Source organism: Mya arenaria, chromosome 2, assembly GCF_026914265.1.
Source record: "Mya arenaria isolate MELC-2E11 chromosome 2, ASM2691426v1".
Classification (NCBI taxonomy): Eukaryota; Metazoa; Mollusca; class Bivalvia; order Myida; family Myidae; genus Mya; species Mya arenaria.
In genome coordinates, this window is record NC_069123.1 from 10721871 (window position 1) to 10793959 (window position 72089).

Here is a 72089-nt window from a genome sequence, read left to right on the forward strand (position 1 = left end):
TAATTCACAATCCCTTTCCCGTTTTAACCGGTGAATGTTAAATGCAAATCATGATCTTAAAATAAAACAAGAGGTAACCGATCTAGCAGACTGAGCTTTTGTAAAAATTTATATATGTTACATCAATGTACGTGTGTCCCCTTCTATTTCATATCGAGAAGACAGGCTGATTCGTATACGCACTCATATTTTAAAACATATGTTACAACAATATGTATGTGTTCATCGCCATTGCTGACAAAAAGGTCAACTAAGTTTAACGTCAAAGTGTTATTCTATTTTGTCTATACACGTTTCAACATATACAGAAAACATTTAACATTTTATCCATTTTACCGTTTCTTACATCTGTTTCAACATTTCTTTGTTCAAACAAAGGTCAAGATATTTTAGCAAACAAAGTAAAAGTTGTTTAACTGTATACAATACCATTGATCTTTTGCATTTTGTTTTTTAATTTTATCGCATAATTACAAGAATTTGTATATGCGACATCACTTTAAATAAAATGCTTTCCGGTTTTTTTTCCAATAGCTAGACTATTTACATGTCCATGTTTGGCATACGGTTAACTAGTATTGTTTGTTAAGGTGTTACTTTGAATTTACCAAATATCTAACGTAATTGTGTACATAGATGAAGAAATATCAAATTGTTAGTTGACTGACCATTCCTCTTGGCTTGCTTAAGTGAAATAATTATAATGTAACCTTGTAGTTGTAGACTGAAGGTACCATATTAAAGTGATCCATCACTGTCCATTTCAGAGCTATGTCGCCGCTAGCGGGGTTGTATTCTATCTCGACTATCAAACACGGAGATTCGAGTCATAAATTAGTATCTTCACAACATACTTCAATACCAATTGTTTGGAGTACTGTTGGTTTATGTAAATGCTTTATGCACAGACACATCTTTCGAAATGTGTCCGAATTGTGCCCTTGTACAAACTTTCTATTTATTGACCGACTGACATGACTTTACTCTTTTCAATTATTGTATCGCTAATTACTTTTCGAACTGCAAAACGCCAGTCTTCAATTGCCTTGGACTTTTGCAAAAGTTTATTTTGTTCATCTTCGCCATTTGGATTCCTCTTAGACACGAAACAATGTCTGAAAAAACATTTCAACGCTCTTGCTTAAGTGCATAATCTGTCATGTACTTCCAAATACCCGTTTTTAGATATTTTTAAGCCATTGAGAGTAGATTCCAAATGCAATATCACTTTTTAACTTTTAACGTTGGTTACACCTACTTCCTGAAAACGTATATTACATTTGTATATATAAATGTCTGGAAAGACAATAAGAGATAATTGGATAGATGTACTTTTAATCATAATCTACGATAAGACCTCGTCTGGAAATAGCAGTTGAATTGCAAATAGTAGAAGAGATCAAGTTTAGTAGACAAATGTATTATATCGCGCTGCCTTAAGGTATTCATTTACTTAGGGTTGCTGATTAGATTTAAAACCTATCCTTTGAACAAGGCGAATTTGAAGAGACGAAACTGAAGATAAATCAGATTGAAAGTAAGATTAGATGTGCCTTTTACACACACATATATATATATTGTAATGCGGAGAAACTTTCCTTTTATTTGTATTTTATTGATTAGATCAAACATTTGTGATATCATCAAGCTATGATTTTTGTGAAAATATAGATATGACACACATATGGCTCAGCGAGACAAATATAAAGATTTGTTAATATCACACCTTAAAGCTGCACTCTCACAAATTTACCGTTTTTACAAGTTTTATTTTTATTTTTTGTTCTTGATAAAACAATTTGCAAAGTGAAGTTAAAGATTAGAATGTTCGTGTTCTTGGTCACAATCAGAACTAAGTGCATTTGAAAGCATTTCCCACATTGTTCATTAGTGTAATAACTAAATAGGGTTAGACAACGGAATGCTACCTTGCCGACAATTTAATAGTGTAGATGGAAACGTTAGTAGACCATATTCCGCCTTGTTTACTCCAGTAATGTGTTTCTAAGTGAGTGACTTTAGCAGAAATATAACTTTAAAAACTAGGTATACCAGTGTACGGAAATACTTTAGCTTTATAAAACAATACCTTAGATTTCCATCATTGATTGTCATAAAACAGCTTTTATTGTTTAAAACAAATTGTTTAGCTATCTGGTAATTCAAGTTTGTACGAGATTGAATATGATCGTTGTTTTCATACCAAAACATACAATAAAATCTGTACTAGCTTCCAATATCAATCAAAGTAATACATACAATATTGCATTGGGTTATATGCAATATTACGAACATGATATTTTAAGGACGACCGAGCTACATACCAGACAATTATCAAATATACTTCTTATAGAACAATTTGTATATTATCATGGCATTGTTTAGGCGAAAGAATGGTGAGAAAACGTTAAGATGTTATTCCCTCGGTCATAATGATACTGAGCGAACTACGCCAGAGGCAATTACAACACACAAACCCGAGGGTCGCCCTTTTTCATAAGAAAACAATCGGTTCTTAAATCCTAGTTATACACATTTTATGACAAGAAATATGCCCGGGGTTTCGTTGACGCACAGTCATATTGAATATTAGCATACTTAAAAATGCCGACTCTAGCCTAGGAGTAAGGTACAAATATAAACGGACCTTGTAAAAAATAAAAAAATAAATATTGACCTAACATAGTGTCTACGGGCTGCAAGTAATTACACCCTTACTGTGTCGACTATTATAACGTTAAATATTCCGATTGACGTACCAGAAGACCAATGCTATCAAGGTTTAACTTTACAATAACTTATTACGCAATGAAATAACAGTTTTCTACACTATTAAAAATGAAAATCTCGGGTTTTAGGAAAATAAATGGAACGAAAAGTCTGTTAGGCAAAGATAAAGGCAATTTTGCTGAAAAGTGTAAAAAAAGAAATATAGATGAAGAAATGTCCAGTTTATCAATATTCATCTATATTCCATAAAAGCACATGAGGAATGCCTTCGATTGTCTTAAAATATGGCCAACAAATTGATTAAGCATACCAATTCCCCGTCTGGGAAAACAGTTTGGAAAGAAAACAAATACAAACGTGTCCGTGTAAAGTGCGGAAGAAAAACAATATTTAATTTATACAGCAAACTCAAGCAATTTGTCAGAGAAGTGTGGCAAATGTTCCAGAATCATGAATTATTCATTTAATGAAAGATATTCGATCTCGCCCAATACAAATGATTGGCATTAATATATGCACGTCATCTTTAAAACACGTTAATTCGTTTTTTGTTAATAAAATCTCACCGTCTTAAATATGGACAATGCTTAAGAAGCTACCAAAAGATTATTTGTTTTGATAACGCATTCCTTGTGTATCACATCCATTCCATGGCATAATTCGGAAAACAAACATTGCCGTGAAAATAATTATGATTACTTGCTTAGTTGTTATCCATGTAAATGTGAACGTTTGTGTCTAAAACAGAGTATTTAATAAAGTAAGAATATTCTGATCTTAGGGAAACGACCAAAAAAATAAATTGAGGAGCGCAATAGTTTGCCATTTTGCTTCCATGAAACACCTGTATGCAGGCAGGATTGCTGACAAATTATTCCGTTTTTGTGATGTTTTACTTAGTCAATTACGTAGTCGTTTAAACCTCCTTCACCCTAATGGCTATGCCGTCGTTGAAGACATAATGAGAATAGCGGTATCATTCAGTGTTAGACGCCTAAGATCGGTTTCACGTTTTTTCATACATATTCAAATATAAACTTTACATGTTTGTAAATGTTAACTCTGACTGAATATTTATTGAAAACTCTGCGCAGTTATAATAAGTATCTGAAATATACACGTTTCTAAGTCACTAAAATGCTGTGGTATTGCGTTCATAAAAACAAGTGGCTTCCTACAAGACGTCACTGTATTAAATGCTAGAGTTTAATGCTGTAGTTAACATATAAGTAAGTGTACGTTTTCATCAGAAAGCATTCTTTTACAAAATCGTTGATGTTTATGGTGAACCTTGTTTCCGTTAAATTCCATGTCACAAATTGAAATGGCAAAATGAGTCAATGGAATGTTTTTCTTTTGCCTTTGTTTCTTTGATAAAAGTTGCAAGCGCGGCAAAGTTTAGAAGCAATAATATGCTGTTTAGAGGAACAATTGTCGCCTAAATCTTGACTCACATGACTCAAATGAAAAATATTCCAAACGCATTCCAAATGCTAAATGTAAGAAAGATTTTTTCCTGACTAGATAATTCAGTAAAAGCCATATTTCTTGTTACCCCTGTTGAAACTTAGCACGATCTCAGAAGCATCATTATTGAGGAATGATAGCAAAATAAACCACAATCATAATATTATAGAAGTAAAACATAGCTTGTTCGCATTCATCCTTCTACATATTCTTTAAACAAACACTTCAATATTGTAAACGCCGAATGTAATTTACATGATCCAGTATAGAAACAGTGATTCGAAGAAAATTAATCAGATTGCAGCGTTATTCAGAATTCTGCAGAGACCAGCGCAAGTACGTCAGAGTCTGATATTCAGTTGCCTCTCATTACACAAAACAGGCCCTTGATAATGTCAATTTAATTTGAGTAAATGTCTATAACGGTTCCCTGCTTGTCAATGTGAACAATGCTGATGTGTTCAACCAAGTTTCGCTGAGAACTTAAGAATCAAGTAATTCTTTATAACGTTCCTTCATAATTAAGTGTGTATATTCGAATATTGACTTACTGTAATTTATTTTCATCAATAAAGTTAAATTTGTCATTATTTAACATATTTCGGTGCATCTAGAATTCACGAGCTGGCAATTCTTTCAACTTAATCATTAATTTGTTCATTCAACGCATACATTTCCGGGTTTGAATTTTGCAGTGACTTAAAACAAAACTGTTATATTGAATCGTAAAAGAAAAAATAACCTTGGCTTTTGGAATTGCATATTTGTATTATAAGATAGATTACGGCTGAAGCCGGTTATAAAGAGCATTGTCATTTCAATAAGAGCAATGGCACTAGCAATAAGTGAATAAGCACTGTCAATTATTGCCGATGGAAATCTTAATCTGCTTTCTATAGACAGTGACGAAATATGATGGCGTTAAATGTGCTTTTCTTCTTATTAAAATGAATGTTATAAAGGTCAACAAACCTAGAAAAACTTAAAGACCAACCGATGGTTTACATCATTGAAATAAGCAACAAAAAACTGTGTACTTTGTCAACCAACGTATTTCTTTTTCATTAAAATTGCTTTTATAATTATTTTGTCCTAACATAGTAGAAGAAACTATATGACTAGTTCGTTTGAACCCTTTTTATACAAGTTTTGGTTTTATTTATTTAATAATAAGTATTAAGAGATTGAAATTTATAGAAACGGAAGAAAAAACTGACGTTCAAGATACACTGCATCTTTTCATGGTAATGTCAATGACTGTGTCGGAAAAATAAGTTACCTTTGTGAATAACATTATTTATGTACATGAGATATTTAAGGGGATACATGAAGGTAATGTCGTTAAAAAATATAAAAAATAAGATTTAAATTACAGCTAAAACTTAGCAATTGCAAGAATCGGAATCATCTTTATCACAAATCATCCACTATGAAACAGAAAAATAAAGGGGCTGGAAACCAGATTGTACAAAATCGGCAAATACAGTATTTCCTCAAAACAATCCTAGATTTTTCAATGCGAGCTAGTAGGAGGACGATTATTAGTTAAAATGGTTAAAATATAAAACGCATATCCGTTTAAAATAGAGCATAATGGTTTCCCAGTTTAGATCATATCTGTTTATTAGTACAGATAAGTTGACAAAAATGGCATTAGCTGCGAAATTTGCATGTGTCGTAAGCGTTGTTTTAATCCAGTTAGTAGGATGCAGTGAGTAATAGTTATGGGAATTTAATGATATTGTTTTGCTAGAAAAATACAGATGCGTTTCAGAGTGTACACACCGTAAGAGAAGAAAAATATCGGACCGATCGTGAATCTAATTGCAAAATGTATATCTCATTTGCCAGTCAGTGCAAACTATTTGATTGAAAATATCTGCAAAAATGTTTTATCAAATGCGAGCACATGCGACGTTCCTTACCCAGGATAACTGCGTTAAAAATACCAACAACGTTGTTTTCGTATAAAGCCTTGAATGTAAACAGAAATACAGTTAATATTTATCTTCAACTCAAATTAATCAAATTTCCATGGAAACTATTTTCATGTTCGTTTATTGTGTGATACAAAATCGAAAATAAGCTAAAAATGTCGTCCATGCATCTGAATTTAGTCAATTAATTGCAGACGTGAGTACGTGGGTTATGAAATATTCATTTGCTATATACGTTAATGCCTCTTTATATCTGAGTATCTGAATGGCACTAAGGGGTATACTGCTGTCGTCTCGTGTCTTAATAAATCCTTCCATAAAAGCACTGGAGGCGTTGAAGATATTTTAAAGAATACATATAATGGTAAGATTTTCAGGTTATATAAGTCATTGAGATTTCATCTGAAGTTTCACCCGTTATTTTCCTCAAAGCAGTATGACAATATTTTTATTCATGTTGTACGAGAACACATGACGATTAGTACTATATATATATATATATATATATATATATATATATATATATATATATATATATATATATATATATATATATATATATATATATATATATATATTCTAGTCCGATACTGTAGTTCTACTAAGAATCCGTAATTCATGTAAAACTGTTTTGATTTCACAGTTTCATTCTTGTGTAATTCAATTAACGATAAGAGAGCGTTATGCACAACATGTACTAAAGCTTTAGAAACTTTATACTGGTGAATTTGGAAACGATTCATACTGTTTGTTGTATGTTAAACGATTAGTTATACGTATTCTGTATATCAAAATACGAAATATATACAGTCAGAATAGTATCAAAGGAGACGACAGTACATTTAAAGTCTTTCGGTGTTGTCTTAGCTTACAAAAGAAAAAAATGTAAATAAACTTGTCCTTAAACAAATAACAAGAAAACAATCAAATCAATCTTTTATAATAAGTAACAAGCCTAATTGACGTGACGTCAAGACGTTTCCTTGATATTCGATATCTGACTTGGGAATTGGTAGTAAAATATAAAATTGATAAGCCGTGAGTTTAGGAAAAATAACAACACTATCTGATACTCTGTTTTCAAAATTGATATTGCCATATCTCAAGGATCTTATCTTGGAATTGTTCTAATGTACATAATTAAAATACTTTGAAAGTTTTAGCCGTTGCTATGTTCATATACAATTCATGTATTAATTGTTCTTTTTGTTGTTTTTTGGCCATTGGTCTATGCGTTATTAACTTGGAAAACGTAATTTTGCCGATATCCCATTTGAATAAGATTATTTTTCAGCAAAAGCATTACACATTCTTTTTCTACCAAGAAAATGAGTCGCCAAGGGCTCTTTAATTTTTCAGTCAAGGTCTTTCTGCAATGATGCCGAGTCCTAAACCGACTTGTGCACTCTTTTGTAGAACTGATTCTATGAAAGGTAATGTCTTATTTTCCCTCATTTCTGATAGCCCGTTTTCGAATTATCTACCGAACATTGGACAATCTATATCTTGATTTAGCTTCATTCGTTCTAATCGTGAAATGAAGGTCCAGATTTAACGAGGAAAGTAATGAGAAGAGTTGTTTCCTAAGAAACAAAAGCAAATTAAAAGCGATTGGTTGGTGTGCCTTGGGAATTTCCTATCATAGGAACGAATTATGCAACAAAGAGATGATTCAATTATAAATCATTTCTAACGATTTACATATATTATGTAAGCACTATGATCGTCAGTTCAAAAAGCAATGTCTGTTGTAAACTTTAACGGTGTGAATGGGCATATCTTGGAAATTCTCAGAAGACGTTCGTGTATGACGCATTTAAATCGTCTTGGGAGGTAATATGATTTTCTCAGAAGACGCAACGGTTGTCAATGACACATATTTAACTTTCTGAAAAAAATAAATGTAGTATTATTTTACATTATGTATATCATCCTTGTACTTCTCAAAGTCACGCCGTTTTGCTTGATTTTCGGCACGTTAAACACAAGTTTTTGGTTGATGACTTAATATTAAAACCACGCATCAAGAAAAGCATACTGGCAGCTCACCAACTCGAACAAGTCAATTGTTATTCACTCTAGTCTTTAGACGTAGAATATGGAGGTTAATCATGGTAAATGTGTCACAGGCTGAGACAAAAAGAGAGCCAGTCCGGGGATTGAACCTGGGCTTTAAGCAGGTCAGGCGCTCTACCAACTGAGCTAATCGGCACAGATAATTCACTGTTTGCCAGAAACGTGACATATGTACACCTTTTTCATTACAAAAAAGGCGAAATGTCGATAAACGTAGTATGCTGTTTAATATGTATGTTGTAACATATGTTTCCAAGACTTAATAAAATATTATAACGAGATGTTTGATCTTTTTAATCGTTATCATCAAACTCTTATTATAGCGATTGTAACATTAACTCTGGACAATGTCTTAAACAATTCAAACATTTAAACCTTTATTGTATGAAGGTCTGCGATTCATAAACTTATATGCATACAAACATATAAAACAATGTTTGCAGGTTAAACTGTGAAATCTTATGTCAAAATACATCATCCTTCTCTCCATTCCTAAGTGAACTATCAAATTAACACAATACTCCTTTATCGTTCTAAATTTTTATTTTCTTTGTTGAGGTCAATATACAATTGAATTTTCTCGACGGAGATTACTTTAATGCAAATCAGCAGTCGATAAAATAATGCACCTCAGCAGTATATGATGTTTACTTTTACAAGAATTATATGGTGGTATCATTCTCGCTTCACGCCGTTCTATCAATCAATCCGATCATTAGAGCTGTTTCCCTTACAATAATCTGATGCTCCACCTTAATCACGTCTGGCAAATACCTGGCGGCGGTTTCATAGTGACTATCCATTAAAGATCGATACAATCCACTGTGCATTATTGATGGGTTTCCTTGTTGGTGTGAATACGGGTGCAGACACTTTCGTCTGCTTTTAATTTATCGTAAGATATCTGTTGGTTTCCAGACAAAACTTTGAACACTTGTTGGTAGGTTAGTATCCAGTCTTTTTGTGATTTGCTTATCAAATATGTGCTTGTGGTAAACCTCGACTTCTCGAACGGCTTTCAGTGACTTAGGCTGAATGCCTCGGTTAAATGTGTCCGATACATCTGCCTGCAAGCATAAGGTAGATAAAAGATATTTCTTGCAAACTGTGATTGTCAATCCTATCTGCTCTTCGATTGTGTTCGAGTCCATGTTGTGATTCAAGTACTTAAGCACAAATCAAAAACACACATTGTCTTTATAGTTTATATGTTCAACCGAGCAGTCATGATTGTTGAATTAAAAGTCATATAGCCAATAATGTCTTTCAGAATCCGATAAAATTACTCATTGGTTAGAGAATTTCGAATGAATTGTCCATGAAACTATCATGTGTGAATCTAATCAAATTGGACTTTTACCATTTTGATGAAGAACACACTGTCATTTTCTCAATACTCATTTACTTACATTATTAAACTTGACCACTGATAAGCATTCAATTGTAATTCATGCATCCAGTAAACATTCAAGAGCTAAAAACCTTTTTTGTTTGGCTAATTATCTTGTTTTATAAGCAATTTTCAAACAGAGTTCTGTTATGATTTGCTAGATTTTTAAACATCTAGATCAAAAACGTGAACTGTTTTATTGATATCAATTAAAGATACAAGTCAACTTAACTGTTGCTGCAGTTATTCCGTCAATAAATCTTACTTTTAATAGTTTTTGCAGCCGAAAGTCTTTAGAGAGCTGTATTTGAGGAACGCGACTAGTCGCCTGACAGTGCACATTTAACATGAATATATTAATACACACCACCTGTGAAGCAACAGAATTACTTACGTGAATATGAGGGGTCTTACTTGCTTCTGCGTATTTAACGCGTTATTGCACTTTTTCATGACAAAATATTGCGTGTTATTTAAAGTACAGTTGTACATGCAATTTGAGTTTAATTGAAATAAATAATTTATTTATCGAATTTACATACGATGACATTTTACTCTTCAACCAATAGTTAGCTACGCCATACGTTTGCAACCCGTGTGAGGTCACACATATCCCTGGATTCAAGACTGACCATGTAAAGAAAATATTTTATGAATGAAAGTTATTCACAAATAATTCATACAAGGTTTATAAATAGTCCATGACATGTAATTTTTGTTTACATTGAAACTTATTCAGAAGCAATCAAAGCAATTTCAAGCTATCATTTATTAGCGATGTAGCAATTAGTATGTAAAAACTGGAAGTTTTTGTTGGAGATAATTATTCGGAATAAAACAATCACAGCGTTTCAATGTGGTGACCCAGATATTGTCATTCTGTACTATAGGGTGTAGTTTTTAGAATCATACTGTAATGGCTGCGTCCATTGATTATGAGGAAATGGAATTAATCTTTACTTCAAACACCATCGTCTACAAAGTATCCAGTCCATATGTAGTGTAATTGCTTCATCATCAGTCGAAGAAGCAAACATAGCATCAATGTGTGCATCGCAAGATGATATTTTTTATGAAGACAATCTCGAAATGAGCTGCCAGGAAGTGAACGATTTCGGACACGAAGGTTTAAATAACTACTTCATCTACAGGTTACTTCTTCTAAGTCACAGTTGATTACTATGCGATGCAATAAACGTTTTTAAATTGCCGTTAATCATTTATGTTTCAAGTGTTTCAGTTATTGTCTTAATACTGCGCAATTCAGTTGTACCCCCGCCCCCCCCCCCCCCAACACACCACCCCCCCCCCCGTCCGAGGGAATAAATGGGAGGAAATGGACCGTGAATTTGTTTTGCACCGAAAATAGCGGAGAAAGGGCCTAACCTAGGATGTCCCGGGTGTGTGAGGCTTTTACCAGCAGCTTGTTCCCGCAGGGCGTGGATTGTACATGTGTGTGTCTAGAACGAAAGTCAAAGTCCGCGCCATTCACGGGACCCGGGGGCGCCTAGGTTACAATTGACTTGTGCATAACTTCCACTATACAACTCACAAGGTGCATCGTACAAAGTTTAAATGTACAGTATTTATACCCAGTTCAGAGTTGCCAACACCCTGTTTTAGTCCGTATCGCACAGGATTCTAATTAATCACACCTTTTGAAAGATGATAGGTTACATGAGGTAATTTAATTGGCCAAGCTGGAAACTGTGTAAAAATCAGTTATGAAATCGTACATGTTGTATGGAGTGTAAGTTAATTAACATAATAAACAAAACATATTTAATAAATTTCAATTTATAATGTAATTTTATACCCTCAAAAAATGGTTGAATAGTAATATTAATTTGCCCTTTTCTGTCCGTGCATGTGTGTGTGCAGCAGTGTGTGGTTCTGTATTATTCTGTGTTGCTTAAAACTCGAAGGCAATTTAACCTAGAGTCAAGAAACCTCGGTAGAATGTAATATAGGTGATAAAGGTTTGCAACTAAAATTTGCTTCAGCCTTATATTAGTAATACAAGAGTTATTGCGCTTGAATTTGCAATAATTTGCATTATTGGACTGTCCATCAAAACCCCAAAACTTAATTTTCTAGTGTTATGATACCTTAGGGGGATGCCAAAGGGATGATCAATTATGCACCTTTGGATTTGTTTGCCGCTGCACTTAATAAAACCAGATTGAAACCCATTAGAAAAATATGCATCACTGGACTTGTGTGGCTTGAAAATCAAAACTGTATTACCTAAATTCATGAAAAATTAGGACAATATTAATGGGGTGTTGAAATTTTGCACTTGTTTTTTGCTGCACCAAATAGAACGCGTGTTATGGCTCTTGATTTAACAAAAAATGGCATAGCTGATCCAAATTCCAAAACTACGGTATATGACAAGGAGTCATAAAAGCTTTGGGGAGTTTAAATGGGGTTATAAGTTGTGCATCTGGAGTTTTGATTGCCGCTTCAAAAAGTATAGCAAGTGAATGGCCGGCCCTTGAATGAGCAAAAAGTTGAATTTTTCGATTGTTCCACTAGAGTCACTCATAACTTCACCTTTCAGAAAGGTATTCGATGTTATTAAGTTGTGGAACTCATCATGTTGTGACAAACAAACGCGGCATATCTGTATCCAATGAACACATTTGTCGTTGAACATGTTTTTAAGTAAGTTAACCTTTTGATGATGGAGTTTTTAGAATTGATAAATGCAAGTATACGTGTTTGCCGTCCTAAAGCAACTATATACGTTATTATTGTCATAAAATATATAACGAAAAGATAATTCATTTTATGTTTATTATCGGAAACCTAAAGGATAATATCACAACTCTCAATTCAACAGTGGAATAAATTGTCTGAAGTTTTTTAATCCAAGTTTGACATGGAACAATTTTGAAATTAAATATTATCCAAGTAATTAAAATTAAGAATGCAAAAATGCCTAGAATTTAGTAGTACATTTATTTAAGCAGTCTCAAAATAAGTTATGAAATGTAGTGTTATTAACCAGACATTTTCATTTTAAATTTAGCAATGCTATCCGCAAATGAATAAAAAAGTGCAGAAGTTTGACATTGCACTTCATGCTCAGATAATAGTTTAAGTTATCAGACAAAATTAAATTTGCTGTCAGAAAATAAAATGTGTACATTTTGTTTCTTTTTATTATTTAACCTTCTTAATAAGTTGATAATATTGTATATTGCTGTAAAAGAGTGCTCAGATAACGGTTTTACATTTATTTTTGCAGTTGTAAAATAGCTGAATTGCTTAAACTTATTAGTTCTGTATAACCTTTTAACTATTCTTTGCATTACTCACACACAAAAGAAAAAACTGCAGGTTTGAAGTTAAGGACATTTGTTTTTTCTTGTTATAATGCCACAACACCATGCATATTTCACTTTTATAATAAAAGAAAGTGTAACTAGAATACAAATTGTGTAGATATGTATAATCTGTTGATAGAAGTTGTGGAAAGCTTATTCAGGCTTGAAAGAGCATCATATTAAAAGTTATATTTTCATTCTGTTCCTTAACTCTTGTGTTTTGTTTGTATTGTATTTCCATTTTATAGACATTGTCTTAAACAGACCCTAACTAAATGAAGGCATGTAATCGCTTACTGAAACTGCGACGTCAAACATTGTATAGGCTGTTGGATACATGATCTGTAGGGATGGTATATTTGTGCTTATCATAATCACATTTATCCTTTTTTATCTTCTTTAAAAAGAGGTTTAATCAAATGTATGAAATCGATTGATCACTTTTCATTTGAAAGGACTGAGCTGTAGTGTTTGCTTGCTTCAGTTTCATCCCCGACAGTGTTTCAGCGCTTTGATTATTACGAGTTGTCATTACTAGTTTTAGATTATATGCTATTTAACAAATGTCTTTGCTGGTGGCAGCGAATGCTGATAATTTACGTATTTTTTAAAGGAGTTCGTTGTAAATTCTAAGACAGTATTACAGTAGCATATTCAGTGAAATCTTAAACATTTTAACATAAATATTATAATGTTATTATTTAGGTGAGTTCATATTTTTCAGAGGTTAGCTGTATTTAATTGAGCCCGAAAGGGGGAAAATCAGTGGAGGATTTTTTTTTTAAATTTTAAGATAAAGCTAAGGAAACTATTTCATTCCAAATGCGTCTGTAATATCATCCCCGATTTTACTAATCCACCAAATTGACTTACCAATGCGTAGGTGTTTTTTTGTGTTTGATAAAATCCACAATTTGCTTAAAAATTCGGTTAAATAAATTAACCTTAACATAACTTAATGTTGGTCTTGCCATTTTGTTATACAAATATGACCCCAGAGACGGGATTAAATGACACTGAGTTAATTCGCCGGCAATCAGTTTTGACCTTTATTTGTCCCCAATTGGTCATTGTAACTACTTGAATGCTTATGAACGTCATGTTTATGACCAATTACTTTGGCATATGAATTGTGGATATGAGCTTGTAAATACTCATATTATATGTCATATCTCCTTCCAGAAGCTAACCATTAGCATTGCTCACCGAAATAAGTGAGTTCTACATTGTAAGGTAACATTAATTTCATTAAAATAATTAGATTTTATACGCTACGCGATATGTTGATTATATCCAAATGAAGGCGACTTGGTCTTAAAAATTGATTTCCTATTTCAGACTTAACGGTGTAAACATATATAAACTATGTCAGAGAGGAGCAGATAAGTAAAATGATATGTTACATAGCAAAACCAAGCGGATAATAACAAGCCAATGTTGAATTGATACCCGGCATATTATCCCTTAGGTTTTCGGTAATAAACATAAAATGAATTATCTAATCGTTATATATATATATGACAGTAATGACGTATAAATTTGCTAAACACAGCAAACAAATCTAAAATACAGTGATATCGTAACGTCGTCTTCTTAAAAGTACTTTAAATTTATTAGTATTTTTTTCATTCTTAAATTCCTCAAGTTAATACAAATAAATATCAGATAAGATTTACCATGTACTTTTTACTTTTTTCGGGATTATTGGGATAGTAGTGAGTGTGTGCATACAAACTGGATTAAGCCCCCAGTAAACTTACATTTTACTGACGTTCCAAGGCGGTACCTAACAATTCTTGATAAACATATCTAGTTTTTTTTATACGAAGTATGTATGCACTGTGCTGTTTGTGGAGTTTTGTTCAGTTTTTCCATGTTTCTTGTTTGTGATTTTTTGTTTTTGTGTTCGATGTCTTTGGCGTTTACCCAGTGCCGTTAAACCGGGTTTATGTTTAAACTTCTGGCTACTGAGCTTGTTTCTGTTTTATACACAGTATTGGAGTGTGTTTTTTAGTTTCTGGTATGTGAATGTTATTTCTCTGTTCTGCCATTGGCTTTGACTATGTGTCATTAAACTGGGCTTATGTTTAAACTGTCGACTACTGGACTTTCTTTTGTAGTTTTTATATATAAATACTAGGGTAATATATTGTAAAACCAATGTGTACTATAATTATATTTAAGTCTTTCTATTATAAAACAATGTTTAAACATTAAACAAATCATGTTACATTTCCTCGAATTCATCTACTATATAATGCTCAAGAATAAATTAAATAAATTTATGGCCACATTAGCGGTTAATGTATTTTTCATTGACGTATTTCACGACCTGGATTCAGACTGTATTGCCATGCGAGTATTTGTACAGAGGCTCAAGCATTTTCAAGAGAAGAATAAAGAACAGTTAACCGCGTTGAAAGAGAAATAAAGCAGACATTGTTTCCGTAAAGTTCCACTTATATTTCACGATAAGAACGTAATGTAGGGACGGATATTACACGCAGTGTTAAAATGGTCAATGGTCTTCAGAACGTATTCTTTGTTCCCGATAGACTATACAATTTGTACAACTTTTATAACTACTCTCATAAACGGTGAACGGTAACCTCTACAAATTATGTATTCCTCTAATCATGTCGATTAGTCCTGGATTAAAACAAGGTTTGTAGGTCTTCAAAGTTATATGTCGCCAGATGACATGGCTAAAAGTATTTGTCGACAGTATAAATCGCAAATCGTTTAAAATGTTAAGGTAACATTATTTTAAGCAGCATCTCTTGTCTACCTATGTTTTCAGACATTACGACATAATTGCCTCTCCAGAAGTATTTATCATCGTGTTTTTCGCTAGTGTCTAATACATGTGTTCTTATACTAATAGACCACATATCCGTAGTCTAATACATGTGTTCTTATACTAATAGACCACATATCCGTAGTCTAATACATGTGTTCTTATACTAATAGACCACATATCCGTAGTCTAATACATGTGTTCTTATACTAATAGACCACATATCCGTAGTCTAATACATGTGTTCTTATACTAATAGACCACATATCCGTAGTCTAATACATGTGTTCTTATACTAATAGACCACATATCCGTAGTCTAATACATGTGTTCTTATACTAATAGACCACATATCCGTAGTCTAATACATGTGTTCTTATACTAATAGACCACATATCCGTAGTTTAATACATGTGTTCTTATACTAATAGACCACATTTCTAGCACACCGGATAGGCATTTCCGGTGAATTCAGCCGTGCTGGAAAACTCCATCTGGCATTCCCCCCATGCCAGATGAGTCACGCGCTGTGACGTAATACTTTCATTTTCTTTTATTAAACACTAAATGTAACCATAGTTATGAGATTTTAATAGATAAATTCGATTAACATTAACTTTACAAAAATATTCCTTAAAAACAAAACAAAATAACCCTTAAAAGACGTGATATCGAAGGAACTTATTGACGTATGCGGTGAATACAAATAACTGCGCGTCATGACGTCAGTTAACATCATCGCACGCGCTTTTTGGCGAAATGTACAAAAACGCGCTTTCTTATTTTTTTTCTTCACAAAAAATGTAATTAAAGGTATGCTAGAAAAAATATCTATCATGTGTGTCCGTTCCGGATAGAAAAATCCGACCCTCGGGCACGCTGCGTAGCTGGTAACTCGGCAAGCCTCGTAACCTGGCAATGCAGGTGCCCTCGGGTCGGATTTTTCTATCCGGAACGGGAACACATGACAGATATTATTAATCCGTAGTTTAGTTATGCCCAAGTTTCAAAACCGATTATGTTCAACACACTGCTGTAGAACGTATGACAAATAATAGTTTCCCCTACCTTCACAATAAACAACACATTTTTAAACACGGCAGGGTTATGAATTATTTCTATTACCGTCTAGACAGCCCTAATGCATTTAGAAAATTAGGTGGAAGATATTGTGTTGTTGTCTGTTTCTAGGTGATTTGTGCTTCTTAATGTGCTAGAATTGTTTTTCATACGAATCATATTTAACAGTCTATGATCTCCAGGGTATATGACATTTTATAACATAAAAAAGCATACAAGACCTCTTGAATTTGATTTTCTGAATCATGAAAACATATGTCGTTGTTTACTCTAAAAGCATTGTCGTACGTTTGAAATATTGTATTACTTGGGCTCCTGCTTAGTTCGTTGTAAGTCTTGCAAAATTATCACAGCATGTGTTCAACAATTGCTTAGATACGCAACTTTGCCAAACGAGTTGCTTGGAAACTAAAAGCTGCCATCACTAGTGTTCCAAGACACAATTTGAACAACCCAATAAAATTATTAACATTTATCTGCATAAAGACATCCTAATTGCTAAGCTTTTTCAGATGCCTTTCAATAGTTATATATATTCACTTCAAATGTGTGTGTAATATCAGTTACAACAGGAGGTAAATATAAAAGTACTTTTGGTTGTTTGTTTGATAAATCAAAGCGCTTAAAGCATATAAATACAAACGGCCTGCTACGTTTTGTGGGTGTAGACATGAAATTGTAAATTAACATAAACATCTAAAGATAGTGTATGCAGGCTCATGACCGTCTTCACAAATACGCGCGCATTTATTAGACGAATGTTAAAATTGTTATGTCAATCTGCCGATGGTAGGTTCCGATTGACGGTGATAAAAGTCTGGAGGCCTAGCGGCCTACAACCTTATTAACAGTGATCAGTAAAGACCTCGGCTAACCTTAACCAACCAAAAAAAAAAAACAAGTTTAAAACAATAGGGAGCTGAATATTTGCTTTGAGGTTTGGTTGAAAAACTTAATCCAAAGTCCAGGATAATAAGCATCAACCTCGTTTGTACAGGAAAATTAACTTGAAATTATCGTGTGTGAAATACAATACCAGGCCTTCAATTCAGTGGCTTATTCCCTTACAAGAGAATACTGTCTTCGTTATAAAATAATGTTAATACTTCAGTTAAGGATATTTTCTATGACCACGACTGGGTTTTTTTTTGGATTTTTTTTATTTGGATTTCACGGAGCGCTACCGAAGTAAATACAACATTCCTGAAAACGCAGTACTTTTAACCATTTTATTTACACATTACTGAATAAATCACTTATAAGACACATGTTTTCATAATAAATGTCGTTGTAATGACGCACTATTTTGTTTTAGGACGTCATTTTGAAACGAGCAATGATACTTGTTATGACGTGACGTCAGCAAAGGTGAATACGGCCGTATTGCACGTGTGTTGAATACAGACAACCGTATTTTGCGACATTAATTGCGCCTGGAATTATGATGGGTAGAATGATCTTCCATTGCCACTAAACAGGGTTTATGTTTACACTTTTTGCTACTGAGCATGTTTCTGTAGCTTTTTGCATATATATTTACACAAAGATCAACAGATATCCTCTCCCTATTTATTAATTGTTACGTAAATAACTGATGCTTATGCTACACGTAATGCATTGAATATATAACTATATGTAATTGAATTTGGCTATGGAATGTCGTCAGAAAGCGAAATAGTGTATGAATGCTATGAATCTGAAAAAGGGAAAGCTTTGTGCATTATTGTTGAACCGAAAAGTTGATATCAAACAGAAATGTGTAAGTTTATAGGATTGACCTATGTTTTAAGATTGCGAAGTATTTTGAGAAAGCGAATCGAACGAAATTTTAGTCTAGTTCAAAGAGATTTGTTATGGGTTGAGTATTTGATGTTTTTATAGAAGATCATGATGCTCACACAGTCGTGGTTGCAATATAATACGTGCAAGGTCATGCTGGTGGACGAGCGTATCAAGATTGCATTTGAATGTCTTGTATTGCTTAAGTTATTATCTCTCTTTCAAGTTATGTCTTTATATATGATGAACTATTTTACATTTTTTCGTGCAACAACTGTTAAAATAAAAAAAAAATACGGTTACTCTTCCCTGTTAAGACATGATTATTTAATTGTGTAATTTTTATGTTCAGGCCATTTTTATATTTATATTTTTGCTTGAAGGAACCATTGCATGGTTGCCAAACAGTTTCAAACCAATGCCTTTAAACAAATGTAGAAAACTTGTTTCCTATAATAATTTAGGAAGAGATAAAGTGCTGTTTTTCTACGTTACCATTGTAAGAAGTACATTGTTGGCATAACTATGGGAATAAGAACAGATCGGCTGTGGTCTATTAGACATGTTTTTGCTGTAACGGGGATTTCTCTGTTAGAATATTCGGATAAGCATTATTGCATATTTATTTTAATTGTTCTTAGACAGGTGAAGGTTGTTAACGTAACTAACTTTAACAAGAGAAATTCCCTATTGATCTCGCTCAATAAAACATCCTGACATCTGCCTTGTTATCAAAGTTTCATTCAAGGAAATACATTAACCTTTCCAATTCCAACAGGATATAATACTTCTGCGAAAATGTCTTTTCCATGACATTTTGGTCAACAATTGGCTTTTGATGCTTAAACATTTTCTCGTCGGCCAGACAGTCTACAAGGAATTCTTGTTTCAGGTCGTAAACATACAGATCCTCAAAATGATAGAACATCAAATCAAATGTTGACTTATGCAATAACTTGTAGTGAAACAGCAGAACAAAAGGAGTATTGTAGACAAACCAAATATATCCGAAAAAACTTTATTACACAATAGTGTGCGTTAAGATTAGAAATCACCCGTTTACCATTCAATGTGTTTTGTTTCTTCAACGGTATGTGTTTCTATAGGGTAAATACAACTTTTTGAGGTGCGCACTCGGGCTGTTAACTATTTTGCGGGCCTTTGCAGATGGTAACGATCGAAAAAAGTGTATTATCGCTATTATTGCATACAATATACCATGAGTAACTTTTGTGCTATAAAAGTTGTTTAATGTCCCGAAAATGTCAGTTGCAGTTTTGTTTTGACGCCATTTTTTTCAGTGTACAGTCGATTGGAAAGTGTTTTTTTTAGAAATTTTCTGGATGACTTGGATTATTTACACGCGATACATAGCGGGTAATCGATTAATTACCGATATATTTCTACGTTAACATTTATATGTATTTGGCAAATATTTAAACCGGAAAAAATGTTAAAATGTTCTGTATAAAATGTACAGCACCTTCAGCATCAGAGAAAAGAAAAATGAAAACTCTTTTTTCATTGCATACGACGAAATGGAATCACATCCATATACGTCGTTTGTTCTGAATAAAATCCACAGATATAACTCAAGTTGGAAGGAGACAAACGTTTTAGACTTTATTTAGTGCTTTTAAAGCAAACAAATAATCAAAACAACTTCAGAAAGTACTTTCTAGCAAACACACGTCAGCTTTCCAGGAAAAGACAACTCAGAAGAAAATATGCAAGTTAAGTGTGGTTTATTGATTTTTTTTAGATTTTTAGCTATATACGCTAAAATATATCTGTTCTTGTGCAAAAGTTTGCATCGTTGACCCACTTTCAGTTATGCCCAGCGTCCATTCCTGTGATGCGGGCTCTGATACTTCTTATGTAAATTAAAAGGCCGGTCATTAATTGCACGTAAATTTATTGAATAGTGCACATTTTTTATCGATAACGCCCGGGTTTTACCGTTTAACACACCACGATAACGGACCGAAAACACACATTTTATACAATAAAGTAGCATTATTTTATCATATTTTGTAGCTCTTTGCAATATTTAAAAGTGAAGGTTATGACAAAACAGCATTACTTATATATATAAATATATATTTTAAATTACAGCATTGCTTACATTAGGACAGTTCAAGTTATGATAGAACAACATTGTTTACATAAGTAAAGTACTAGATATGACAAAACAACACTGCGTAAATAAGTTAAGTATTAGTTAAAATACACTACATTGCTTAAACTATTAACGAACGAGTTATTAGAGAACAGCATTGCTTGCGAAATAAATTATAAGTTATAAGAGAACAGCATTGCTTGCGAAATAAAGAATAAGTTACGAGAGAACAGCATTGCTTGCGACATAAAGTATAAGTTATCAAAGAACAACATTGCTTGCGTAAGTAAAAACGAAGTACTGTTCTATCCTAGTGTGCCATGATTAGAAAGTTTGCAATTCAGTTTGGTTCAATCATATTTTTTTGAGCATAAGAATGTCAATATAAATCCATTTACTGTTTGCAAAAAAATGTTCAATAATAATTGTAGGCAACGTACTTGTCAAATTGAGATACACCATATCGTTTTTGCTTTTACAAATCCTCAACATATCTTAAGGCCCCTTTTATTGTTACATGTTCAGTATGCATCTCATATCATCATATTAAGTTTTTTTCCCTTATCATATCTGTATGCAGTTCGTATTCCTATTTTGTTTGACATTGTAGAGCTAGAGCAATGTGACATTTCTTTTCATATCAATTCCTATTTTAAACTGTATTTTCCAATTCCGGTCAAGGACTATGCTCGATGTTCTCGAAAGACGTAGATAGATGAGATGTGTCAGCAAAGACAAGTAATACCCTTTTTACTCAGTCTGCAATAACCAATTCAAAACAAAATACCCCTCATAACATTTCATAATAGTTGCGATATTGTTGATATCCAACATAAAATCTGTATTTTCATGCACAATAACCCATTCAGATAACGATGATATCTCGCCAAGGAAACCTTTACGATTGACAAGGTCCGCAGTAAATTGGTACGCCGGGTTCTATGACGAAACAAATAATAAATAAATAAAGTAATTCCGGATGTTCTAGCACGATTATATGGATTTACGTCCAGAGATAAAAATATAATATGACATTGAGCTGTAACATAGCATGCCTTGAAATAAAAGTGTTCTCCCCAAGGACTTCAATGGCAGATAAACTTCAATAACCCATGATTAACGAGTTACACAAATGTCCTAGTGTTTCTGCTAAGTTGACAGTAAAGAATGATTCATAGGTATCGCCTGTTTATATGCACATATTAATTTTCCTTTGGAAAAGCTGTGGCGGCGAATAGACTGTAGATCCGTTGTTTCTGTCTTACTTCTAATTACAAATTAAGACGAATATGATAACGTTATGTTAACGTTACCTTTGCAATTGTTTAACAATACAGTTGAATATGTTATTTTCAAATCACACTTTTGCTATAAACATTCCATGATCAGAAATGATAAACACTTCATCATAATGCCAATTAATATTGATAGGTTGATAAGTGTTTAAAAACCATGAAATTCCCACCCATTTAGTGAGCCATTGTGCTTCTTAAACCTTCATCAAGTTCCATAAGCATCAATCTAATGTTCTAGAGCAGAATGTTTCTCATTTGTCATCATTTGTTTGCAAAACGTTTCGCTGGCATTTGCCTTTGGAAATAAGAGAAAGCCATTTATTATTAATTAACCTAGAAACATGTTAACATCTAAAAAAGTAAAACAGAAATAAAACGAAAAGACACATTTCCAAGAAACCCTTTTGTATGCAAAAACAACGTTTTTAACATCGCGCAGGTGTACCATCTTGTAATGGATGGCTTCGAAGAAAGCGTAACTTACATCAGAGATTCATTTTACAATTCAAATGTTTTTTGGTTGACAGCATTGTCTACACATTAGATAAAACATCCTTTTTTAGTTCGTATCAAAATGTTTAAATATATATGGTATTGTTGTTTTAAGTAATTGTTTGATATTACCGTTTTTTTATTCAATCTAAAATATAACACACACACAATATCAATAATTAAACGAAGGATATTAAATATGTTTCTCAAATCATCACAGTTACATTCCGGGGAGAGGCATACCAATAAGTAAATGAGTCAAATTTCCGTGACCTTGATAATCAGAAAAAAATGCAGCTTTCTTGCTTAGCATTGTTACCGACCATCTAATTAATGCAAACAATGAAATATTAAAATGCGATATACATTTCACTTACCAATGCATCTGGATTGAAGGAAATAGATGGACAAACATTTCTGAACTGAATTTAGTAGAAAATGGAAAATTTACTACCAGGGGAGGTAACTCGGATAATTATAATTTGCTACAAGTTTCTTTAAGGGTAACTTAAATTTCAAATAACTAAATACACTACTTTTTATGGGTCTATCTTTATTTAATACCATTGTTATACTTGTTGGATAGCTTTTGACATCTTAAATATCTTTATTAACCAATAAAATGTCCTAGATTAAATGTAAAAATATAGCATTGTAATATTTATCATGTGAAAAGTATGACGAAGATGTTATAAATATCCCTTACATTTATCAGGCCTGAAAAAAGGTTAAAAAAGTATAAATGAAGCCTGTTTGGAGTTTATCTTTCAAATATTTAGAACTGTAAAAACTAATTAATTGAGAATATTATAAAACTCAAGAATGGTTTTGAACATCATTTAAAAGTACTTTGTCTTTATTCAAATCTTTACCAACTCTTATTAATTTCACATACAGAGGTAACATTCAGTGTTACAGTTTGAAATGGATGCTCCACGGGCTACACAAGTGTTCCAACAATACCATTCAAATTCTTACCATACTCATACATTTTAAGCTTGAAATGATTTTATGAAATTGTATCATATAAGGAATAATTATCATGATGTTAAGAATATTAAAAACATTTTTTCGCACTTTTAATCATTATGAATGGACAATTTTAAAGCTGCACTCTCACAGATTAACACTTTTATCTCAGTATCAGCTTCCTTTTGGTACCAATGCCTTCAATTCAATCATATAAGATAACCACCAATAGAACAGATCTCAATTATTAAGAAAACTTAAAGCGTTAGTTACGCTTTTAACTATTAAGCATCGCTCTTTAAACGTAAATTTTGTGATCTGATCTTTTGTCAGCAGTCTGGTTTTCAGACATTAAAGCAAAATTGGCTCAATCCTATACAAATTAAAAGTTGTCAAAACGGTCATTCTGTGAAGGTGCAGCTTTAATATGCACAAATTTGGATAATTTGCATTCTGCCGAAGAGTCACACTTTCGAAATTCATTTCAATTGTTCTCAGGATTTCCATCAAACAGTGACAAAATATATTGGCTTTAATCGTAATATTGCTTTTTTTCCTTTTACTAAAACGGATATGACTCAGATCATACTACATTAAATGATTGTATAATGTCCTTAGATAAACACATATAAATGACCTAATCAATCGCCTTTTTTACCTATTATAACGTTGGCATAAATTCGCAGGAGAGAAAACCGTTGTGATCGAACCAACTGTTTTTTTTTTCACTAGCTCATCAAACCTCAAAAAACATTTATCAAAAACATTAATTAAATTCACCCGATGGTTTCATGATTGTCATAAAAGTACAAACAAAAAAGTGTGAACATCATCAACTTGTTGAACATCAGCCGTTGAGACATTGGAGTGCATTTTTTTATTGTCATCATTGTCATTGTATGGAGTTTTGAATAAGATGTCTATACTTTTGTCAGAATTGCTGACATTAAACTGAGTGACATGTTAATTTGCAGATATATTCGCCATAAGATTCAACTAACCGTGAAAAATATGCTCTTTGACTACTGTGCCATTCCAAGATACAATAAATGCACAATATTAAATTCATGTATGTCCGTTTTTAATTATTGTTTATCAATATCGTCTTATTGCTAGATAGTCACCAGGCAAAGCTAACACCAATTAATGAAATTTGGATGTATGTGTGTCTGTTTTATATCGTTGGGGTAAACTTGTTTAGCTTCATTAATTTAGTAGTAAACTTTGAAATTGAAAGAAACTTTGTGACATTTTTCACTTATAGAATGTACGTTGACTTCACCTAGAATTAACTACATATATATAAATGGTTCATTAAACAACGCTTTATATAAGCTTGTGTTGTATTTATTCAGTAATGTATGCTTAATACTTATTTAGGGATTTCATCCAATGGAAGATATTTGATGTTCAAGACGCACCTTTTGATGGTAATTTCAGTGGGTGTGTCTGAAATTATAGTTACCATTTCTTATAAGATAATACATGAAAATTAAATTGTACATAGTCTAGGGTTTATATTGAGTTAAATTGTCATAGATACTACACTACTTTTGAATAACTAAATAGTTTAAGCCACGGCAAAGAAACTAAATGATCTCTTCTCAAAGTAGGTCAACGTCATGTACGGCATTATGACAATAACATTATCCCAACAGACGCAAACTTATATTTTAAATTGACGGAGACGATCATCACGATGCGTTAGTGTCATAAGGAAATGTATTATTTTCGTCTGCAGAAAAACTACGTATATTGCTACAAATAGATAACCATTCTGGATAGAAAGCAGTTTCATCCGTAAAACCTATTACAATGTTTTAAAAGAAAATACAACCCAACATTTCACAGCAGGTTAAAATTCCAATGGTTGAAATGCAATAGTTTTGTGAATTAGATAATACTGGATCACTTGTAGAAAACAAACTCCAATATAGAAATGCACGAAATAAGTATCAACACCGTAATTGATTTCCGCAGCATTTAAGAATGTGATAGCGTAATGTGTATTGATTTGTTTTATCGGTGCAAATAATTTGGTGAACATGACCTACCCATTTCTGCGCTTTGACTAAGGTCACAGCGATCAGGTAGTAAACGATGTATCGATTGCAGAGACTAAAAAAGAGTATGAAAGTATTTAACAATAGCATTGAAAGTATCACTTATATGCTGTTATATGATTGTAAATCGGACTTCAAGCATAATTTTAACAACAAACGATTGTCTTTAGATCTGAAATGGAACAAAACCATTTTTGCGGATTACATACATATATTACATCTCACACACCCCGGCTCCTTGCACGATACATACATACAAAAATACCACGTATCCAAGTTCCTCGAATGATGGACACAGATATTTCGGAGTTAAGTAGAAACTGTCGCGAATAATTATGTCTTGACAAATTTTGTCGACACAATTTTTAGACGACAGAACGTGGTCATCAGACAATAATTTCCTCTAATAATATGAAAAGGGCTACTAGGAACATTAGCCGAGAGCTAGCATCGTGTGCTCCGTACTACGTCATGGTGTCGTTATTTATTGACTGGTCATTTGCGGTCATTGAATATGACCAACTGATTTAAGAAACTCAAATATTGCTTAAGCCGATGGCTTGAGGGGCGTTGGCAGTTTAGTTCAATTGCTGTTTAAATTGTTCTGAGATTGCAATTTAAAACGTATCTGATAGAAAGACATTATTGTCGGTTGATTTAAAACAGATATTTCAATTGAACTAACTTACATTTTCCCATTCGTAAAGTGAATAAGCAATATTTTTTATACTATTGGACCGAAGATAGAAATTTCTTTATTATATGTAGACATTTAGAAAATTGAACTGGTAGAAACTTTGAGAACACCAAAACATCAAGTTGGACAATAAGATTAGAATCATATATACCTCTTTGACTCTCACCGCTTCATACGAAAGTCGATAAAACTTTCTTGCCTTGACCATGTGTTGTCATATGTTTGTTAAGGCTATCATTACACAGACGCCATAATATTACCGTTAGCGGACCTGGTATAGCAGTTAGTGACGTTATCTTTGAAACTTCACAAGAAGGTTATGGGTAAACAAAAAAACCCATACAGTAATGGTGTTTAACAAGGTCTTCATTCTCGAAAACAGTGTCCATACTTGTGAATATGTTTGCATGAAAAAAAAAACATGTTTACAGCAGTATAAGCTATATAAGTTTAGGCACAATATATATATGCGAAAAGCTACAGAAACATGCTCAGTAGCAAAATGTTTAAACATAAACCCGGTTAAGTGGCAATGGGCAAACGCCAAAGACATAGAAGACAAATTCACAAACAAAAAACATAGAACAGCACAAAACTCTACAAACAGCACAGTGCATAACTACTATATATATATATATATATATATATATATATATCTACTTAGGGCATTAAGGAGACCGTATATATTTTACGGCATTAAGGAGACAATTTGTATATTTTTTGTTTTATGCTTTATTTTGCTTTTTTGTTGATAATTTAGTATTGAAATGATCATTTATTATGTGTACAAGATTTGGGCTTCTTAAATTTATTAACAAAAAATATACGTAATTTGCGGTCTCCTTAATAATTTGTAAGTATGTTGCAGGTTTTAAGGGGACAGGTATATATGTCGAAGGGTTTATGGAGACCAGTGTATATATTATATTATTTTTGAGGCATTAAGGGGACCATCCATATTTTATGGCATTAGGGGGACAAATTATATATATCTTACTTTTGACAGTGAAGGCTCCCGTAACCTTAAGAGACAACTTTGCAATAGTATTTTTATATAATTGTGTGTAATAAATCCACAAACAATGACCGGTCGAAACGGGAGGACTGCAAATTTCATAGGATATTCATCAGAAATCTTTTACAGATCATCTCATTCATTAAATGAAATTCAGCTTCAGTCACTTGGTATGTGTACCGTTTGATAAACAAAAAATATAATGGCCAGGGGCGGATCCAGGAATTGTCGTTAGAAGGGGGCGTTTCTAAGGGGCGTTTGCAGGAGGATTGAGGGTTACTCAATCAAGAAAAATTTAACAATTTGTAGTCGGAAATGATGCATTATGTGCGTATTTATTTTCTTCTCATATATTGACACAAAAAGTAAACTTGGACGATTTTAAAGGCAGCGCACGCCGATTGCGCCCCATGCTCAATCCGCTAGTGAATGGTGACTTAATATTTGATATATTATGGTTAAATAGAACTTTCAGTTGAATTATATAGAAACTATAAATGCTAAATACAAGTTCTGTGCTTGTAAAAACAATAAAAGTTTCGTCTGCACAGGAATGTGTCTGTTAACGCTTGAACAGTTAGCTCATGATTAAAGAACATTGTTCATTGGGTTCATTGTGACCCATGGAAGTTTTTTTTATTAAATTCCAACTTCCCCTTAAATTTTACTTGCCTAAAACTTTAACCTAAGTCAATCAGGGGCCATAACTTGTATTATGGAGTTATGTAACCTCATTGGCTGATGGTCCTGAACAATTGTGTGAAGTATTAAGTCAGTTGAATGATGGGTATAGAACGCCTTAACCAATAGGCTACGGAGACGGTTTTTATGCATGTACTCAATTGCAGATTCAGGGGGGGGGGGGGTCGGTCCCAGCGCGCGCGCCGTCCCCCATCCCTTTGAATCGTCCGTTTATAATACGTTCTCAGTCAATATCGGGAAAAAATACAATATTAAGATAAAAATGCACTATTTCGGACTATAAATTAGGGGAGTCTAACCCCCACCCCGGTCCAACATTTTAAGCCATTCAATTTCTGTTCTGAGGGAGGGGCGGATGTGGAAAGATTAAGCCCATGAGTTTCACGTACCCCTTCTTAAGTCAATTCCTGGATCTGCCACTGATATCTGTAATCAGATTTGTTGTTTCATAATGTTATAGTTCCTTTAAACAGTTTAAACCTTTTATGACATCAACATAAACAGACGCATGTTCAGTAAAAAAATACTCTGTATACAACGTTCTCGTACTCCAGAGCAATGATGCTATGCATTATATTTATCATCATCTGACTGACTGAGTAACTGCCAAAACTTTTCCGTTTAAAGAGACTCTCTCATGTTTTGGCACCAAACATATTTTCATCATTCCTCGTAATGCATCTGAAAACACTTACATGTATATTTATTTTACTCCTTGGTACTGAAATTGCAGAAATAATAGTAACCAGGTTGATTTTCTTTTATACTTCAATTGCATTTTTAAAAAACCGATTCAAGTATTAAAAAATAATCTTGTTCAAGTTGGGAGCAAGCACATGGGTGTGCAGATAACACATAGAATAAAAAACGGATCGCTTATCCACTCGCCCACAGGGACTCATACTAAGGTGTTGAATATTTTAACCTTAATGGAAGTTATTGGTTTATCACGTGATTATGTCAATCAACTGATTGTGCAACAGCCTTTTGTTGAATCGGGTTAGTAACGCATTTCAAAATTTTGGACTTCAAAGACTATATTTTAGCACATATCAATATTTATTGAAGGGTTTCAGCCATCAATAGCTTGGCTTTAACACTTCGTTTGATTCGCCATACTTTATTTCGTAATAACAATCTATAAAATCCAAGTAAAAGATGCATTTTCCAAACACTTAACGCTTCGCTTATATTCACTCAAAAACTCATGTTCGAAAGATTTAAAAAAAGTATGTCATAATCATATCCTCTTTAGCGGCTGAGTTTCTTAATATTTAAATCTCTTATAAATTTGCCAAATAAAATTCAACATGGGTAAACAATTATAACAAATAACGTATTTTATGTATTGCAACATATTTATAAAAAGATAAAGTCAATTGAATCAAATGAACATTTTCAATGTACTTTTTTTCTCGCGGAAAGTGGATATTTCATCTTACGCCAACAAGTGTGGGGTATGGTTGATTCTCTTCGTGACTGAAATCAACTTTTTTAAACACTTGGTGCATTTCAAATCTAGTCCATATAAACAGCCCCTTCAGATTCTTTGACGATTGCATTTCCATGGGAGATCACTGCGTATGATAAATATACAGGCGTTGTATAGCCACACTGTGGTTTCAATTATGTCAGGGGCGTAGCTACCCCTCTTTTCATGTGAATTCATAAATGTGCTGGGGGGTTCAGGGGCGTGCCCCCTCAGAAAATTTTGAAAACCATGGTGCAATCTAGTGCATTCTGGGCGTTCCGATGTGCATTATTTAGTACTGGAAAATAACCAGTTTTAGATTCATGTAGTCAAGTTCGCATACTGCAACTTTGGTTGATTTTTTTGTCAGAATCATGTGGATTCAGCCGCGTATTCACGTATAGGCGGCTACACGCCTGTATGATGTGCATATGAATATATAATTTTTTTTAAATGATGCATCCTTAATGTAACACCTCCTTGCTGCTACACCAATAGAAACTTCATGGGATGTTATTAGTAAAAGAACTAGCACTGACGTTCCCATTTTTGTCTGAGTCATTTAAATAATAGATAACAAATTACAAGATAAACAAATTTGTTTTGACTTCTTTAATGAATTATATAAAAACATTGTACAAAGATATCATGACACTTTTAAACAATAAGTATGGTTGTCAATTAAACAGTATGCTAGTTTTAAAGATTTAGGCAAACCATTGGAATTTTACAGCGGTCTTAAAAGGTGTATTTAAAGCTGCAATCTCACCGATTGATCGTTTTGACTACCGGTACTCTTTTATTGTTAGTCAATAAATGGAGTATTTTTTGCAGAAATGTCTAGACCCAATTTTAAGTGATATAAGACTGCTGAAAAAAGATCAGATTGCAGTTCATCATATTTATGTTAAAAAAAATGATGTTTTATGACTAAAAGCATTACGAACAATGACTAAAAGCATTACGAACAATTTAATGTAAATGAACTTTTCGGCAGTTTTACCAAACATTTTTGATTGGTTCTATTGTGAATTATCTAATATCACTGAATTACAGGAATGATAACCAAATCAGCTGATTTTGAGACAATTTTGTGTCTAAACTGACAATCTGTAATATTGATATGACCATTTTCCAGTTTTGTTTATTTGTAAGTTGTGCCCTGAAGAATAAAGTATGACTGTATGAATCAAAAACAAGCAATAAAAACACTAAAAATATACCCCAATCCCTGTAATTTCTAATACAGTAGTAAAATCAAGCAATTAAACATTTAGAGCTGCACTCTCACAGATATACCGTTTCCACAACTTTTTTTGTCTTCGAATGAGCAAGTTTTTGCGTAATTATCTGCAAACCAATGATAATAGATTGCTGACAAAAGATCAGATCGCAGATTTCATATTTCCGTTCGAAAATTAATGTTACTAACGGTTTAAGAAAAGTGCATAAAAAACATCAATGTTTTAACTTAAATAGAAAAATCTGGGATTTAATTTTTCGCAAAAATTGGATGGTTCCAATCCAAGACATAAAATGAAAAAGGTTGTCAAAACATCCAAAGTGTGAGAGTGCAGCTTTAACGTTTGAAAGTAACTCTGTTTGCCTCGTGCCCCTAAACAGGGTTTAATTATATTATATGTCCCTGTATATTTGATTGTATGATTGCAGTAATGGATACTGGTCTAATTATCTTCTGACAATTTTTCACCAATTTTAAAGAATGAGAAAACACATATTAAGCTCATATAACGCTGTACAATTTAATCTTATTCATTAGGTTGAGAAAAATTCCCTAAAAATATTAATTGTGGAGACATATCTTATTTAAATACATACAGGAAATGGCGACATCATTTACCCTTTAGCATGAAAAAGGCAGTTTCCTGATATTTGAATAGCGGTTTTTTATTTAAGAATCTCAATTCATAGTATGTATCAAGTTTCAAAGGAAACCAAATCATTGTAACGATTGTTTTCAAAATAGATTCACTCTCTTGATAAAATATTTTTCCTAGTTTCAACTTTTGAGACTTTTTGATGAGCCTGCACCTTTCCCCTCTTATGCAGTGACTTCAAGCAATAAAGCTACCAGCTCAAGTTGCACAGCTGGTGAACAAGACTGCTGATAGTCGGCAAACTGCACACTTGATGCCATGATAAATCATGTCCATCGACTTCCAGAATGAAGAAATGACAGCAGCACAGAATTGATTTCAATTGGACCTCTCTGTACTTTCATCACCTTGTTGTAGTCAAAGACTATGTCTTAGTGTGCAGTGCGGGATCTTGAGAAGCTTTCTGCTCGTCTGATGAAGTAAGTTTGGCAGAGTGTGACACTCCTATCTACTCATATGGCTAGACACCTGTGATCTATGTCTTCTTGTGTGTGCCCAACCATCACCTGAAGAGAATTTAGAGGAAGTTAGTGCTTGATTACAAGTCAATGTGACAAAACAAGGTCTTTCATTTATGCCACCAAGAACTAGTATTCCAAGTTTCATAACTCGTATGTTAACTCAAAGCAATTGAGCAGAAACTGTTTGGTAATTAATTTTAAGTCACTGCTTCCGCTTATACTGCAAGTAATATTGAACGTGAACCGACTGACCAAAATGCAATTCTAAATAATTTTTATGTGCAGAAACTTTAATCCTATTGACACAAAAGTAATCCAATTGTATGTCTTCACAAAACATTCTACAACAATATTTGTCAATTTAACTCAAAGATTGATTATTGTTTTTTAGTCAGACAAACACAGAGGTGGCCCTATATCGCTCACTTGATTTGAGAAAGGATTCTAACTTAGTTATTGTTTGGACACTTACTGAACACTTTTGGTCTGACTTTATAATGCGCTGGTGAAAATATTAAAAGTCCCTTTATAATGGGCTTACAAAAACATGAAAAAAATGTATTTGTTTAAAAATTACAAAGGGCCATAACTCTTACAATATTTAAGTTTGTATTGAGCAGAATAAAAGGCTTTGCCTAAAATACAACCTTAAAACTATATTTACAAGTAAAACAAAAAAATCTACGAATATGTTTTTAGTATCTGGTTTTTGAGAGTGAATGATCAGAAGAAAACATCACACATTCACAATCATATTAAATAATAATTTAGTTTTTTTAAAATTATATTATATTTCAAAAACACTGCAAAAGACAAGGCACTTACGTTTCAATTTCTTGATTCAATACAGTGATGATTATCAATTCTTATGAAGGGAGATGGGTCTTACACTCTAACCAGTGCAACTTGCATGTTCTTAGTTGCTCAGTTATTACCTTTCTTAAAATTCTCCTCTTGATCTGAGCCACGCCAAAATGATGGGAGATGCTTTTGTTTTTCCATCAGAATGTATAGCACCTCTGTGTTTCTGTTTGTCTCCTGAAATAGTAAAAGTTTATTAATAATAATAACAATAATAATAAACAGTGACTTTTATTGTAATAATCAGTGACTTTTATTGAAATTATTTTCACCGATTGTGCCTTGCACATTGGGGAACAAAGTTGACTTCTGAGGAGATTTTTCCATATAGACATATAGCAAAAAATAGCTCCGCACCCTGGAGCAATGTTTTTTATGAATCAATATCCAGTGAAGAAAATTCATAAAGGGTATTGAAACATATTTTGCTTCAAATGAAGACTTTTAACAAAGATAACTTAACTAGCTCTTCATCATATTAAATATAAATTAACACAGTCTATGCCGCAACCGGAGCCCCGCATTTGATCTTTTACCAAAGTTTGATTGAGAGTTTAGTTTCACATCGACAAGTCTTTAAAGGTCTATTAAAGCTTCACTCTCACAGATTGAACATTTTGAAAAAGGTTATATTTTTTATCTTGGAATGAACCAATGTATGCGAAAATGATGACAAAAAAATGTCTTTGAATTCCCGTCAAACATGTCTGAACCAAATTCAAACTATGGATAATCACTGTCATTCACGATGAAATTCAGCACTTCTTGCCCAGTATATATACCCTTACTTTAAGCAGAAGGCAAATTAAAACAAACACATTTGTCCGAATTTAATCAAACTTTAAATGGTAGTAGGATTGTCATTTGTTCACGTAATTTTCAAGAATCAGGAAGTGGGGAACATTATAAAGCCATTTAACGATACAAACAAGACGATTTTCTATTGAATGTACAATAATAGTACTGGGGTAATATGCAAATAGTTATTATCTCAAGAAAAGGACATCAAGACCAGTTCATTTACCAGTAGCATCTGACAGTCAATAATGGTTCTGAGTTTAAAGAGCATAATTTCCATTTTATTGTTAGTTTAATCATTATATATTTAACACCAGTTGTGAAGAAGGAGTTATCATTATATAAGATTATATTATCTGGCAGTGGTTGAAAATGTAAAGTGAGACCAGTTTTTACCTGTTATTGAACAAACTGTTATGTTGGCAGGACTGTCCTCCTCAGCAATGCAAGAACAGCAATGACTGGCTGGCACTCTGTAAAATGGCGATTAAAACATTTTGTCCAATTAAAACTGTTCCTTTCTAAACAATCCATCAGCAATATATAAAAATGAGCTGCGCCATGTGGAAATGTATCTTGGGAAGTTTCCATTCCATGTAATGATGTCATAAAGATGAGCAGAAGACATTACTTACTATGCAGTAAAAGTTCTTACTTTAACAGTAAAGATATCTTTTTTTGAGAAAATTTATCAAAGTGAGCTCTTTTATGTCATGTTTCTAAGTCTTGTACACATCTATGTTACATATATAAATAATAAACAGGAATAAAATGAGGAGTTGTGTACACACTTATTCCTCCTTATCATATGTACTGTGTAACTCAAGAAAAACAATCCATAATTCTAGTTAATCTCTAGAATTCCCTTACTTTTCTCGCTGTACAAAAATGAATGAGGAGTTGCAAACAAGCAGGGCCATAAAACTTTTGCTATTTAAACTGTACCGCAACAGCAATTTAAAGACAGTGATACTCATTGATGGAATAGGCACTTAGACAGCTACATTTTCTGAGAAATGGAGATCAGACTAAATTCTCCAGAGATAATTTATAGATTTATTTGAAATAAAGAACATGTTACAGTGTTTGTGTTAAACTTGTTACTTATCCCTGATTTAACAAAATCATTACCTTCAAAATGGTGATAAAATAAAAACAAATATACCTTATTAAACACTGTTTACTATCACATCTGTACCCCCCACCCCTTCTTACATACTTAAGCGGCTGTTACCAAAGTAAAGAATGAAAGGTCCACAAGGCCAATTATAAACCATGAACCATGAGAATCCTGTTTACTAATTTGATTTTAAATCACCCAAAAGGCTTTCTACACATAATGGTTCCTTAATTTAAATCTAGTCTCCAAAGGTGTCACAGTTGTGATTTCATTGAAAGACTTGAGATACATTATTTAAAAAAATGACGACAGGAAAGCTTAAACGCAGAAGTCTGGCCGGGTATATGAGCCTGGAAATAAATACGCAAAAGCTCACCATGCTGCTAAGGAGTCTTATATAATTCCCGGCCCCAGTTCAGCTGGAGATGTTGATTCCACACGGCTGGAAAACCGGCCCGGTGCACCCAAGCTTCACCATCAGCAGTATCTGCAAGAGGAGGGTGTAAATCTGGGAAAACGCATTCATAATCAATTTGCAAAAGTTCATATCCGTCATAAGTAGTGAACATGTATGTGGCTTATAGTACATCTGAAATTAAGTTTAATGAAGGAGACAAAGTTCGGTTTGGGATCTAAACCTGGATTTTGATGCTGAAATTGTAAGGGCCGAATTCAGAACATCCACTCTCACTCACACTCCAACCACATTCCCGTAAGGGACACTCAAATGATCACTTGAGTGGAATATGGGGAGTGACACTCAAGTGATCTGTTCGTATTCACACGCCTCCCTAACACTCCACTTCATCAAGCGAGCAATACAGTATATAATTATACACGTATGTTAACATGATCATATCGGATTATCTGTTTGACTATGGTGATGTTTACATTATACATTGTAAACATATGTTTATTTGAGATTTGAGTACCTTATTGTTAGTTATGGCAACAAACAAATGATAATAAGTGTTATTCTGAAACTGAAATTTACATTTTAAAACAATTTGTTAATAAAAATAAACTTTGTTGTAAATAACTGTTGCAAAATACGTTTAAATGCATGTTTTTTGTTGTCGTTGTTGTTGCTGTTTTAAATATATAGCCGTTTTCCATTGTATCACGTAATTTAAATATGTATTCATATATAATCTTGCTTATGTATTCTACATAAAGCGGTCTTGGGCGTTTGAAAATAATATATGGAAGTTGAAAAAATAGCAGATGGATAGAATTAGCGAATGAATCTACTTCTTGTGGGGAAATAACACCTCGGAGTGAAAACAACTCAAGAAATGTAGGGGAAAATGGATGAAGATGACGATAATAATAATAATAATAATAATAATAATAATGATGATGTTGATGATGATATGGTGGTGTTGGTGTTGGTGGTGCTGCTGCTGGTGCTGCTGCTGCTGCTGATGATGAAAATGATAATAATAATAATAATAGTAATAATAATCCAGCTGAATGTAGGCTGGAAAATACATATCAATTCCCTTACCACGCTATAAAATGGCCTAGCGGCGTCAAGTTAGCGGCCTGGCGGCCTAGCCGACTCATGTGACTAGCGGCCTAAAATTGTTTCCTATTCCAAAGCATTTTATATGCGTTCTTTTCTAAAACAATGATAAATTAAATGTCCTTTTCATAAATTAACATCCTTTAGCGAATATCAGCATTACCACCTTTTCATGGGCTGCTGGATTGAGTTTTGGGGATTTTTAGGCCGCTAGGCCACCAGGCCGCCAAGTTCACGCCGCAAGACCGCTCAAGCGTGATGTATTTTGCATAGGAAAACAATTATTTTAGCATTGTTTTAGAAGAAAACTCATATAAAAATGCTCTGAAGTAGAAAACAATTTAAGCCCGCTAATGTACGACTAAAAACATTGATTTATCTTATTTTCCATTTAAACCATTGAACCTTGAAATAGATAACAAATTTAGGCCGCTAGTCCGCCATACTCACGCCGCTAGGCCGCTAACTTCATGCCGCTAGGATGCTAACTTCACGTACCTTTAGCTGCCTGTCTTTGCAGCCATTGATGAATTGCAAACATCAACATTGCTGGGGGTTCAAGATCATTGCGAAACAAAACAAATATATGATAGGCGCATCCTTTTGAATTTGTTTTGTTTATAGATGGCCACGTTATTGAATGAACATGTACTTCAGTGGATTATCCCGGTCTCTTAAATATTGTCTGGGAACGAGCATGTCCCTTATTTGTTCCAAATATTTGATATATTTCATCTTTTCTACTTGCCATGTACTTTTTTCACATACACTCATTCAATTCCTATTCACAACCAATCCTCGAGGGCGGTTCAAGTGGCCTAGCCGAGCACTCACAAATGTCCCACTCACGCAAAACACTTGAGTCTCACTCACACCTGTGAATACGGATATACCTTTCACTCGAAAATATCTCGACCGTAATGTGATTACAGAGGATTAACTCATTGAGTGTGAGTGAGAGTGATTGTTCTGAATTCGGCCCTATGTTTTGTTCAAATAAAGTATAAACTTACATTGAGTACAGAGATATCTTGAAGTCCAGATTTATCGCTTACCTGAAGTTCGTAGGGCTACAATTGAGAGCTTTTCTGTATTTTGCAGGAACTGTCCCAATGAGCCTATTGTCTGTTAGGGGAATGGTGGCTTAGGTGATTGGTGGTACCACTCTGCATTTCTTATCCACACAAAACACAGTGTATCTGAAAATGACAGAGAATGGCCATGCACTTATGAAAGCTATGCTAGAAATACGCCGTTATGAGTGTATCAGATGACATTTCCACACAGAAATTGTGAGGCCTCCAATACAGCAGTACTGACATCAATGACGAAAACATATATATCTGTCATGGAGCTATGATGGTTCTGTGGTGTCAAAACCACTGCAACTGGGCAATTCACTAGAAACATCTTTTCAGAAAAAAGAAACAACCAATACTGGGTAGCCTTTGTCGCCCAGTGAACACCCAGAGCATCTAGTTACTTTGAGCATCTATTTACTTAGAAGTAGCCACATTAAGATCTCAAATTAACAAAAAAGTGTATCCGTTAGCTTTCAAATACTGAACGAAGTGCAACTTTAAGGGGGGCTGCGAGCAAATATTGTCAAGGGCAGAAATCTCGCAGAAGTTTGAAAAAGATTATGCAAAGCTCTAGCTTGATGATTTTGGCCCAATTTCAAATTGTTACTCAGTAACACGGCGGTGTAAATTTAATCTAACATCAATATAGTTACACAGGAAAATAAGAAATAGCTTTAAACTCTCTAACATTCATGGCAGAGTGTCTGATGACGGTCCAGTATGCCAAAAGGACGGAGAATATGTGAAGCATGCACATACACACCTTTACAGCCCAACATTTGGTTATGGTTTCACAGTTATTCATTTACACAAACTCACAATCAATCAATCAATCAATCAATGCACACCCACCTGGAAAGGTACGACATCCTTTGGAAGAGCTGAATCTTGCAGTCTGGTAGACGGTTGCTGACTTAACTTTATTGTCCCAAGCAGCAACTGCAATTAGATAAACATGTTGATGTTCGCACTTAAACAAAGCTTAGTATTGAGCAAAATTAAATATGCAGCCTGTTGGCTGGGGTAACATATCTAAATCCCCAAATGGATGATCTGATCCCAGCCAACAGATCAGCGAAACACGAATTGTATTGCGTGTCCAGGGGGGGGGGGGTCCCAAGGATATCCTGATGCAACTTACCATAGCCGCCTTGCGTTTTTGTTCACAAAGCCGGCACACACAGTTCATTCTCAGTTTGCATGTTGTGTACTGAAAAGTTCCAGCTTTCCATGACACTCACAATAAACCTATCCATGAATTAAAACAAATTAACAAAAACTACCAGGTAATTATGGAAATATAAATGTCATTTTTAACTTGATTGATAAATACAACTTATATTGCAGTCAAACTGGATAAAATATAAGAAAAATGTGTCCTGTTCCAAAAAGTGTGTTTTGAAGTTGCAGACAATAGTCCAAAGACCAAGAATTTAAGTGTTTAGACAGGGGCAGGCAAATCTTTAAAAAAATGTCAAAATTTTAAAATTTAAATAAAACTAAAATTGTACAAACCTTATATAAATCATGTGTACACTTGAAAATACATACAAGGATCCAATGTACACATAATCAAACGCTACCTGAGAGAATCATTTTTTTCAAGAACTACTTGAAGGGGTACTGTGATCCGCAAGCATTATTTTCGTTGTGGGCGGACACCTTTAAACCTCTTTCCCGCACATTAATTAAACACATCTTATGTTTTGTCAGTGCCGGTTTTGATGACCAGTATAAATCTAAAAGCAGTTTTTCTGCCAATATTTACCCAAAAGATTTGGATGAATGCTTAACAAGAAAGTGCAGTGTACACAATCAAATAAAGTATTTAGTGTTCCAGAAATAATGAGCAATCTGAAATCTGACCCCTTACATTCCTTAAATATTCACAAAGAGTTAAGTTCAAATTTAAGCAACAAAAATCACATTCAAGCAGAATAATTTCAAGCAAAAATGAGCATGAAAATAAAACCAACTGAATTGTATTTTCAAATGTTCCATCCGTGTTTGTTTGTTATCTTTTTATGATTCAAATGGTAAAAAAAGGTGCAAATGTGAGAAGCTCTGAAGAAAAAAACTGATATTTTAATAGAAATAGTGATGAAATCACTGACATTATGTTTACTTAGCATCTAAAGCAACAGACCAACCAGACCTACCAGAATGCTAATCTATATTTAACTGCTAAATTTTAAAAACCCTAAACATACAGATAAGATCTGTGGCGCAGTTGTTTACATTGTGTGATTAAAATGCATATATTTTTGTTGGTGATTAGTTTAAATCCAAGATTTGTTTTTAGAAGATCAGCAATAATGTTTTTTCTTTGTCTCAATGAAAAATGTAATGTTCAAGTTCATAAGCGCTGTTTTATCTCAGAATTTCCCTTAGTGTGAACCGCTTACTGTGTCCAAGTTATCCAAGGCCTAAAAAAAAAATTGTTTGGTTAGGGTTACATCATTCTCAAAAATAGGTAGGTTTTTTTTTTATTAGGCTTTATATAAGAATGTCATTTTCATCATTGGAGAATGGTGTTAAAGTTATCTTCTATATAAGCAATTTATTTATTTAAACTACATATTGAAAAGCAAAAAAAAAATAAAAAAAATATTATTTTTTTTTTAGTTTTTCATATTTTTTTTTCAAACTGACTATATAAACAGTAGGGTCGGCGCCTATTCCGTAGGTAGGGTCGGGTAACCCGAACCAAATGTATTTTTTTTAGGCCCAAGCTGGATCTAAGACATTACTACAATATGGGCAATTTGCTCTGCCATTTTTATAGATAATTGTGTATTCCAAAGGTATTCTTTTGGTACATTGAACTCACAACAATATTTGAACTCCTGACGTCCAGCACCGCTGTCAGATTATCTAATCCAACCACTATGCCATTGCATGCTCTTTACTGAACGAAAGATAAATGAATACTCACAAATTTGAACAGTATTTTTTTGGTCACAGATAGCAACCTTTTAACCCCACTTTAACCTGTCTTCCCTATTTGGCAAACAGAGAATTTTTAGAAAATTTGTTATCTGATGATCTTGTAAATTTTGTGTGGATAGACTAAATACTGTTCGAATTTAGCAAATCAAAACATTTTGGCTTTATTCAGTGTAGACCCTAAAATATCAATTTTGATATATAAGTATGTAGGTTTGTTCAAAAGCTCAGTACAGTTTACTTTACTTGTTAAGTTATCCAATTTCTGTAAATAAATGTTACTAAACTTGACTATAAAATACTGTAGGGGGGCGTGTCGTAAAGTTAAGAAAAAATCCAAATAATGCAACAGTCAATTGCAGCATGGGCCCCCAAGGTCCTGCTAATAGCGGGGACTTTGACTTTCGGTCCAGGCAATCCCAGGTAAAATTCCCGCTCTGCACAGACAAACAGCTGGTAAAAGCCCTGTCAATTGAATTATGGTCATTTGGTAACCGCTCATTGTTGGTCATTTCGTAACCATTGTGTTAGTCAATTCGTAACCGTTAAGAAATCGAATGGTCATATCTTAACCGTTGACTCCTATAATTATGAGGAATTAATTTAATACCATTTGAATTTACAAAAAAAGTTTACTGTAAAAAAAGTTAAATCTAGTAGTTGTATTCCTTCTTTATTCCTAACAGTGTAGTGCGATTTGCCAATAAACTCTGAAACTATGACAAATAGAAACATTCACACTAGCTATTTTTTTATGTTGCGAAGGAAATATAGATGTGTAACAGACTGCACAAATTGCAATGTGCACATGTCAGGGTTCGAACCCACGACCTCTCGCTCTGCAGGCGGACACTCTACCGCGTCGCTATAAAAGCTAGCTCTATAGCGAGACAGTATAAGTGCCGCTATATACATTGTATACCCGGTTACAGATGTTCTACCATTGAGAGGAATTGTGACCTTAAGCCAATATTTTTTAAATATATAGACCATATAACTTTAGAATTTCATTTTTTTTAAATTGCATAGAAGTATTGTAAAATGTAGTGAGTTTGCCGAATGAGAGTATGCGCTTTTTATATGCTTATTGTATTAAAAATGTGCCCATATGTTTAATTTTGTATCTTGTTATTGGAAATTAATACATTGGAAACTCACTAAACCGGACAAGGTCCGGACTGGGCAAAATTTCCGGTTTAGTGAGGATTCCGGTTCAGTGGGGATTCGATGTACGGAGTAAGTTTACTCAATATATTAACTGAGTTAACCTTTAAAGGCTTTTGTCCTCTAGGGACAGTTCAATTCTCAGATGTTTAGACGGAGGTTGAGACATGATTAAAGCACTTGCAAAAGTGATAAGCATAATTAAACATTTCTGCGTTTTTATAACCATCTTTTTTCCAAGTCTTGAAATAAAACAACTCTCGTAATTTAATGCTTGTTAAGTATGTTTGATAGTTTAATTAAAGCACCGCTCTAATTTGATTCAATCATAGAAGTCTTTAGATAAAACAACCCTTCAAAATGATCACTAAAAAACCGTTTCTAGTTCTTTATTTTCTGCAACAAACAAATAAATGTTTTAATCAATTTTCTTTTCACAAGTTTGATTATCGTTTGATTATCGCGTGACAGTCAATCCACAGCGCAATCATCATTATCGATTATCATGTTAACATAACATCACAGGTGTAATATTTAAAGACGTACCGGCTGTCAAAACAAAGTGACATGTGATTCGCGAATTCCTAATACACAGAATTATTTTGACATGTTTGAACAAAACGTCCGGTTTTGTAAGGTAAAATTACGTTGACAACTAACAAATTTTCTAAATTTTTTGTCCGGTATCCGGAATTCCGGGGTTCCGGTTTTGTAGGGATTTTTTTACATTGAAAATAGTAGGGGAAAACCGGGACTCTGATAAAATTCCAGTATCCCGAGGATTCCGGTTTTGTGGAGATCCGGTTTAGTGAGTTTCCACTGTACCATAACTAATAATTTTAGGCTGTTTTTTGTCGGTTTCGGATATAAAGTATGCAGAATATGGATCAATTGAGAAAAGAACAGAACAAAATTTTGTTCGTTTTAAACAATTCAAACAAATATAGTCAATGAAATAGGTCAAGAATGATCATTTATGTAAACGTAATTTTACTCAAAAATACATCGCGATCAGTCTTAAATTATTGTTTATAAGTAAGCAAAATGTAAGAAAATAATTAACATATTTTGATAGTATAACAAATCCTTTCTAATTTAGCATGATATATATATATCTAATAACTATTGAGTAACATAAATTATTGGCTTGTTACTAGTGAGAATTTGAGTAATGTCTTCCAATTGGTGTCTTGGTTGCTGTGCCATATACATCCAGGTTGAACAATACACTTAACGAGGTGCTAAGTGTACTATTTATCACCTTGTTAAATGGTGGTTACCATATGAGCAATTGATTTCTTGACGATTACGAATTGACTAACAAAATGGTTACGAAATAACCAAGATTCAGCAGTTACGAAATGGTAAGGTTACGAAATGACCAGATCCCCGTCAAATGCCCCTGGGGACATCCTAGGTTAGGCCCATTCCCTGTTTTCAGCGCAAAAACAATAACACCGCATTCACTCAGCACTGCCGGTCCACCTGGAACGTAAAAACATGGCCCATTTCCCCTGCTATCCCTGGTATAAACAAGACCTGCCTGGGGGCCATGGTTACAATTGACTGGTGCATAACTTAGGCAGAATAAGGGAAATATTTTATTGTTGCATTTATTATCAAATATGAGAATTTAAGACACATGCAAAAAGCCACAATACGAATTGGTGATAGTGTTCGTTCTGTTCTGCTATAATAGGTAATAGTATTCAAAGGTGATGAGAATGACTAATGACATGACATTGACAAACAAAATGTAAGGCATTTGTATCATTTCGTCTTTTATTTATTAAAATGTGAGATGTTAAGGGAGCAAATCCCTTTTTAGATTGGAACATACCAAATAATAATAAGCGACGATGTAGTGGTAAACCAAGTTTGCTAGAAATCTATCGAGTTTCTCCAAAATACAAGCAAAAATTACACCGGATGTTGATACTAGTGATTTAGTTTCGGATGAACAAAATCCGGATAAATCATTTGCTTTTCATCCAAAGGGTAGACGATTTATACTACTGTACAAAAGTCATAAAAATAAACGAAAAAAACGTTGAATATGTATTTTAAACACTTACCAAGTTACCATTCTCTTTCCGTAAGAGATGAACGCCATACTGCATAATTGCACGGAGATGGTACCACGGAGATACCCGGAAAATTTCCGTTATATTCCGGAAAGTTAAATTTCTGTATACTTGAAAATTTGGATGCTGGTGGTACACGAAATATCGAATTTCCTTATTTCTGTTTTTTATGGAATGAAACTTCGGGATAATATACAATAGGCTTTAAATAAAGTAAAACAAATAAAAAATGCTTAGTATATAGCTATTTTTGACCAAAATTATGATTTTTTCCCTGGTCGCCTTAATAGCTATTTTTATGGATACACAAATATACACACACAAAAGTTTAAGAATATTTTTTTTAATATTAAAAGATAATAAGATTTAAAACAATGAAATGATCTCGTAAATAAACATTCAAGCTTATCAACTTACTGTCAATGGCCATTTTTATTGACATTTGATACAACAAATCTGGACTGAAAATATTAAGGAGACCAATTTTTGTCGCCTTAATCCAGCGGTCCCCATAATGCCTAGATTAATATATATATGGTCACCTTAATATCTGTAGTAGATATATATATATATATATATATATATATATATATATATATATATATATATATATATATATATATATATATATAAATAATTGGTATGTTTATCAAGAATTGTTAGGTACCGCCTTGGAACAAGCCTAACATGCCATAGATTGGTAACAGTGGATTGTAACGAATATCTCATTTTGGGAATAACTCTTTAACGTTCTACAAAATTTCATAATAAACATTTGGAAAATATACTATTTGATTGAATTTCAAATTATAATTTCATTAATACCGTATATCGATAATTTAAACAGCTTCCGTTGGATTGCGGTTTTAATTCTTGTATAATAACATGTCGACGTCATACATATAGTCGATTGGTTTGAATAACCTGTGCCTATACAATGTCCTATTAAGCGTTTCCTTATTAAGCAGCATACCTATTTATCTTCAAAACTGGCGTGTCCAGTCTCTTTAAAAAATAGAATTGCACTTAACCAATGCCCAATACCATTTGTTACATTCATATTGTTCCTCGTAGTTATAGCAGGTATGTCCCGATTTAATATTGTACGAGTTTGTACATTGAGTACTGTAAGCGAACTTGTGGTATTGTATGGCAATGGCTGTCTGAGACGATAATGTTTAAACGGCTCGAGAACTTATTCGGCTTGATAACTTCTATAATTAGAATGGCCTTCTGTTCGATGAATACTTTTTTCAAGGCCGTTAACAACTCTTTTATTGAATCCGTGTTTAGTCGAATCTGTAGCAATGGTCAAATAACAAAGTGAACATCTCATCCGTTCTGTTGCATAGTTTTAAATAGATAAAAAGTACTGTAAGGATTTTAACATGATAAAGTAACAATTTTCTCTTTATTTAAACTCATTAATAGTCTGTAATTCAGTATGATTATATAAGGTATATGTGACAAGAGATCACCATCCGAATGGTACGATATATCCTGGTTCAATATTATAGTGTTACGAAGTATCAGTTATTCCTGTGAAACTACCTTAAATTCACAGTTTGATTCGAGATGAAATATTATGATCCAAGTTAGCTTTTTGCAAAATATATTCTTAATCTTAAGAAAGGTTGTACGTGAAACTATTACTTATAGATTGAGTCAAAATAACACGAAAGGAGACAAGAGTATGTTTCAATGTCTTTGGGTGATGTCAAACAATAAAATGTCTTTGTTCTGAAAAATTAACAAGTACACAGACAAGTCCATTTTAGCCTTCTATAACATTTTATCTGCTAACGTGACGTCCAGAAGTTTTGTCCATATTAGAAATCTCACTTGGGCATTGACAAATGAAATATAAAACTGAATATCAGTGCGTTGAGTTGATGAAAAAGACCTACATAATCTGTTTTCAGTCAAAATGATCAGGCGGCCAGAGGTCACGTGGCCAGTCGACATCATTCTTCTGCATCCATTCTCAATTTCTCTTCAGAGATACTTGCTTGCAAATTTTAAGCACAATATGTTCCACTTAGATTATTTTCCAGCAATAATAAACAAAAGTATTTTTACCGATGAAACGCATTGTTAAATCCTTTAGTCTTTTCCAGCGAATATCTATGTAACTGATGCCGGTTGCTAAACCCATTTGTACATTTTTTTGTGATGAAGAAATCCTATCACAGGAATGACTTATTCTGCTTAAACATTCATAGCCCGTTTCTGATTCATCTACGGTTAATTACACCGAATCTAAATCTTGTTTTTGCTTCATTCGTTCTGATCGTGTTATGAGGGTCCAGATTTAACGACGACAGCCATTAAAAAAAGTTACTCCATAAGAAAAAAGCGAAACAAGATTCATTGATAGATTGATTGATTTTTATTGAGTGATTTATCAACCCTCTTGAATTTCCAAGCATAGTATACATAGAACTATAATTTCATTGTCATGATTTTTACATAAATTATTATGTACGCACATAGATGGTCAGTTTCAACGGAAACGTTTGGTTGAAACTGAAACGGCGTCAAACGGCATATCTTTAATATTCTCAGAAGAGGTTTGTGTATGACATATTTTAAAAGAGTGTCATATGGTTTTCTCAAAATACGCAACGATAGCGTATGACATATTTTTAACTTTCTGAGGTAGTGTAATACCTTGTATTTTGTTCATGTCATGAGTGTCACGGTCTCATTCACACCACACTGTTTTACAGGGTGATGTCGGTGTATGCAGACGACTGCTGGGGTTTATATTTTGTGAATGAATTTGTTGTTAGCTTAGAAATAACTATTATGACCGAATATACTTGCCAATGTTATGTTTCTAATGAACCTATTTCCGGCTTGTTATTATAGGACATAATTTACACCGTCATTCTATTAGATAAATTAACCTTCTACATTATGTTGATATGCATACAATTATACAAGTCTATCATATAATGTTGATTAATCCTGTTTCCTGGCATCGCCTTGCCATCTTGCTATACAAATATAACCCGGGAGAGGAATGACCATTTAAATAAGCATATGGTTGTGGACTTAGATCTGTGAACACTCCTTACATAGTGCATATCTTCTTTTAGATGTTTTCAGGGAAAAAACAACATAGAAGATAGTGCTAGCCTTTTCAGGAAACATTTATTTAATGTTATACAATACCTGATATGTTGCTTTTTGCCTAATTTAGGAATATATGGTCTTTCGTCTAACAATCTAATTTCCAATTTTAGACGATATGCCATAATGAACTAGTTTTGTACAATAACATATTACCGAGCTTAACAAAGAGGACCGAAGGCAACTCTGTAGTTTTGTCCTTGAAGTCTCCGGAAATTAAAGGAAACATAAAACAAATATATCTTTTTTCGAGTAATCGGGACTGAACACACGCTTCTCTAATTTTGGAATGTCGTCTGCCCGTCTTGTTAACGAACAAGTTATTAATTGTAAAACCAAGGCATACTGGATTTATATTCAATTCTTCTTTCAATCAATAACTTTTGAATCAGTAATCAAATCATATTTTTGTTCTACCTTATAGTGCATTACAACTCATTCTTTGAAAGAAAAGAGGTCAATTCATTTACCGTTGACGTATTTCATGACCTGAATGCAGTATTTATTGCTGTAATAATATTTGTTACAGCGGCATTAAGCCTGCTCGAGTGAAGAATGAATAACACTAAACCGCTTTGAACAAGATATAATGCAGCCACTGTTTCCACAAAACTCCACTCATATTGAATGATCAGAAAGAAATATAGAGATTGATACAACGCATGGCGTTTAGATGGCCGCTGGTCTTCAGAACAAATGTTGATTCTTGGTTCAGGATAGATTTGTTGATTTGATACAAGTTAAAACTGGTTATATTTCTTTGTTTGTCAACTTAAGTGGTTTACTGTATGTAAAGGCAATCACGCTGTTATGAATGAAATCATATGTCTTCTAGACTGCTTTAAAATGTAACTTAATATTTTAAAATAAAATTTCAACATTATTCATTATTTTTATTACAGTCTAGCCTGTTTCTACACATTCAGAGAATTAGAAGGAAGATTTAATCCTGATGTAATTTTTATGTGAGTATAACCTATGTCATATTTCCTGTTTTGGGCTTCCTACTGTCCTTCAATTGATCCTCATACGAATCATAGATTGAAGTATTTGACAGGGTATGCTCTTCAAGGTATTATTTCTGTTGATATTTTTAAAAAATGAATGAATGATTTCTAACAAAAAAAACATCATCCCTGACCTCTTCAATATGTTTTTTCTGAATCATGAGAGCAAATTTTGTTGTTTATTTTGAGGTACAATTGTAAAATTGCTCTACTTCGGTATCTCGTATTTCTTTAATTGAATAAATTAAGACATTCCTAAATTTAGTCTATATGATTTTTGCTATGACGGAGTATGGATTTTGGAGAAAAATATTATAAACCTGCATTTTGTTAAAGCCGTACAAAATCGTCATTGTATTTGTTTCACAAACGCAAATTTGAAATACGAGTTGCGTGGACACTAAAGTCTGCAAATACAATTGTTTTAAGACATAATTTGAACAATTAAACGAAAATATTACGTTCATCTGAATAATACCTTGCTATGGTTAAAACGAGTTTAATATTTTAAGAATCCAAAAAGTAGAAATTGAGTTTAATATTAGGTGTGCCTTTGCTTTGATAATTTCTGTGAAGAGAAGCGTGTTGGCTGCAGACTCGTCTAGATCAGATAACAAGGAGATATATTCCAGACCTTTCTTAAGTACCACTGAGATCGATGACGCTCAAGGACAGCGATATCGAAGTTATCAGAGTCAGTCAGTAAGGTGGTCAACACATTTATGTTGGTAATCCATTAAGTTTGAGTATTTTCCTTAAGTTTCCCACGTAATCTTTCTTATATCTAAACATTATGAAGAATATAAGATGTTGTAATATTCTTGAATAATAGCCTTTAGGATTGGCTGAATAACTTCAGAAATAATCCGGTGAATAATTTATAACAAGGGAATTATTTCTATGTACTTAAATAAAGTCAAGGACTGATAACCATAACTTTACTGCCTTATGACTGCCTGTTATCCGGAAAAAAATGTTTAAAATTGGAATCAAATGACTTAATCAAAACTGAATACTGTCGATAAAAATTGAATGTTTGTGTACAATGTCAAATGTATCACTGCGCCACCAACACATAATTGTGTTTAAAAGTGCAAAGATGTTTTAATACGTTAATTTCATTCATTTTTATAACATTTCATTTTAAAAAACAATTATGAAAAACATAACGTGGGACTCTTATGTCCTGGGACCTACTACTTCGCAGCTGCTACTTCACTTCGGGGAGAGGCTCTCCAAAAGGACTAGTGTTTTACAAGATTAGGCAGAAAAATAAAGTACGAAAATGCATGAAACAAAAAGAGCTTTTTTATTTCAGAGCGAGATCGTATTATTCGAGTGAATAAAAAAACGCCACTAGTGAAAATATATTTATTTTGAGCGAAATAAAATAGATCTTACACTAAGATATACGAACGTTCTCTATATTTTATTATTTTCATAGAAATAGCTTGCTACATGTAAGTGAACTATTTTGCTTAAGCCCCTTTCCGCGGGCTACATGTTAGAGTACTTGTTTAATTATGCTTTTGTCGTTGGCGGCATGTCAGCGAACTTGTTTGGTCCACTGGCTTGATATCAATGAAATATATTTTGTTCTGCCAATCGCGCTTCTTACATGTAAATGAACTTCTTTGGTTCTGCCTTTGTCGCTAGCATGTCAATGAAATAATTCAGTATTGCCCTTCACGCTGACAACATATAAAATAACAAATTGAGCTATGACTCTCACATTGGTTACATGTTAGTAAATTATTTTGATTTTGTCCTCACCTCTAGCTACAAGAAAGTGAACTTTTTTGGTTATGAGCCTCCCACTGGTTACATGTTAGTGAACTATTTTGGTTATGCCTCTCCCAATGCCTACATGTTAGTGGACTATTTTGGTTATGCCCCTCCCACTGGCTACATGTTAGTGAACTATTTTGGTTATGCCTCTTCCACTGGCTACATGTTAGTGAACTATTTTGGTTATGCCCCTCCCACTGGTTACATGTTAGTGAACTATTTTGGTTATGCCTCTCCCAATGCCTACATGTTAGTGGACTATTTTGGTTATGCCCCTCCCACTGGCTACATGTTAGTGAACTATTTTGGTTATGCCTCTTCCACTGGCTACATGTTAGTGAACTATTTTGGTTATGCCCCTGCCACTGGCTTCATGTTAGTGAACTATTTTGGTTATGCCTCTCCCAATGCCTACATGTAAGTGGACTATTTTGGTTATGCCCCTCCCACTGGCTACATGTTAGTGAACTATTTTGGTTATGCCTCTTCCACTGGCTACATGTTAGTGAACTATTTTGGTTATGCCCCTGCCACTGGCTTCATGTTAGTGAACTATTTTGGTTATGCCTCTCCCAATGCCTACATGTTAGTGGACTATTTTGGTTATGCCCCTCCCACTGGCTACATGTTAGTGAACTATTTTGGTTATGCCTCTCCCACTGGCTACATGTTAGTGAACTATTTTGGTTATGCCCCTCCCACTGGCTACATGTTAGTGAACTATTTTGGTTATGCCTCTCCCACTGGCTACATGTTAGTGAACTATTTTGGTTATGCCTCTCCCAATGCCTACATGTTAGTGAACTATTTTGGTTATGCCCCTCCCACTGGCTACATGTTAGTGAACTATTTTGGTTATGCCTCTCCCACTGGCTACATGTTAGTGAACTATTTTGGTTATGCCCCTCCCACTGGCTACATGTTAGTGAACTATTTTGGTTATGCCTCTCCCAATGCCTACATGTTAGTGGACTATTTTGGTTATGCCCCTCCCACTGGCTACATGTTAGTGAACTATTTTGGTTATGCCTCTTCCACTGGCTACATGTTAGTGAACTATTTTGGTTATGCCCCTGCCACTGGCTACATGTTAGTGAACTATTTTGGTTATGCCTCTCCCAATGCCTACATGTTAGTGGACTATTTTGGTTATGCCCCTCCCACTGGTTACATGTTAGTGAACTATTTTGGTTATGCCTCTTCCACTGGCTACATGTTAGTGAACTATTTTGGTTATGCCTCTCCCAATGCCTACATGTAAGTGGACTATTTTGGTTATGCCCCTCCCACTGGCTACATGTTAGTGAACTATTTTGGTTATGCCTCTTCCACTGGCTACATGTTAGTGAACTATTTTGGTTATGCCCCTGCCACTAGCTACATGTTAGTGAACTATTTTGGTTATGCCTCTCCCAATGCCTACATGTTAGTGGACTATTTTGGTTATGCCCCTCCCACTGGCTACATGTTAGTGAACTATTTTGGTTATGCCTCTCCCACTGGCTACATGTTAGTGGACTATTTTGGTTATGCCCCTCCCACTGGCTACATGTTAGTGAACTATTTTGGTTATGCCTCTTCCACTGGCTACATGTTAGTGAACTATTTTGGTTATGCCCCTGCCACTGGCTTTATGTTAGTGAACTATTTTGGTTATGCCTCTCCCAATGCCTACATGTTAGTGGACTATTTTGGTTATGCCCCTCCCACTGGCTACATGTTAGTGAACTATTTTGGTTATGCCTCTCCCACTGGTTACTTGTTAGTGAACTATTTTGGTTATGCCCCTCCCACTGGCTACATGTTAGTGAACTATTTTGGTTATGCCTCTCCCACTGGTTTTATGTTAGTGAACTATTTTGGTTATGCCTCTCCCAATGGCTACATGTTAGTGAACTATTTTGGTTATGCCCCTCCCACTGGCTACATGTAAGTGAACTATTTTGGTTATGCCTCTCCCACTGGCTACATGTTAGTGAACTATTTTGGTTATGCCCCTCCCACTGGCTACATGTTAGTGGACTATTTGGGTTATGACTCTCCCAATGCCTTCGTGTTAGTGAACTATTTTGGTTATGCCCCTCCCATTGGCTACATGTTAGTGGACTATTTGGGTTATGCCTCGCCCAATGCCTACGTGTAAGTGAACTATTTTGGTTATGCCCCTCCCACTGGCTACATGTTAGTGGACTATTTTGGTTATGCCCCTCCCACTGGCTACATGTAAGTGGACCATTTTTGCAATGACCCTCTCGCTGGCTACAAATAAGTGAACAATTTTTGTTAGGACCCTCCCACTGGTTACATATAAGTGAACTATTTTGGTTATGCCCCTCCCACTGGTTACCAATCAGTGAATAATTTTCATATCGTTCTTATCGTTGGATACATGTAAGTGCACTGGATATAAGTAAGTCACCAGTGGCATTAGTATTAATTCAATATATAGATCCTCTTCAATTCAATGCCAGAACAAACACAATAAAATATTATCTAAACTTGGTTTTTTATTCATTAGTTGCAGGGGAGTAGTTTCAGGATGGTTTCGTTTTTTTAAATATTTCTGGGTGTTAAAATGCCTTTCAAGTTCTACAAAAGCAGCAAAAAATAAACTGCGTTGGCCCTCTTTGATAAATTTTATTGTTACTTTCCTTAAGATTGAAATATCTAGCTCTGGTGCATTCTTGTTACATATTGCTGGAAGGTAAGGCAACTATGGCAATGTTGCCAAACAAATCCAAACCTATGACTCTAAACAACAGCAGAAATCGTTTTACTCGTTTTAATATTGAACAGATAATGTGCTTTATTTCTTGGTTATCATTGCAAGACGCAGTGTTTTAGCATACCGATGGTTATAATAAATAAAGACTGGCTCCTCTCAGACAAGCACGTGTCAACGGGGTTTTCTCAATGAAATTATCCGTTTCAACTTTTATTATCAATTGGCTTTAAAATTTCTTACACAGATGAAATTTGTTACCGTAAATTGCTTGAACATTGGTAATTTCCTATTGTTGTCGCTCAATAAAACATCCAGACACCATCTTATTCCAAGAAAGTTATTGTACTTTCACATTTGGACAGGAGATTATCTTCAGTGGAAAGTTTTACAGACCAGTGGATAATTCTAGCGCCATCGGTGATGAAAAACGTTACTTATATCTGTATATTTAAACATATTTTATTACGCAATCAAATGGAAACCTCGAGTTTTATAAAAAAAATCAAAACACCAACAAAGATATTCCTGTTGATATAAAGTGAATCTATTATTAACAGGGTAAACAATGGTTTCCAAAAGACCAAATGTCATAAGTGGGTAAGGGGGTCCTTCCCAAGACAGTTGTGACTGTTCTGACATTAAAGCTTTCTGGTGTATTTTATTTATATTTGTCTCCGGCATGTACATAAAAAGTAAACATTCGTCACAATTTTGTAAAACACTCCATCATATAGCTTGATTGCTTTTATCATAATGACAACAAGTATTAATTGGTTGATTGATTTATTCAAATATTAGATTCATCCTGAAAATTTACATTTCTGAAGCGATTTATTTGAATTTTAGACTCGTATTGAAATTTAGCATATCTGAAGCATTTTTTTAATTAATTAATTGAAATTTTAAATTCATATTGAAAATTACATTTTCTTTTTGCATTTTTGCAGTATTTATTCTTTATAAGTTGAATTGTGATATTCATGTTAAATTTTAAAAATTCTGAAGTGTTTTATTAAATATTAGATTCATGTTCAAATTTTACATTTCTTACGTTTTATTTAAATATCGAAATATTAGATTTATATTGGTATTCAAAGGTTCTGAAATGGTTTTTTAAGCCCTTATAGTTTCTATTAGCAATCTTTTGTTCTTTAGCATCATGTATCTTTCTCTACTTTTGTCTTAATAGATCGCAGTGTGGTAGCTGCACTACGTCGTCTGCTGAAATGATTTAACACCGCTGCTTTCGCACAGGAGCCTACAGCTGCGAGAATTTGTCGGTCTGTTAAGACGTACGTTACTAGAGTTAAACAGGTGTTATAAGAAATCTTGTTCAATTATTAAATGAACTAAATAATGATACAAGCACAACTATATGCTGTCAAGTTTAACGACGATTTGTTTGTCAAATATGTCATTGCTCCTCGCATTTGGAAATATAATAAAACTTCTATTTAATATAATCTATAATAACATGTAACATCTTTTTTTGTCATTGTTAAATATCAATATTTATGCGAAAAGCTACAGAAACAAGCTCAGTAGCAAAATGTTTAAACATAAATCCGGTTGAATGGCACTGGGTAAGCGCCAAAGAAATAGAACATAAATTTTCAAGTCGGAAATTTGCAACCAAACATTTTTTTATATCTTATTTGGAAAATTAGTTGCGTGAAGCGTCTTTATTCAGAACGAAAATGTAATCATAATGTCAAAAATGGGTTCTAAAGCATCTAAAGAAATTCTTTGATATCATCGTTTTCTTTTGCTGGCCTTTTTTATTTATGTCTGTGTATTTTCTCTTGGGTCTAATCTGGCAATAGTTAACTTCTCAAACAGCGAAATCTAGACGAGAGATTCATTTAACAATGCAGATTTAATTATAACATTTATTATCGACACATTTTTAAAGAAAAAGCATCAGTAACACAACATCTTACAGACAAATGACAGTGTGCAATGTGTATTGTTTTTGCGAATGGACCGAAAATTCAATATGTTTTTCCAAATTAGAATGAAAACCTGTTACCTTGGTAATAGAAATACCAAGTTATCTTGTCTCTGCAACTTGCATCGGGCGTTGATTGATGAACTACACCGGTCTAAATAGGCCAATAAGTCAGTTTTATTTGGACAAGTCTTCGTTTTAATTAGTCGAGGAGTTTCAAAAGACTCGGAGATTTTAATTTGTTCAGGCTTAATAACCCTGGTTTGATTCGTTACGGAAAAACACATATCAGTTGCATTATGGGTGATGTATTCGGAGATCAAAGTCCACCAGAAGCGCAAACTTTAACCAAAATAAGATCGTATACATCTTGGTTTGATTAAGACTATAAATTGCAAATGAAGCATTGTACTGTCCCCATCTAGCATCGGTTTCATTTGCATTTATGGTTTGTAGAATTAATAAGTTCAAACATACAATGATCCTTGAAAATCACAATACATTGCATTTCACCATTTGAAATGACAAGTAATTCTGGAAAATGGACACTTCACAGGCACAAAACACACCCGATTAATGAAAATACCGCTCTTGGCTAATATGACTGTTCTGTTCCAATTCTTGTTAAATTGTCAACTGACTAAAGTACTTTCTTTCTGACTCTTGTTTTCTGGATGCTCTCCGGGAAAAATAAATAACGCAACATGACGTTTCTCATCTGGCATCATATATTTATGCAAGATATAACTTTTTCCGATTTACATATCGAATACGTTTTTGGAATTTAAAGTAATTTAGTTCAATCCCATTTGTCTGAGTCGAAATGATATACAACGTTTGTATTCTATTTTTTCAAATGAGATATTCAAAACTAGCAAAAATGATTTCTCATCCATCTACATTCACCTCATATTCGTAGTTGACGTCACAAATATTGATTCATATAGATTTTGTCTGAAAGATGCATTGCCTTCTTGCAATCGTAAGCGGATTTTATTGTTGTCTTCAATCTCTACACCAATGTAATGTAATGGGAGGGTTTCAGACTATTAAAACACCCTTTGTCTAATTGGTTGTCGAATACAATTTGATAATAGTACAAATGCATTAAGTATGCTTTCAAAGACGATCCTCACAATTCCAATACAAATGCTATAATTAAAGTCCTACTCTATATATCTTGAGATGTTTTTAATAATACTCTAATTTACAATCTCCATCCCGTTTGGACGTGTTAACCGTTGCATGTTAAATGCTGAACCAGGATTCAACAAAAAAGAGGTAACCGATCTAGCAGACTGAGCTTTTGTGCATTAAAATATGTATACAGTTATAATTGTTACATCAATGTTAGTGTGTCCCATTCCATTTCATACCGAAAGGACAGTTTCGTATACGGACTCATATTTTTTAACATATGTTACAACAATATGTACGTGCTCCTCGCCATAACTGACAAAAAGGTTAACTAAGATTGACGTGAAGATGGTATTCTATAATTTACCATAAACGTTTCAATATATACTTTCTGACAGAAAAGTCAAGAAGTTCGGTAAATTAATTACGTTTTACCAGTTTTACAGTTTCTTACATCTGTTTCAACATTGTTTTTGTTTACTGGAAGGTTAACTGGGTCGGTCTATAAATCACATCTTGGTGGTCGCCCTGCTTGTGAGATACTTATGTCACGACCTAAACCATTTGGTCAAAAACAACGTGTTCTAAATCATTTTTAGCATTCATAGTAAAAGATGTTAAACTGTATACAGTTTTATCAATCTTTTGCACTTTGTCTTTTGAATTATTTTTGTATACTTGTTCCCCATAATTCCAAGATTTGAAATATTCGACATTGCTTTAAATAAAAATGATTTCCGTTTGTTTTGTTTTTTCGCGTTGCAAAACGTCAGTCTTCAAGTTGCCTTGGACTTTGGCAAAACAAAATTCTACATCTACGCCATTTGGATTCCACTGAGACACGAAACAAAGCCTGAAAAAACATTTCGACGCCCTTGCTTAAGTGCATCATCTGTCATGTACTTCAAAATACCTGAAAAATCTAATTTGGAAAAATAACAAAAACTTAATCAATTTAAATTTCTCATCAACACCCTCGTATGATGTCTTTAGGAAATCACCTCCCGGTGATGAAAATATTTGTTCAATTCAATACGAGAAAGAGCCATATTTAAGTCTGTAAAACTATATGACTTTTGTGTTAACCCTGACCAAACGGATAATTTCGGTGACAAGAACTTTGTTTAGAAGATCGATTTCTAAATGACTTTTTCTGAGCCGTGCGTCCGGTCATCGTGACCGGGCTGTTTCTTTGTCATGCACATACGAAATTAAAAATAAATTACCAAATGTGTTCGACACATAAAGACAAGACCCGCCGCCATGGATCATTATGTAATGCTGCTTAAATGCATATTCAATTTAGTCGGTCGTGTCCGTGCAGTAACTTTGTCATGCACAGAGGTATATTAAAAAATGGCACATGTTTTTGGTACATTAAGGCGATCTGTCCCATTCAAGACCTACGAACGTACCTCAAAGTTCAAGGTCACACTTTGTTATGTTTACAGTGATTTTAACATTAGTTGCCAAGTGTTTTCGGTTCATGAAGGCGATGTGTCGGTTACAAGATCAACGACCCTACTCAAAATAATACAATGATTACCTACAGGGAGAAGCCAAGTCGTAAATAAATAAAATACAAACCAAGTTAAGGTCGGTATATGTCGCTGTGCTGTAATTTTAGTTTGCCATATATTGCTTTATCAAATACGCATTTACTGAACATATAAATATGTAATCTTTGCATTATAGGTATGAAGTGTAGGTAGTTTTAACACACCGTGTGTCAGTCCAACTCGTTTTGGCTGTCATTTTAGCAGTATTGTGTATGAGGCATTACAAATATTAAAGGATGTTGTATGCATGACTATATTCAGTTGGTATTTGTTTTTCCTCTGAGTATAAACACTGTTTCTGTGGCTGCATATTGTATAGTTTAGCGAAAAGGCTTTCGGAATGTTCAACTAAAGTTGTTGCTCCTTCTGGAACTTAAAACTATTCAAAAACCACGAAAACTAAAAGCTGAGCTTACATACATGTTATTGAATGACGTCAATCATTCTTATGACAGCCTTTTATTTTAAATTTCAATTGCATTTTGCAGACAATCAAACATAATTATTTGAAAACATTTAATCAAAATATAAAAAATAACATACATTGTCAAGTAAAAGGCTTGAACAATCGGTAACGAAACTTTACATATTTATTCATTCAAATACAGCAATATCTTCTTAAGGTGCTTATCAAATTGCTCGAGTCGATAATCCCATCAATTAACGGTGAAACAATTTTGATGATGTTATGGTTTGATTTTGGTGATTGCATTTGTGTATGTGAAGTAAGTTTGTTTTTGGTGTTTGCATTTGTGTTCGTGATGTAAATCTGTTTTGTATATAGTACATTGTCATTTGGGCCCATGCCTTTTGCACCTAAATATTTTTTTATTATGGACTACAAGGCTTGCCCCTGTATATTTCATTGTATTATTGAAGACAAATTTACATATCTATTTATACAAGAAGAGTATAAGAGTATACAAAGCCCAGTACTTACTGTTATTTATTAATTGTAACCATTTCTTCTTAGTTTCGGTGTATTTGAATACAAATTATACGATGTAAACTGCAGGGACCAGCTAATTACCCAAATAGTTATTGGCAGCCTATTAGTATATAGATACCATGTCTTTGATTATTCATAGCCTAACTATAAACATTGAGTTAAACAGCAGGCATAAGGAGCACATTTTGTTAATCGGATCTAGGTTTAAGATTAGGCTATTGGGCTTGTCCCTGTAGTTTCCATTGTTATTTTTATTTTAATACGGACTGGTATTATTATCAAAATTACAGGTAGAGCAAACCTTTGACACATATCTCGAAGCGATTCAAGATTGTGTTCTTCTCTGCTAGTATATTAATCAAGACCATTCGAAAGTACGCCCATAATGTTCAACTATTCCTTCCCCCTAAGACGCGAGTGCAGCGGACTTAAAAAATGCTTATTATACAGCACTCGTCCTAACAGCAGAGTTTTTAAAGTAAACTAACAGCTTTATTAACGCTCATTTTAAAAAAAATCTGAGTGCATCCGGACTTAGTCTGTTCAATGGAAATATATATCTTACATAAGGTATAATGTTGAGGAAGAGGGAATCAAGATAAGAAAAGTCATCCAGTGTAATTACGAAGCTCGTTAATTGAATCGGTGACAAAGAATTGCTTTAATCTTGCACACTTTAGCCTTGCTATGTTTGTAAATGGAATTTACTAGGAATCACCGCTCAAAACTAAAAATATTGATTTCAGATATACATTGTCCTTATCAAAAAACAAATATTTACAGTATTGTGTCCTGTTATGCCTTGACACAGCCTATACTATTATTATTACACGTTGCCTCGGCATCTGGTAATGGGTAATGCAAATTTGTTCTATTATGTGGAGAGATCGGTTGTGACTCCCATGTGGTCTAGGTTCCAATATCGCTTGTAGTTATTTATACGGTATGGCATTGTATGGTTTTACTACAACATAGGACGATTTTCTTATTACCTTGATATGGGTTTAGTCGTATGGGTGTTAGATAATTTGAAGGCATAATGCTTAAGAAAAATTGAATGCAGCCGTAGTTTTGTTATATAACACTAGAAGCAAGTCACAAAACGGTTGCCCTTTTCCCGTAAATGTCAGACGAACACATATAGTATTTGGGCATTCAACACTGAACTAATTTATTGATGTGAAATGGTTAGTTTAGTTTCCATGGTTTGGTTAACTGGGCTCACTTTAAAAGAAGGACGTCGAAACGTAGGCCTATGGATCAGGGTAAATATTCTGACTTGCTTTTTAACTGGAATAAACAAACAAATCGGGGAATCATCTTGACGTGACATGGGGTTGTGTTTCCATTATGCAAGTATTTTCATCAAGACTATCAGCAATTACGTCTATAGTTTTTGGGTTTTTAAAATGCGATAAACCTACAAGTAGACTAAGCGATTTCCGTTATTATTGATAAAACTATTTGCAAAGTGAAGTTCAAAATTAAAATGTTCGTTTCCTTGGTCACAAAAAGTACTTAATGCATTTGAAAGCATTCCCACATTGTTCAGCTGTGTGAGAAATAAACAGGGTTAGACAGCGGAATGTTACCTTGCCGACAATTATTTTTTTAATGTAGATGGGAACGTTAGTTTAGACCATATTCGCCTTGCATACAAGTGATTATAAGTGAGTGACCTTGCAGAAATGTTTCTTTTAAAATTATGTATACCATTGTTCAGAAATTCTAGAACTTTTAAAAAACACACCTTAAATTTGCATCATTGATTGTCTTAAAACAGCATTTATTGTTAAACATATTGTCTAGCTCTCTGGTAATTGAAGTTTGTACGTATTTTTGAGATTGAATATGATCGTTGTTTTCATACCAAAACGTTCAATAAATCTGTACTAGCTTCCAATATCAATCAAAGTAATACATACAATATTGCATTGGGTTATAGGCAATATTAGGAATATGATATTTTAAGGACGACCGAGCTACACACCAGACTATTATCAAATATACTTCTTATAGAACAAGTTGTATATTATCATGGCATTGTTTAGGCGATAGAATGGTGAGAAAACGTTAAGATGTTATTCCCTCGGTCATAAAGATATTGAAACGAACGTTAAACTACGCCAAAAGCAATAACAAGAAGCAAGACCTATGTTAACCTTTTTTAATAAGAAAACAATTGGCTCGTAAATGCTAGTTATTTTTATGTGTGCATCTAAAACACAAGAAATATGCCCTGGGGTTCGATGACGCACAGTCATATTGAATATTAGCATTCTTTAAAACGCCGACTTTAGCCTAGGAGTAAGGTACAGATATATACGGACCTGGTAGAACATGCGGTTTTGTCTACGGGCTGTAAGTAATTACACCCTTACTGTGTCGACTATTAGTTAGAGGTTAATATACGGCGCCGGTGTGCGGTCTGTCCATAATGGCACACCTGGTCCGTATGGCCCGAGGGCCATTGCAGACCAGGTGTGCCATTATCATAGGTGTTTTTTTATTTCATTTTATAAACATTTCCTTTACTCTACAAAAAACATTCAATGATTGATAAATTGGACAAATATCAAATATCGCACCGATTGACCTATGACGTAGCTATTGTATTCGTGACGTCATCAGAGTCATTGTTTCTAAAATGTTGTGGTGTGGAATGATAAATACTGGATAAATTTAAGATATTTCCTAAGGTAAGGTCATTTAAAACATAGATATGCTATATAACTATAGTATGTTTAAGCAACATCAAAATCACACCACCAATTGTTTGTGTTTTAATGAATACTATTTGATATTGTATTATTTAGCGGTTTTTAAACAACAAAAATTGATGACTAAAATATGTCGATGACATATTCTTGACAACTGTCAATGCAGGACTTAATGTAATATAAATGTAAGGTACGATCATGTGAAGCAAAACGTCAATGCTTGGTTTATGTATCATTTGGTCGTGGATTACACTAGACATCGTTTACTTATACTGAAGTATACTGTAAGGTAAGATTTCGTTAACTTCGGTATTATTTGTTATTTTAATTACTCGCTAAATGAGACTTGCAATGCAAGCAGCCATTCTCCGGCCATGTTTGCGTTGCTAATTACGTCGAACTCTGCCGTTACCCGTTCAGGTGCGCGATATACCGTAAGTAGTCTCATTATGGATTTTTGGCACACCTCGAGGTGTGCCGATTATGAATAATTGGCAAACCAGACATGACGGCGGTGAAACCCGGTCCGTAATGACCCATTTTCGGCCTAAAATGTTACTATATATAGTAACATATGCAATAATTGTTTTTATAACGTTTAAGATTCCGATATACCTACCAGAAGACCGATGCTACAAAGTTTTACTTGAAATAACTCATTACGGAATGAAATAACAGTTTTTTACGCTATTTCAAAATAAAAATCTAGGGTTTTAGGAAAATAAATGGAACGAATAATCTATTTGGCAAAGATAGAGACATTCTTGCCTAGAATTGTAAAAGGAAATAAAGATGGAGAAATGTCCAGTTCATCAATATTCATTTATTTTCCATAAAAGCACATGAGGAATGCACTCGATTGTCTTGAAATATGGCCAACAAATTGATACCAATTCCCCGTCTGGGAAAACAGTTTGGAAATAAAACAAATACAAACGTGTCCGTGTAAAGTGCGGAAGAAAAACAATATTTAATCTATACAGCAAACTCAAGCAATATGTCAGAGAAGTATGGCAAATGTTCCAGAATCATGAATTATTCATTAAATGAAAGGTATTCGATCTTGCCCAATACAAATGATTGGCATTGATACATGCACGTCATCTATAAAATTCGTCAATTCGTTTTCTGTTAATAAAATCTCACCGTCATAAATATGGACAATGCTTAAGAAGCTACCAAGAGATTATTTGTTTTTATAACGCCTTCCATGTTTATCAGATCCATTCCATGAAATAATTCGGGAAAACAAACATTGCCGTGAAAACAATATGATTACCTGCTTATGTGTTCTCCATGTAAATGTGACCGTTAGTGTCGAAAAACAGTATTTAATAAAGTAAGAATATTTTGTTCTTAGGAAAACGACCGAAATAAACAAAATGGAGTTTACTAGTTATATCGTGATCTTCTCAGAATATACAAGGTACTACAAAATAAAGGGGAGCAATAGTTCGTAATTATGATTCCTTGAAAAACCTCAAAGAACGCAATCAGGATTGTTGACAAATTATTCATTTTGTTTGTTTGCCAAAGGCAATTCGGTAGTCGTTTTAAACCTCATTCACCCTTATTGGTATGACGTCAATTAAAACAGAGAGTGAGAATAGCGGTATGAATCATGAAAGACGCATGAGATAGGTTTCACGACTTTTCATATACTTTTAAATATTGTTTTGAAATTTTTAACAATGAATACATTCAAGACTATTTTTTTTGTCCGATTTTTTTTTCATAACTTCCACTGATTGCATCCACGCAGACATTATTAGTATCTGAAATACAAAACATTTTAATGTCACTAAAATGCTGTTGTATTGCGTTATGGAGAACAAATGGCTCCCTCCGCCAGTACAGTTTTGAATGCTAGATGATATAGTTGACTTACATGTAAGTGTACGTTTTTATCAGAAAGCATAATCTTAATACATTGGTGATTTTTAGGAAGAGCATTGTTATAAAAATAAAAATGGCATGCCACAAATTGATATGGCAAAATGATTCAACGAAAAATAAGCAAAACAAACCACAATCACATTCAGTGTAGAAGCTAAACATTGCTTGTTCAAATTAAACATTCAACATATTCCTTAAATAACTGTTTAATATTATAAACGCGGAATGTCATTTACATGATCCAGTACCAAAATGTGTTTCGAAGAAAATTAATCATATTGGTGCGTTAAACAGTCCTCCGCAGAGACCAGCGCAAGAATCTGATATTCAGTTGCCTCTCTTTACACAAAACATGCCCATGATAACGTCAATAAAACTTTAGTAAATGTCTATAACGGTTCCATGCTTGTCAGTGTGAGCAATGCTGGGTTCAACCAGGTTTCGCTGAGAACTTAGAATCAAATACTTCTGTTTTAGGCATATGGAATGTGTTTGAGCGTTCCTTCACAAGACTAAGTCCTTATTCGAATGTTGACTTAGATTTCGGTTTAAGCCGGTAATAAAGAGCACTTTCAATAAGAGCAATGGCATTTTTAATTAGAGTATTAGCACTGCCAATTATTGGCAATAGACAGTCTTAATCTGCTATCTATGGACAGTGACGAAATAGTTTGGCGTTTAGTGTGCGTTTTATTTTTAGTAAAATGAGTGTAACTAAGGTCAAACTGCATTAAATGATGGTAATATATCCGAATAGATGAAACATAACTGCCCTGTTAGGAACACTATTAGATCTCAAACAAACCCATAATATGTTCAACTTATAACAGTTTTTGCATAATATGTTCGCAAGAAAAAAAATCGTTGTCATGGAGCTCGACTGCTTGTACCATAGCTCACCAAACCGCTGAACACTTTAAGACCAATCGATGGTTAACATCCATGGTATAAGATCAACAAATAAAGACTGTGTACTTTGTCAACCAACGTATTTTCTAAGAAAGAAATTTGGTCGATTTATTGATGTCATTGCGATAATAAAGGGTAAACATAAAGGTAATGTCGTTATAAAATAAGACAGATTTTAAATTACTGTTTAAGCAAATACAAGAATCTAAATCATCTTTATCACAAAAAGCTCAACGTTATGAAGAGCAAAACACCTATATGGTTATCACAAAAGATTATGAATTACATTTGAATAGACGCAAACCTTCCTTTGCAAAAATAGACATTCCGCTTATAAAACTATTCTGGTTATAAAGCAGTTTCATCAATCAAGCCTTCTGAATATCTAAAAAGTAAACACAATGATCCACTATGAAACAGAAGGTTCAAGGTGCTAGACACCAGATGGTACAAAATCGGCAAACATAGTATTTCCTCAAAACAAGCCTAAAAAATTCAATGCAAGCTAGTAGGATGGCGATAATACATCACTTAACATGGTTAAGATATTAAACGCATCCCAGTGGTAGATCATATCAGTTTATTAGTACAGATAAGTGGAAAAAAAGCATTAACTGCGAAAGATGCATGTGTTGTTGGTGATTTTATACACCAGTAATTAAGATACAACGATATCAATTTTATGTAAGGTTTTCACAATTTTCTTTTTTCTTGCAATTGTATCATCTGGTGTCTAGCCCCTTTAATATTCCAAATACCTCAGCTGCAGTTATTTTGTCAATTGGTATTGTGGTAAAACAGAATACATTATTAGAAAAGGACATATTAAGCATAAACACCACAATATTTACGAATGTTATAGTGTAATGCTTATTAAGTTTGTTAGCTCGGTTCGAAAGATTTAGTGAACAGAGATCTCTTATTGTTATGCTATTAACCAGGGGGAGAACACACAAAGTATTACATTATGAGATATAGAAAGAGTATATACTTTTTTTACATGAGAATTTAAATGATCAACTATTTGCTGTTATATGATTGTAGACTGCAAACAATGAAAGTTTGTTTGTAATATAATCTGGGACAAATCCAATTTCGCACATGACATACATTCATAAAAACTCGCGCAACCTGGTTCCTTTTTTATTGATTTCTCCAGTTCCAAGGCGGTACCTAACAATCCTTGATAAACACCCCCAGTTTTATAAATTATAAATGAAATGTGTTGTTTCGTGTGGGGTTTTTTTCTGTTCAATGGTATTGGCTTTGACTCTGTACTATTGGACGGGATGCATGTTTAAACTTTCGACTACTGGACTTGTTTCATTATTATTGTTTTATCTAAAAATTGAAGTTAAGCATTGGCTCAAATAAGATTCAAGTCTTCTTATCATAAATAAATGTTTCAACATAAAACGAATAATGTTACATTTCCTAAAGTGTGTCTGCTGTATAGCTCAAGAATGCATTAAAATAAATTTATGGCCACATTAGTGGTCAATTTATTTTTCATTGACATATTCCATGACCTGGATTGCCATGTGAGTATTTGTACAGAGGCTCAGGCCTTTTCAAGAGAAGAATAAAGAACAGGGAACAACTTTGAAAACAGAGAAATAGCAGCAATTTTTACGTATAAGTTATATATTTTCTATTACGAGATAAGAAAGTAATGTAGAGGTAAAATTAACACGCGGTGTTAAAATGGCCATTAGTTTTCAGAACGACTATTGATTAATCTTTGTTCCCGACAGACTATACAATTCAACTTCTATTACTACTCTCATGAACCTTGAACTATACCCGCTACAACAAAAGGGTAGTATACACATAAGTATATGCACCTGGTCATGTGGATTAATGCTGAATTAGAACTCCTAGGTCTAATATATCATCATTAGAAGTTTTACAAAAAGCATATGTATCATATTGCACCTCGGTTTAAAAGTTCTATTTACATTTTAAAAGCAGCAACTCTAAAGGTACTGTCGACATATGCTTTCAGTCATTACACCATAATTGCCTTCTCATAATTAATAAGTAATTATCATGGTACATGTTTTGTTGTAATTATCTACTTTAAAATCAAGCACTGCAATGTTGCTAATAAATGTGTTCTTAAAACTATATACCAGATATCCGTACATAATTTATGCCGAAAGTACAAACCGATTATATTTTAATCATACTGCTTTAATACATATGACAAATATTAATATCGTTTTCCTTCACAATAAACAAAAAACACAACATTTTCATACTACGATGGGTTATCATTTACTGCTATTACCGTCTTGATAGCCCTCGAATATGCATTAATATTAAGAGGAAGAAATTATTTTGTTGTCATTTTCTAGGTGATTATAACCATCGTCATATTTCCTGTTTTTTGTGTCTTAATGTCCTGAAATTGTTCCTAATAAGAATCGTACTTTTAAGTTTTTGTCAGACTATGCACATCAAGGTTATTTTCCTGATGAAGTTATTTTTCATATAATTGCTTTATTACATAAAAAGTATCGTTGACCTCTTGAATTTGACTTTCCGGATCATGAAAGCGTACGTCGTTGTTTATTTCAAATACATTGTCGTACATTTGTATTATTGCATTACTTGGGATCCTGCTTAGCTTGTTGTAACCTTTGCAAAATGATCACAGCATGTGTTCCACAAATGTTTAGATACGCAGCTTAGCCACACGAGGTGCTTGCAAGTTTTCAAGGGACCAATGAAAAAAGTATGGATAAAAGTAGGAGGAATTGTTTTGAGAAAATAGGATGAAATAGGGATATTAAGACCAAAAAGTAGGGATAGTAGGGCTCATTACTTACCTTTTGGTTGCGAATAAATGACTACTTAACCAATTGTGATGTAAATGTAGTTATCTTTGCTTAGAAACAATGCTTCGGGAACGATTCAGCACTGAGCAAATGATTCTGAATTTGGTGTCTCTGACTTGTCGGCATGCACCACTCATTCTCATCATAGAACCCTTCTTTCAGTACTAGAGACCTATTGCATCAAACTAATACTACAAAAAACTTGAAATGGCTTTTTATTAAAATCAAGATTTAGATTATTTAAATCAATGCCTTTAATTAAACTTTAATTTAAAAAAAATCTATTATTTGTCGAATATTTTTACAGAAAAGTAGGGATATAAGGGCTTTTTCAAAAAAAAGGAGGGAAAAGTAAGGAAACGTCGGAGCCTAGCAAAAAAAGTAGGGAAAGTAGGAAAAGAGGGGCCCACTTGAAAGCCTGTCAGCTTGGGAAGCTTGGGAACTGAAAGCTGAAATTAAGAATGTTTTAAGACACAATTTTAACAACCAAATAAAAATATTTGCATGTATCTGAATGAAGACATTCAACTTGTAATGGCTCAGGTTTTGTCTTCATTTATATTGACCTTGCAATAGTAAACAACATATTCAATATTCTCAAAAACCGTTCATTTTATTACCTTTTGTTTATCGTGCGCTTTGGAATAATACGAACTCTTGTATCGCGTATATTTATATATTTACTTGAAATAAAACATGAAAGAAATTAAAAGTTCCTTTTTTTGTATTGTCAAAAGGCTGTTAATAAAACAGAAATTGTGTTGTTTGCTTTGATTAATCAAAGGGCTTAAAGTGTTGAAAGGCTTGCTACGTTTTCTGGATAAGGTCATGTAATTATAAATTAATATTTACATCTAAAGATAGAAAATGCATGCTCATGGATCCTTCGTAAATATGTTTAGATTTTACGCTGACACTCAATAAAGTCATCAACATAAATTACATGTATTGATTTTGATTCAGTGCGCGTTTATTTTGAAACTTTTTGTGTATTCTATTAGTCATTATCCGTTGGTCTTCCTCGACATTAAAATGATTGCCATTTTTATGGTGCTATTTGCGCTATTATGAAAAAAGGCTGCTTATTTCGCACTTATTAGTTGATAGGACTTACCTATGTTACAGTTTTGCGAAGTAGGATTTCACAATTTTTTTAAACTTATTCAACGAAATAATAGCCTAGTTCAATGACATTTGTTATAGTTTAGATAATTTAGTTTTGGATTTGTGTGAGTTTATAAACAATTTCTGGTATATTATAAATTCTTCGTGTCTTTTTTTCAGGTATCTGCCTCGTATCTTGCATTTTATGGATAAACCTTGAAAACTATCAACTCTCTTTTGGAGAACCGACCGAGTAAAATATCGTTCAGGAATGTAAGAGGTTGTAGAATTATTAATGGTTGAGATTTTGTTTGTTTGAAGGCAAAGTACTGTGCATCTATATTAGCTTTTATGAAACCTTCAAAACTGTCAACATGCACCTTCAAATATCAAACGGTTACTTATTCAAATATAATTATGCAGAAGAATTGAAGAACATCACTTGATAATATATGAGGAGCAACAATAACGTTTCTGCATCCAAAAAGATGCTCGATGCATATCCAAGGTTTATTGTTTATCAATAACCAAGTATGTGTTATTTGACATGGCTCATGTGATATTCGACGAGCAGATTTTAGTTGCCGCCCTCATACTGTATATCACCATGAATTCCAAATATATACTAGTTATGTAAAGGTTTCTGTTGCCAGAACCTGCTTATTAAAATTATAACAAGTGCCTCCCTCAATGTGAGGGTAAACTTTCATTCAAGAGGGATTTGGGTGACGTAACTGTTTTTCTACCGTGTTGTTAAGGACAATACGATGTTTCTGTTACAATTTCAATAAAGGAGTTATTTTTTACAAGTGAAAAAAGAAACGTCCCAAAATAAGGTACAGTAATAAATTTAAATATCATCTTCTACGTGTTATTTGACCTTACTCGTATGATATTTTTAGAGCAGGGAAACGATCATTATATTATAGAACAGAACAGAACAGAACAGACAGTTTATTAGACTTATACAATAGTATATCGTCTTAATACATAATAGTATACACAAATCAATGCCATGTGTCTAAACATTATAGTTTTCAAAAGAAATAATTTCCATGACTTCAAACAGTAAAACTAATATTTATGAATGATAAATAGACTATAGATCAAAAGAACTAATTAAATAAAATCATTCAATCAAACCTAATATGTATGAGTAATAAATAGTATATAGATCAATTTTTAACATAGGCAGTGAGGAAAAAAACAAAAACTGCATAAAGTTAAGTCACAATGTTAATTAATGTATTTCTAATAACAAATGCCTCTTTCATATATTTACAAACATTTATAACCTCCAACCTATCAGTTGAAGTAAGCATATTATGGAACTTATATACAGATGGATTAACATAATACAAACGTTTAATGTACTTTTTTCGTAATTGAGTATAACAACGGCAAATGCAAATAAAGTGGTATTCATCTTCTATATCGTTAGTATTACAACATAAGCAATAACGCTCATTGCGAGGTAAATTAATACGAGCATACCTTCCTGTCTGAATTCTTAAAGGGTGTACAGAAACCCTTAATCTAACAAAATACGTCATTTTTGGTTGATTTTTCCGTGCAACAATCGTATAAAATAATAATATACTTAACGGTTACAATTGCCTGTTATGACATGATTAATTAATTGTGTTATTTTTGTGTTCTGATTATTGTTATATTTTGTTCGAAGGAACCATTGCCAAACATTTTCAAACCGTGGCCTTTAGACAAACTTGTTCCATGATATAATTTAGAAAGATATACAGTGCTGCTTTTCTACATTACCATTGCAAGAAGTACTTGTCATAACTATGGGAATAAAAAAAGATCGGCTGGAGTCCTTGGACATGTTTGTGCTTTAACGGGGATTTCTCTGCTGGAATCTTCAATCAAGCGTTATTACCAATTTGTTTTAGCTGTACTTAGACAGGTGAAGATTGTTAACGTAACTAGATTGAACAAGAGCAATTCCCTATTGATCTCGCTTATTAAATATACTGGCATCTGCATTCTTATCGAAGTTTCATTCCAGGAAAAACTTTAACCTTTCCAATTCCGACAGTAGACAATATTTCGTGGAAAATGATGTTTTTTCATGACAATCTGGTCAACAATTGTTTTTTAATGCTTAAACATTTTCTCGTCCGCCAGAATGTCTATAAAGAAAACTTGTTTTAGGCCGTGAACTTGTCTGATCGTCATAGCGATAGAAGATCAAGTCAAATGATGACTCATACAACACACTTGTAGTGCAACTCTTAACAACAGAACAAAAGCAGTGGTGTAGACAAACCGAATATTGTGTAGAATTGCTTTCATAATTAAAGTCCTAATTGTCAAACAACAGCTTTGGATACATTTCATTCAGTTATGACAAAACCGAATTGCTTACAGCAGTAATGAACACGTTATGACAGAACAACAGTGTTTACATAAAAAAAGAAATAGTAAGGACAGAACTACATTGCTTTAACAAGTAAAGAACAAGTGATTAAAGCAACAGCATTGCTTGCATAATAAACCACAAGTTATGAAAGAACACCACTGCTTGCGATATAAAGTATGACAAAACCACAATGATTATATAATGAAATTACTAGTTGTCAAAGAACATCGATGCTTAAAGAAGTAAAGTTCCAGTAATGAAAGGACAACATTCCTAAAGAAGAAGTCCTGCAAGTACGCCGTATGTAATATGGGACAATATTATTTTATAACATCTATATCAACTCCTATTTTAAACAGTATTTTTCTGTTCAGGTCAAAAACTACGCTCGATGCTCATTTCGTCGTTTTGTGGTAGACCAAAATGATGAATTGTTGCAAATTTTGGACGGAAGACGTAGGTAAATGTGATGTTGTAGCAACGACAAGTAATGTCCCTTTTTACTCAATGTGCAAATACCACTCTAAATAAGAAACCCCTCATAACATTTGATAATTCTAGCGATAATGTTGATACCTTTAACAAAATCTGTATTTGCATGCACACAAACCTATTTACAGATTACGATGATATCTCGCAAATGAATAATTTTCTCCCGGATTGACAAGTCGGTTCGCAGTTAATTGAGACGCCGGGTTTTATGAAAAAACAAATAACAAATAAATAAAGATATTCGGATGTTCTAGAACGATTATATGGATTTACGCCAAGAGATAAAAACAAAATATGACATTGAGACGAAACATAGCATTCCTTGAAATAAAATTGTTCTCCGAGGACTTCAATGGCACATACATTTCAACAACCCATGACGAACGAGTTACACAAACGTCCCCGTGTTTCTGTTAAGTTGACTAGAAAGAACGATTTATGAGTATATGCACTTTTTGTTTCTCTTTTGGAATAGCTGTGGCCGCGACAATTAGTGTCGCATCACCAGAGAAACCGGAAACATCGCATATAAAGCATTGCAAAGAAGAAACAATTTTCCCTCAAATGCTGCGATACCGAAGACCTTAACTAGTGCTCTTCCGTAGTAAACGTTTAAAATGTAGTAACAAGGAGAACAGTATCTTGATAGGAAGTTTAAAGACGCGGAACTCTTAATGCACTTATATTGCGGACTTGTTTTCCGGTTGCTTATACGTACGACAACAGTTTATCAGCGGCTAGAATATATGTTTAACGTCGCGGAACTCCATTTCCAGCTTGAGAAGAAGCTGCTTTAGAATGCGTGAAACGACGCCGGGCTGGAGAATGATGGCACTCTTTGTGCCGGTGTCCTTATGTCCTGTCCTACCTCGACTATTGAACATCAACACCTTGGCCAATGTTTTATGGTATTATGCATGGGCGTTCGTGTCTCTTTTAGTCTCACATGATTATTTGATACAAAGAATTTGAATCCTTAAGCCTTATGCACAAATAAACATAGAGATTTCGGAACAGATACATTTTTAAAATTTTAATAACTGTCATATGTTCTTCAGAAGTATTCCGCAAAGCATTTATAATTCTGTTGTACACATTTTAATCGCCGCTGGGACGTAATTTACACACCTACTCGAAAATATTGCCATTTGTCGCGGGTTTTTTAAAGATGGCATCTATTCATTAAGACATTAACCTTATTTCCGTTTTGCATCTCTTTCTTTAACATTTAAGAGATAATTAGACTCTTATGGAATAGACTCCTGTCTAAGTATACGGAATGTTTATTCCGACAGTAAACACAATAAAAACCCACTGAGTAAACGTTCCATGTTTTTGCAGGCTAACGAGATTCTGTCTGGGTTATCTTAGGAAGAGTACGAAAATGTGATTGGTCTTCCGACATCGCTCTATAGTTCAAGAATGTTGTTATATAGTTTAGTTCAATAAGAGATTGATGCTATACGTCTAGCCAAGCCAATATTTCATGTCTGATTACTGAAGTGTGTAGTGCAGAAGTGCTGGATAGTTTCATATCTTATTATTGAACGCAGGTAAAATTTGCACAGCACCTTACTCAGTCTGTTTTAAGAGCGCTGTTTTCTAGTCTTGTTTGGTCTAAATTGTTGAAATGTAGCCTATCGATAATGTTCAGCGAAATCAATTTTGTAACTTTGCAGTTGTAAAGATGGGGCCTTTGCTTAAGAACACAATCCTTCATGTAATTTCAAAGAATATTATGTGTATTTCAAATCCATTGACATTAGTTTGCCACGTCTAAGTTGGTCTTCGTAACTTTTCTTTCTAAAAACATATATCACAGTTTATATCAGATTGTATGGAAAGACAATTAGACGTTGGTTTTACCATAAGCCGCCTTTGAAAAGCTGATAAAATATAAATTATAAAAGAGATCGGGTTAAGAACGGCCAATGTACCCTGCGGCATTGCTTTCAGAAACGCATTTAATTTAGGTGACTGATATCATTGCTAGCGAATTCTTTGAGAAGAGCGACTTTAAAAAGGCACGAATGAAGATAAAAGCATTAGTAAGTCACAATCGATATGCATTAATAGTTAATGTGTCATTTGGCCATCCAATTCGGTTTGTAATATTTCATTTTATGCGAAGAACTGACGGATACTTGCAT

The 72089-nt window shown here is 33.6% G+C and overlaps 1 long non-coding RNA gene across 2 annotated transcripts; it reads right to left on the reverse strand.

Annotated features, from left to right (window-relative positions):
• Positions 1–29961: 29961 nt before the first annotated feature.
• Positions 29962–43766, reverse strand: LOC128245245 (uncharacterized). Of its 2 annotated transcripts, none has more exons than XR_008263119.1 (7): positions 43342–43766; positions 38009–38095; positions 37130–37273; positions 34926–35036; positions 33826–33902; positions 32706–32808; positions 29962–31815 (listed from the first exon to the last, which is right to left on the reverse strand). It is a non-coding gene; the product is annotated as an uncharacterized LOC128245245 (long non-coding RNA). The 2 variants fall into 2 exon arrangements; XR_008263120.1 differs by lacking the exon at positions 43342–43766 and adding an exon at positions 43107–43295.
• Between the last annotated feature and the right edge of the window lie 28323 nt (positions 43767–72089).